This window comes from Xiphias gladius, chromosome 12 (assembly GCF_016859285.1).
Source record: "Xiphias gladius isolate SHS-SW01 ecotype Sanya breed wild chromosome 12, ASM1685928v1, whole genome shotgun sequence".
Lineage (NCBI taxonomy): Eukaryota > Metazoa > Chordata > Actinopteri > Istiophoriformes > Xiphiidae > Xiphias > Xiphias gladius.
In genome coordinates, this window is record NC_053411.1 from 18,256,954 (window position 1) to 18,328,157 (window position 71,204).

General features: G+C 41.7%; 5 protein-coding genes across 7 annotated transcripts; 1 reads left to right on the forward strand and 4 right to left on the reverse strand.

Moving 5' to 3' along the window:
• The first annotated feature begins 810 nt into the window (after positions 1-810).
• Positions 811-9,523, forward strand: fgb (fibrinogen beta chain). The gene is made up of 13 exons (XM_040140793.1): positions 811-2,152; positions 2,663-2,695; positions 2,805-2,905; positions 3,731-3,833; positions 4,265-4,333; positions 4,513-4,627; positions 5,672-5,778; positions 6,152-6,266; positions 6,715-6,834; positions 6,988-7,110; positions 7,290-7,384; positions 8,065-8,255; positions 9,126-9,523. Exons 1-13 carry the CDS (start codon positions 2,084-2,086, stop codon positions 9,355-9,357), a joined length of 1,473 nt encoding a protein of 490 aa, XP_039996727.1. The 5' UTR covers positions 811-2,083; the 3' UTR covers positions 9,358-9,523.
• Positions 9,524-9,970: 447 nt separating this feature from the next.
• Positions 9,971-28,421, reverse strand: LOC120797262 (fibrinogen alpha chain-like). The gene is made up of 12 exons (XM_040140780.1): positions 28,327-28,421; positions 24,627-24,884; positions 23,585-23,689; positions 23,217-23,400; positions 21,663-21,808; positions 20,659-20,757; positions 19,468-19,632; positions 17,717-17,789; positions 13,127-13,248; positions 12,385-12,568; positions 12,134-12,279; positions 9,971-11,005 (listed from the first exon to the last, which is right to left on the reverse strand). The coding sequence occupies exons 2-12, from the start codon at positions 24,681-24,683 to the stop codon at positions 10,745-10,747; spliced, it is 1,542 nt and encodes a 513-aa protein (XP_039996714.1). The 5' UTR covers positions 24,684-24,884; positions 28,327-28,421; the 3' UTR covers positions 9,971-10,744.
• On the reverse strand, positions 14,565-17,011 carry LOC120797289 (fibrinogen alpha chain-like). 2 transcript variants are annotated; one of them, XM_040140833.1, is made up of 2 exons: positions 16,913-16,993; positions 14,565-15,829 (listed from the first exon to the last, which is right to left on the reverse strand). In XM_040140833.1, exon 2 carries the CDS (start codon positions 15,680-15,682, stop codon positions 15,092-15,094), a length of 591 nt encoding a protein of 196 aa, XP_039996767.1. In that variant the 5' UTR covers positions 15,683-15,829; positions 16,913-16,993; the 3' UTR covers positions 14,565-15,091. The 2 variants fall into 2 exon arrangements, with proteins under 2 accessions (XP_039996767.1, XP_039996766.1); XM_040140832.1 differs by having other exon boundaries at positions 14,565-17,011.
• Positions 28,422-28,449: 28 nt separating the features above from the next.
• Positions 28,450-29,714, reverse strand: LOC120797737 (zinc finger protein OZF-like). The gene has a single exon (XM_040141584.1). It carries the CDS (start codon positions 29,650-29,652, stop codon positions 28,450-28,452), a length of 1,203 nt encoding a protein of 400 aa, XP_039997518.1. The 5' UTR covers positions 29,653-29,714.
• Positions 29,715-30,061: 347 nt separating this feature from the next.
• Positions 30,062-33,337, reverse strand: LOC120797294. 2 transcript variants are annotated; one of them, XM_040140846.1, is made up of 3 exons: positions 33,058-33,337; positions 32,432-32,584; positions 30,062-31,198 (listed from the first exon to the last, which is right to left on the reverse strand). In XM_040140846.1, the coding sequence occupies exons 2-3, from the start codon at positions 32,544-32,546 to the stop codon at positions 30,516-30,518; spliced, it is 798 nt and encodes a 265-aa protein (XP_039996780.1). In that variant the 5' UTR covers positions 32,547-32,584; positions 33,058-33,337; the 3' UTR covers positions 30,062-30,515. The 2 variants fall into 2 exon arrangements, with proteins under 2 accessions (XP_039996780.1, XP_039996779.1); XM_040140845.1 differs by having other exon boundaries at positions 33,041-33,337.
• Between the last annotated feature and the right edge of the window lie 37,867 nt (positions 33,338-71,204).

Genomic DNA, 71,204 nt, shown 5'->3' on the forward strand with positions numbered 1-71,204 from the left:
TGAAGGAGCTCAGCGCGGGCCTCGCACTCCTCGCCCTCCGGGCTCTGAGCCGAGCCATCCGGCTCAACTCTCACCCTTTTGTCTGTGCCGAGAAGCCCTGAACTCAGACCTGACAGTCGGAAGCCAAACCGAGTACCGAACAGTTGGAGCAATATTCTTCTCAAAACTCTTTCCTTCTCCTTTTTTTTGTTGTTTTTTTTTAGTTAAAAATGATCATTAGATATTATACACACGGCCTTTAGAGGTCAGTGTTCTTTGCAGAGATGTGTCTACCTGAGTTAGGGTTTGATGGTGGCTTAGCCATCTGAACTCACTTCAGGCCTCTTGCTCTGGGCCAAGCTGTAGCCTTCTTTCGTATTTATTAATACAATTTAAGCAAGAATTGTAATTATAATATCAATAAAAAAAAAAACTCCACAACACTTAACTGTGATATATGTGAAGTTTGTGGGGGAAAAGTGTTTGATGATTTCTTCTTTCAAATTTGTAATGCGTGCCCTGACGAAAAATCCCCCTGTGGGATGCTCCCCCGGGCCAACTAGTCTGGCTTCCTTGGTTAGCTGCTCCACACTGTGATAGCAATATACAGCACTAACTCCCGCAGCGGCCGCCGGTTTCACATAATATGGAATGTTAGTGTCACAAGTCAAATCAGACTTAATCCGAAAGTCGCACCGACGCTTAATAAAACGGGTGGTTCACTGAGTGGCACTTAACGGGAAACGAGAAAAAAAATTCAAACAAATGAAAGGGATACCGGATGTCGAAGTAAGCGGGTCGGTAAGGTTTGACCTGCGCAGTTGAGATGTTGTAGTTTTGAATATGATGAGTCCGAGGATGTATGACGTTGCAGGGACGCGCTCGCTCTCATCGTTTCTGGGAGTTTGAGTTTAATTTCTTGCCAAAAGATCTAGTTTGAGGGTCGGGGTAAGAGTTCTGGTGAGACAGTTGGTGGTTATGGTGTTTAATGTATAATAAGTTAGTAAATGTCCGCACAAGTTTGTGTGTCGAGGCCTGTGATTTCATAACGTGCCCTTTTGGACTCAAACAAAAACATCAGTTGTCCCAACAGTGACTCACTGAGCCGTCTTCTCAAAAACGGCATTCACTGTGTCTTCACAGACCAAATACTTTTACCGTTAATAACAAGAGACTCAAGGGCCTATTGTAGGGACCAAGTCACTGAATCCACTGCCGTTTTCCTCCTCGGGAGCTACGCGAGTTCACATCAAAACTATCACAGGTGGTGGATGTTACCGCCATTAAATCCAGGACATGAGTCAAGAAGGGTCAGGGTCATTTCCCAGCATGAAGCCATCTCGCATCTCACGCTGCCGGGAATTAAATTCTCATTGAGAAATACCCAGTCCTTTGTTTATTTTGCTCGCTGTAGATTTCATTTGACTTGGCATAAAAATACCGGAATCTGCCTAAAAAAATGTCTATTTTTTAAAACTGTAGAACGCAAACTTCTCCAAGTTGCAAAAACAAAAACGTAACAGTATATCCAGAAAAAAATGAGGGCATAGCCAAGGCCCTGTCCGAGTATCTATTCTAAGTGTAAATTATGTTTGAGGTGGTCACCTGTCTGGCCAGGATAACTCTTTCTACATCACAGCCAGCGGCTAAAAGTTTAAAGCTATTGTGAAAAGACCTCAGAAGCAGTAAATCCAAAACAATGCTGGCTTTCTTTTAGTTATGTTGACATGTTGGAGATGTGAAGTCACTCAAAAACAGCTAAGATTTTAGCTTAGTGAATCACAACATCACTGGCTTGAAAACACAAATGGTCCAACTGGAAAGTGCTTTCTCACGTATCAGGAAACTCGCTCGGCCCTTTTGACCCTCTGTCCGTATCGACCGTGCGCGGCTGTGACTCAGGTTGGGTAAACTGCCCCGGCAGTTCTTGGCCTCTCTTAGCAGATCAATGAAAGCGGGGGAGGACAGCCGCTCCCACAGCGAGACCAAGGATAAATACCTGGTCAAAGGAGATTTCAGGGACAGAAAAAGGAGTGAAGGCTCACTGAAGACAGCAGAGTGACTGACCGGAGTTGGACAAGAGTAACGTTACCGACAGCGGACGATGAGGACACTGCTGTTGCTGTGTCTGTGCGTGCACCTGGCCTGGGCTGTGGACTACGATGAGTACGACGTGAGTGTGTTCACTTGAATAAAAGTTTCCAACCTTTTAAAATGATATCGGACTGGACATCAACCCCGAACACACTGTTACCTGTGAAATGTCCAGAATATTTCCGTCAGAATAGTTTAGAGTGAACGTTTTATCGCGTCATTGAACAGGTGGACGCACACAAGTTTTTTCCTAAATTTAAACAAAAACGTAAAGGGGACGGCGTCAAATCGGGAGTTCACAGGATTCTACCTACCCTGCCAAATAGCAAGGTAGAAGTGTGCATTGATTACAATGATGGAAAAACAGCATTCTTAAGTTTTACCACCGATCACCGCTGGGGGGGTCCCGTTAAAGCAGCACCTCGCAACGGCACAGTGTTCATCGCTCAGATCACTGGTTGTGAATGAGACGGAGTGATAGAGTGTCCTCAATAGACAACGTAGCTTTTGGACAACAGTTACAAAGAGAGGGAAAAAAGGATTTGCGTGTTCAAATGTATTCACGACGCTTTTCTATTATCTCACACAGGACGCCGGAGGCACCGCACCAGAGAATGGAACAGTACGTAGAACAACTGTGCTTAAATTATTTGATTCATGGGATATTTTAGTTTTTTGTGATTTCTTCCTGTCATTGTGTCTTGCCTCCTCCTGCTTCTCCGCACGCTCAGACACCGATGCTTCATGCCCGTGGTCACCGTCCAGCAGGGCAAGGCAGGGGGAGCTACACGCACCGCCACTACGCCGCACCCCCTATCAGTGGCGGCAGCAGGTACACCCACACACAGATACAGGAGCAATAAAGTAAGGGGGAAAAAAACCAGAACCAAAGGCAGACTTATCATTAAAATGTACTCTAATGCAACCACCCTTGTGGCATTTAGAAATCTTTTACTCTCTTACAAGTAAAGAGTCCTGAATTCAAAAAAGTAAAAGTACACAATTAGCAGCAAAATATACTTAAAATATCAAAAGTAACAGTTCAGTAGGCGGGAGAATGGCCTCTTTTCTAACCTTATATTATTGGATTCCTGCTACTCACGCATGTCGTTGATGTTGTAGCTGGTTGAGGCGCTGCTACTATGAACTTAGTTTATATATAACATCATTTATTAGCTGATTACATGATTCAAATCTGTAGCTTCAGGGTCACAATGGAAACTCCAGCTGTTGGTGCAAAGTACCGGGTAAACTTCCCAACACTGGAAACAAACCAATCTAAGGCATTTGAGTGAAGTGTCTGACCGCTCGTATGAACAGCTATGCTAGTCTTCGAGCTAAATGTTAGCATCAGCATGACAGAATGCTAACACGCTGATTTTATTTTTTTTAGCGGGTATAATGTTTGCCATGTTACAAAACTATCTTAGTTTTGTGTGTTAGCATACACATTTGCTAATTAGCTCTGAACACAAAGTGCAGCCGAGACTGATAAATTTGGGTGTTTAGTTTTTGGCAATCCACCCAATTGTTATTGAGATATTTCAGATGGGATCAAAGCGGTGGACTGAACGTGCCGCGGTTAAAAGTTAGACATCGCAGTGTCTCTCGGTGGCTCTGACATGTCAGTGACGTGTCCCCTGCGCCTTTCGTCCAGGTATCGCGGCCGCCCCGCCCCAACCCCATCCAGAGGAGCGATGTCGCAGGAGAAGGAGCCGCAGCCAGAAGCCGGAGGATGCCAACACGCCGCAGAGGACATGGTAGGAGGACACTAGCACACGGTCACCAGGGGACCCAGCCGCTGGCTGCACATGTTTTAGCTCGCTAATTTCAATTCTCCATCATCAGAACTTAACTTTTAATTGATGATAGGTCTTCATTTTTTGTGAAAGTAATGCCAAGTTGGCAGACTTGAAGCAAGTTTCAAGTCTGCCAGCTGATTTACATTCTGCAAGTATGTGAAATCACTGGCCACATTCAAACAGGAGTGTTTTGGAAACTGGTCAGTCCTAATGGAAATCATACACCAGAACCACCATTAAGGGGCCATATGAATAAGTCAAAGAAAAAGAAAATTAACGTTTTGGGGGGGGGTGGCAGCTGGAGTTAGAAAATGAGAACAAAGACAAAGAACAGTATTGTACTAACTGAAGTGCAGGCAACTAACCAGAGATTTTTTTTTGTCCGCCAGGGTGTTTTGTGTCCCACTGGCTGTGAGCTGAAGACCATGCTGGTGAAGCAAGAGAGGAACATCAAGACAGTGAGACGGCTCATTTGTGTTTTCTAATGTTGTCTTTATTTTTCATTACCAGAAGCGTTTTTTAAGGCACCACAAGTCAGGCTGGAAATCCGTTTTAAAAAGCTCATCATCTGAAATAAATCACTCGCTTTGCTATTATATTGTCATTGAGATCGTTTGTTCTCATCCATTTTTCACAGATCGTAAATCAACTCACACCGCAGGTGCAAGAGTTGTCCAGATCTTCCAACAACATCTACAGCTATGTCAACAGAATGTCCGACTCTCTGAGGGAGAGGCAGAGAATCATCGACGGTGAGACCAATGAAAAAGCTAACTTGAGGACTTTTGTTACATAAAGTGAAAGCACGAAACCCACATGATGACTGTAAACGGCAGTTTTTAAAGTCCGTGATAGGTCTGCCACCCCAGACTCGGATGTGCAAACTACTGAGTGGATCATTTCAGGTTAAACAGTAGAATCAGACTACCTTTTTTCCTTTTTTAAATTGCTTAAAGTTTCCACATTTGCATAACAGATTAGGTCTAACTCTTTCTGAGGGAGTGGTTTTTTTGTCATTTTGGAAGCAAATGTTTTTTTTTCCAGATAATTTCATGCATGTTATAACTGTCACTTCAAAAAAGGTCATTAATCCACTTTGTTACCATGTTGTTCACTCGGCAGCTAGTCTATGACAAGCCATGTGATTATTGAAAAGTAACACATTTCGTAGAGGAGCAGATAGTGTTATTTTTTGATAAACTCATGACACGATAAATACACTGCTATTCCAAAAAAAAGGTTAAATATAGTCTTCAAAAAGATTTTTATTTGTTCCAAATTTGCATAACAGATTAGGCACAACTGGACATTGGACAAAACATTTTGATTTGACAAGCCGTGTTGTTACAGCCTGTAATGGGGCGGTTCCGTAAGAGCAGTATATGAATGAATTCTTTGCAGTCGTGGCAAAACTATGTTGTTGTTAATGTCAAGGACTGTGAAATTTAAAAAAAAAAAAAAAAAAAAAAAACTTTTTGAAAGAGGCTATTTACAGACACAACAGCCAACTGAAGTGGAAGTTCTTTACTAGGAAAAACTCCCCCCCCCCCGGTCAAATTCTTCATCATCAGCATTGTTATCATCTTACCTACCAACAATAAATGTATGTCCTGTCCTTAACCTTGTAATCCAAAATATGCAGTCATTTAAGTGCTATAAAAAGTGGTTCTATTGCTAGTATATATATATATATATATATATATCTTAAAATAAAATACAAATTCTTAAAGCTCATAAACCTTATATCGCTGTTTTCTATCTCCCCTGTAATTCCCTCTGTCTCTTCCTCCTCTCAGACAACAGCAGGGTGGTGGGTCGGTACACTGATCAAGTGGAGGAACACCATGTCTACATCAAGGAGATGGTGGACACCTTCTTCCCTTCCAACATCAGAGTCCTACATGTAAGTAAGAGCTGACACGAGTCAAAAAGAGGCCACATTACGTCAATGTAATTTAAAAGTTTTGAATGTGGCAGTTATTCCTAATCACAGCCACATCAAGACATGCTTATCATTATTATTAACATTTCTTGCTCAAATCAATTTAGTCTATCTGATGTTTCTTTTTCATTTGTAAGCTACAAAATATCATACATTTAGATTGAATCTATCTCAGAAACAGACTGGAACAAATAGAACTGTGCACAATATATACAAACAAAACAAATGACATCCCTTAGTAAAGTAATCACCAGATCCCAGAATCTAGCGTATTCAACCTTAAAGAACACAGACACCCCACACTAACATAATGTATAATGTGTTGTGGCTGCAGGGGGTCCTGGAGAAGATCAGGCTGAAAATCCAGAACTTGGAGAAGGCTATCCAGACCCAGAGAGAGGAGTGCAAGGAGCCATGCAGCACCAAATGTCCCATACCCGTGGTGTCTGGTAAGTGTGGACCCCCCCTAGATGCTGTAATAATCATTACACACCAAGTATGATGGTTTTAGAGACAACAAGTAATGTCAGAGCCTTAGCAAAAGTTCATCCTCTGGGGAGCAGGAACGGGATCTATAAATGTTGTGCTAAATGTGTGTGATAGATTGACTGATATCCCGAGTGAAAAGCTGACATTTTGACCTGACGGTGGACTCTGAAGAAATATCAGCTGGTCACCAAAAAGTTTACGGTTCATCCTATGTGGATCATCAATATCTATACCAAATTTCATGGTCCGTGGTTACCTAGTTTTGGACGTATTGGAAGTATTGGTCAGCGGACAAAAGAATGGACAAATTAACCTATATCGTCATCTTCGTGACCCAGTCGTAGCAGTTTAAAAATACAATTCAAAAATGCTCTTGACCCTAACTGCCTCTTCTGTTGTGTGATTCAGGTAAGGAGTGTGAGGATATCTTCCGTCGTGGAGGAAGAGACTCCCAGATGTACTTGATCCAGCCTGATTCCTTCATCCCGCCATACAAGGTTTTCTGTGATCAGACCACCCAAAAGGGAGGTGAGAAAATAATTCAGTTAAACCACCTACACCTTTGAACTTTTTAAAGCTTTTTTTTCTTTGTTTTACTTTGTTTCACTGTGAATTTCTTGGAGGTTAAGGGTTCGGTAAACATCTCAGTGTTTTCAAGAGAACTTCTTTTATTTTTCCCAGGATGGCTTCTCATCCAAAACAGGCTTGATGGCAGCGTGGACTTTGGCCGACGCTGGGATGAATATCGACGTGGATTCGGCAACATTGCCTTTGATACTGGCAAGGGTCACTGTGAGACTCCCGGTAAGACAATCAGAAACAAGGAGTTTACCCTTGGCACAATGAGCGAAAACCATTCTATTTTTTAAGACATCTCGCTTTAGCATTTCCTTAATTTCAGCTGTTAGTCGTATGCTCATATTCACCATAATTTCAATAATTTGTGGTTGACTAAGACACCTTTCTCCTTGATAATTTGAAAGGTGAATACTGGCTGGGTACTGACCAAATCAGTCATCTGACCAAGATGGGCCCCACTGAGGTTCTCATTGAGATGCAGGACTGGACAGGTGCTAAGGTGAGTCCTAAAGGTTTCTAACTATTGCAGAAATGATAAGTTCATTAACTGAAAATTAATCAGCAACTGCCGCCAAACATTCTCTGGTTTTTATTTCTCGAATGTAGGAATTGGCTATTTTTTTGTTTTATGCTTTAGCAGAGTGAATATCCTTGGTTTTTGGACTGTTTGTCAGACTAACAAGACATCTGAAGATATCATCTTGGGCTTGATGAAATTGCGATGGGAATTTTTCACTATTTTCTGACATTTTTTAGACCAAAAAATGTGTACTTTGATCTCAGTCCTATTTCTAAGTCGTCCCTCCATGGGGTTTTAAAGTCAGAGAGATAAAAAATGAGTTTTGGTCTTGTTATATCCTGGATCCTCGATTGTTCCTTCACAAACAAGCAAATCTAAAGAAACACTCCAAACAATTTACTGAATTTGAAGCAATCTAATATCGTCAAACACCCTGTTAAGATTCATTCTGACATTAAGTTGTTTTTTTTTTTATTGATTAATATCAACCTAAAAATATAAGTATTCTGAATGTGTTGATGAAAAATTCACATAGTTCGCAAAATTTCAAGTATTTAATTGCAACTGTTATATTTTCCAAAAAAACACGTATCAAATTATGGATGTGTCAATTTGGAATGCAACTCAATGTCAAATGGCTTCTGCTATCAATGCCCTAGGTCCATGCCCAGTACCACAAGTTCACCATCCAATCAGAGTCATCCAGCTACGTGCTGGCGGTTGCCGATTACTCTGGTACAGCTGGCAACGGTTTAATGGAAGGATCCACCGAGCTCTTTGGTGAAAACCGCACCATGACCATACACAATGGCATGATGTTCAGCACCTACGATAGAGACAACGACAACTGGTAAGTGTCCTGTGTGTGAGAAAAACAAGTACATCTAGAAATTCAATATATGAGTATCAAAATATATCATTTGCCTTTTCTGATATGGTGCCCTTATTGGAAAGAAGACATCTTTTATCAGAGCCCTCAAGAACCATTACAAAAATCATCATCACAGTTTTCTGATGTGTTACCGCTGTGGTTTGCGTTAGGCATAAAAATCTACCTGGTCGAGGTGATCAAGCGAATTATTATGTTCAAGGTAAAAACATGGCTGCTAGAGGTCCTGTTCAGTTTAATATGAACTTGCTTGAGATTCTGTAGTTTTTTTTTTTTGTGGGGACAAATTTAGAGTTGAAGAAAATGCTAAGACCTTCAGCAGTGTCTTGTGTTGCTAATATATTCTGACCAATATACCCAATGAAGTCTTCAATTAATTATAATACGTGGATTTTTCAAGTTTAATATAAGGATAATTGACAATTTATTAAGCAGGTTTTCACTTTTTTTATATACTTATGGGTTCATTCATTTTCTGACGCTACTGTCCCAAGTCGTCCAGTTCAAAGAAATGTTGGCAGTAAAAAAACCCCATATTCTTTCCAGTAGAGAAACTATGCAGTTTAAACACATCTCTTTTGTGTTTTTTTGGGGGGGTTGTTGAATGAAAGTGGCTTCCTTCATTTTGGACTTTTCATTTCCATAAAGTTCAGCACTGTCAAGTCAGTTTACCGATGGTCAAAAGTGCAAATTCATGTTAGAGGTCACTGAAGTTGACCTTGTCCATTTTAAAATGCTGGTGTGAGCAGTCCGTTACACTGTATCTTAAAATGTTTTATAATGTCATATGATTTCATCTCGCACCTTTTTGTCCTTGTTTGCTTGAACCAGGAACCCCGGTGACCCCTCTAAACAGTGCTCTAGGGAGGACGGAGGTGGTTGGTGGTACAATCGCTGCCACTCCGCAAACCCCAATGGCCGATACTACATGGGCGGAGCCTACACGCAAAATATGGCCAAGCACGGCACAGATGATGGCGTGGTGTGGATGAACTGGAAGGGGAGCTGGTATTCACTCAAGGCCATTAGCATGAAGATCAGGCCTTTCTTCGCCTCCAGATAAGCATGTCGGAGGGTGTCAACACATAACGCACGTAGCAAACCGCCAAAGTAAAGTAGGGCTTTGGGTTCAATGAACCAGCAAAAACATCAAAAATCTTTCTCATGTTAAACGGCATTGTTTCTTTTTCGCTGCACACACACATTTGCACGCAACTTAGTATGGTGTGTAGAAAATGAAAGCTGTTAAAAAGGTGACGTGCAGCGTTAAGCTCATAGACACCTAAAAATAAATGAAGAGAAGATCAAAAAATGTCAGATAAACCTGCTTGTGAGTAAATGTGCTGTGTAAAGCTGTACTTTCTTGTTATGTGTGACGTCATCAGTGTGCACTACAAGGACAAGTTGATGCCAACTGTCCTCCGCTACTCAATAAACGCATTGAGGAACATACTTTCTGTCCAGTCTTGCTGTTATTTCACTGCACTTTCACAAATTACCCACTCAAGTTATTTTTATAACTGCTGAAATGCCCAGTGAAGAAGAACCTAAATTGTTGCTGCTCCAGCTTGTCAAAAGAAAATAGAAAAACATATGCCGGGAAGCAAATTTTGGTTTCGAGACAAGTGAAATGTTCATTTATTAACCTGGAAGAAATGTTTTTATAGTTCTAATTACAAAACAAAATAGCATTAGGACTAGAACAGGTAAAAGAATTGTGCAAAACTGTAACAATTGCCTGAGCAGTTTTATTTTCACATTTATTATATTCACAGTCATCAAAATTAGGGGAAAAGAGTGTTTGAGGTGTGTTTTGGACATACTTGTTCCGGTCTGACTGGTCTGCAGTTAAAGTCATTTGTCAAGCAAACATTAACATTATAGTACCAGTACAGCAATAAGACAGAAGATATGGAAAATGAAATTCACTTTGTGTAATGCATCTGACACTTGTTGTGATTCATACAGCAGTTTGATTTGTTTTTCATTAAAATTGGTTTCAAATGTACAAAAAGGTTTTTGTTTTTGCTGAATGTTCACATTTAAAATGTTGGAAAAATCCAGACTGCTGGCAACATTGCAACTGGTGCATTTAGCCACAGCTGGCTCAGCCAAAGAGGTGTTCATTAGGCAAAACTGGACAAACTGACTTTTAACAGGCAACAACAAGTGAGCATTCTGCACCATGCGAGAGTGTTACACATTTTCAAGTGGACACGAGTCTGTCACTCTGTGAACTATAATCATACACAAAAAAACCAAAAACCAAAAAAACAAACCTGTTAATTTGAATGAGCCCTTTAGAAACCAGGGTAAAAAGTGCTGTTGAAATGGAAAAGAAACACCCATTCTTCTCTTGCTTCCTTTGTAAACTGTAAAACTCTTTCAATCCAGCTCAGCAAGATTAAAAAGCTCCACGTCTGCAGAGTCCCCCTGCGGCTCCTGCAAAACTAACTGATTCTGTCCGATGTCAACAATTCTCTCTGGACTGTTGGGAAGGTCTTATATTCTGCAGAAGGTGCCGGGTCTACATCTACAGGCTGCAGCGTGAGATGTGGGATTTCTTTAGGAGGCATAGGGGCCCTGCTTCTCTTGTTGAGAGTGTTGTCCACGTCAGTTTGAAGTGTCTGATAACTGGGATGATTGACAGTGAACGGCAGTGATGACCGGCAGGACCCGCGGCAGGCTCGCAGCTTCATGTCAGTGTCCACCTGGTAATGTAAGCATTGTGAGGTGATCTATATACCATTAATGCCACAACAAATGACTACAAAAACACAAACTATTACCAAGAGCCCCACAGCGCGCCAAATTGACCACCTAAGATATGAAGTGGCATTACTAAATAACAGTAGAGAAGCAAAATAAAGCCTAAAGTTAATGTGTTTCCTAAAATGTTTTTGTAGCTTCTTATTTTAAGACATTGACCTAGAGCAGAATAATAGATTTTTTTTTTTTGGCCTGTTGAGTTTGAAATAAAAATAATAATAATAAAGCCATAGAGTGTTACTTCACTAACTGATTCTGATTATTGGGCAAAAAATATCCAGCCAGAGTTTGTATTGACTGAAGAAGATTTCAGAAAAACAGTCGTCACATTTGAGGACAAAATTACAATCTGGCAGAATGGGAGTATAAAGATGGATGTCATCAGCATAAAAACTGGCCCTTACATTCAGTTTGTGGTGAAGTTTGCCAAGTGGGAGCGAGTACAAGAAAAAACTCAATGGTCCTAAAACAGAGCCTTCGGGTACCCCACAGGGGAGAAAGTGATAACCAGAGAAGGAGTTGTAAAATGGCAGCATCCTACCAAGCAAGTATGAACAAAACCATTGAAGTGCAACACCAACTATGCCAACATAACGGAATATAGTCGTTCGTGATGTCCAACAGTGCGTACGTCGAGAAATAAATCTAAATGGTTTTGAAATCTTCCTTAAGTCCTCTTATACAGCATAGGATGGCATCTTAATAATTTGAATATTTATGTCATGATCATGATAAAACAATGAAAGACATCTTGACACTAGTATTTAGATTATTTTCTTGCGATAACAGGTCAAATAAAAAATTAAATGTGAGTGCCGCAAAAAATGTAATTCGTCAAGGTACCTTGACCATGAGAAAACAATCTGCCATAGGAGATTGAGGTAGTCAAGGTGTAGTCTTGACACACACAGAGCCTAAAAACTTGAGACTTGGTTTTTGTACAAGACAGTGAATATTCTGTGATTGAAATGCATTCTGTGGTACTTATATACATCTGTAGAAGAGATTGATGTCACTTGCATTTAGTAGAAACATTCTTTTCCCTTTTTCAACATCTTACCACGCCTCACCTCTGTTCGATACAAGTCCTCAATCTGTTCCTTGACCTTGCTGTCCAGTTCCTCGAGTTGCTGCGACAGACTGGACGAGCGATTCACGAGCCTCGTGAGATTCCTGGCCAAATCTTCTGCATGCTCTACAAACTTCAGCTCTGACACTGGAGACAAAATGCAGCATTATTTATTTGGCATCAGTTTGATAACTGCCTCTCTGTCTTTATTGGGTCCAGAACACCGAAACAAACATGGACGGTGAGTCTTACTGTATCTGTTGACTACGACTCTACGGTTGGAGTTGTAGACGTGTGTCATCTCTGCCATGGACTTCTCAGCTGCATCCTCATACATCTTTGCTGTTTTACACACCTTCCACAGTTTGCTCTCTGTTTCGCTCTCCATCTGTGAGATCAAACCCTGGAGTCTGCAGCCAGAAGGGCATTTAGAAACCTATGGGGAAGGACACAAGGGTTTACAAGTGTATCTGAGAGGGTGTACCAGAGCTGGAAACCAACGTCCGTTTGCCGATATGTCGCGGCAACAGTAACTTTGTACTAAATGCTCGCCATGAGTTATAAGCTGGTCCCACCTACAGAAAAGCACTCTGCAATATAATGAATGGGAAGAGCTAAAATGTCAGATTCCAGAGGCAAGTCAAAGTGCTCGACACAAACTGACCTTTAAAATCAAGTCAAGGGTGATTGTTCTTTTTTTTCATGTGAGAGAGTTAATTGATTAGCAGCATGGGTGTAAAGCACTGAAACACAAGAACATGTTTTCACATGTGCAACGTCACTGGATGAAACTGTATGTTCTCAGCCTTTAGTTTCAGTTCACGCTACTCGTAGATGAGTTTGTAATTCAACTACAACTCCACATTGTAGGTTGAATTGATCCCTTCACATATTCGAAAATTACTTTAACAATCTGAGCGTAAAGGATGATAAACTAAACGATAATTACCCATATAAATGCAATTCTCTGTTTGTCTGCTTGCATGTTTCTTACCCAGTCATCATCCGAACACAGAGGGACGTCCGATTTCACTTGACACCGTTTCTTTCTGTAGGTCCGCGTGTGACTGAGGGAGTGTCGGCCATCTTGATTCTTCTGTTTCAGGCTCATACACACTGCAGGCAAAAAAAACAAAAAAACAGAGTGTGGTCAGTTCACCTTCAACTGCGCTCTAATTCAAACACGACACTGCAAACATGAAATCTATTTATTTTGTGTCGTTGGTCTGGCATTTGGACAGGACAAACATCTCAGTTCTTGTTTTTTTCTTGGTCAATTTTTGAACCATAAAAAGTTGAAGCAGACAAAGCTTTAAAAACGTCACAGCATTACTCCCCAACCGCTTTTAATAAGCTTGCTTTCATCAGAATGTGATGTGTCTTTCCTTTTTTGGATTATTTGATATTTAATGGCACATTAAAAAACACAAACATTGTCACTTCCAGTCTCTGTAAGTTTACCTGAATATAACCCAACATTGACTGCAGGACAAATGTTTTGCAACATCTGTCATAATGTCTGTCAGAATATAACAAATACTGCACTTGGTACATCTGTGAAAAAAATAAATGTGGAAATGTACTAATAGCGTAATGCAAATGTAAACATTATGTATTCAATACTACAGTTGAAGACAAAGATGTGAGCAAGAGTCTTAAGATAACGTACATTAAATGTTCAGAAAACGTTTATGTTAATGTAATGTTTTTGATTGCTTTTTATTTTATGACACTTCTTCACAGGAAGACTTCAGTCACTGTGAATGAGAATTTATCACATTCAACCACATCATTAAACTGCCTAAAAGCAAATACAGATCCTCCTATAATACTCTGTCAGAAAGTAATAGATATTTTGTAACTATAGAAACGATAAAAGGTACAAATAACATAATGTAAACTTACAGTTATAATTGGCTTAACGTAAGTATATGAAGGGTTAAACCTTACCTCCTCTGAGCCCTGCTGTGTAAGTAAAACTGAATTTCAAACATCTATGTCTGATGTGTGTTTTTCCACTGTGGGGAGAATTTAGTTAATCCAACAAATTATTCAAAAGACGTATATGTAAATGGCATCTTTATAGAGCAGATGTCACAAACTGCTTCAGAACAAAAAATTAAAACATGACAAAAAGGAGGCACTAAAAAAGAAAAGTTGGTACATTTATAGTACAATAAATTGAACCCGCTTAACTTCACACAGGTGAGCCCTATTTTTATTAGATCACTGTGTAGGAATCTTTGACAACAAAGTGTCTTTTTCTTTCGATTCATTATTTTTTTCAGTGTTGTAAAACAATAAATAATGAAAACTTCCATGTGGTGTGACTACTGTTTATAGGCGCTGCACATTAAACATAATTGATTTTATAGTCAAAGTTCCATTTGTAATCACAGGTCTTAATAATGACATGTTTTTTGTAATTAAAAAAAAAAAAAAAAAAGTTTGTATTCAAATGGCTTATTACTCCACTACAATGTAAGCCAGTACATTTTCTTTGGTATTTTGGAAAAATTGTCTTTTAGTACAAAAAGTTACATCCTGAAAAAATACAGTAGCTGAAGTGAACATTGAATCTTTATTGATTGAGCAGAGTTCAGCAACAGGGAGAACATTGGGTTTTTCCAAGAACACTGGTTTGGTCATCCTAACAAACAGGTCAATGCTGTTTACACAAGGGTTGACATAAATACAAATGAAGATACACGGACACTGTTTGACATTATTTTGAAATCCCAGAATGATTTACGAACAGATAAACTGTCCACAAGGTCTGAAACCACCTTTGAATTTGGTCCTAGAAATCTTTACCATCAGCTCCTCTGTTTTACTTCCTCTCCAATTTCATTCTCATTATTTTCTGACTGTTCCCTCTCTGGCAACCAGTTCTAAAATGTGTATAAAAGTGTTATTAGTTCGACAAGTTTTCTTCACTTTTCCACTGCTCCGTGTCCCATTAAAAAGCAGCCGGTCGGATAAACATCCTGACAGTTTTCAGGCTGTAATTGGCTGGTTTATACGTCCCCCACACAACTCCGTTCTCAATCTCATACGGCGAGTTTTTCTCCGGGTCGTACGTGCCTTTGTAATAAATCCCATTTAAGTTAGCTGACTGGCAGTTGTTGTACCACCAGCCGCCCCCGTACATCTCCGCGCAATTCTCCTCCCAATTATCGTTGTCTTTGTCGAAGGTGCTGAATTTCATCCCATTGTGGGACAGATAAGACGCCATATCAGACTTAGGCATCACAAGAGCATCCCCCGCGTCCCCAGTGTACCTGGACACATGCAGCGGGTACCCCTCCTCCTCCGAACCGACCCTGATTGTGTACTCAGCACTTGCTATGCCCCCTTCCCAATCCTCAAGCTCCACTTTCAGCATGGTCTCACCCTGATTAGTCAACAGGTGGAGGTTCTGGTTGCCTAGCCAAAACTCCCCCTTGCCGTGTGCATCAACCGAGCCGAACCCGCCACGGTATTGGGCCCAGGTGCGGTTGAAGCTGAGCGCGCCACTCTCTCTCTGCTGGACTAACAACCACCCACCCATAAGACCCTCCTGCTGGCAGTAAACTGCCACTACCCGAGTGGAGTCCGTGCCGCCGGGTTTGATCTTAAACAGGCCATTTGTTTCCCCTTTCAGATGATTCTGGTAGGCTTCAACACAATCTGCGAACAGAGAGGGGAACACCGCAGACTGCGAGTTAGCTTGGACCGGCTTGTTCTTTGGTTCGGCTGGCTGAAAAATGTACAGCAGAGATAAAACGGGCACATCCCCTACAAAATGGCTAACACTTGCCCGAATCAGACCTTTTCTCCATCCCATTTTTGTAAATCTGCATTTGGGGCGTCAGCAGTTTCTTACGGCACAACTGAGTTTTTTTGTTACAAACAAGGCCATGGCTACCAATGAGGACACTGAAGTCATTTCCTCTGTGATACTTCTGGGAATCTGGAGGGTTAACTACACGACGAAGACTTTACTTTGTGCAATTACAAGGCTGAGAAAAGAGAAAATATGTTTTTATTTTTTTTTATTGGATAAATTAATACATAAAACCGTGAAATTATGTTTTTCTTTTTTTAATCAACAAAAAACCGTAGAGAGTTTGGTTGGTGACTCGTCCTAGTTGGGTGCGGTTCCGGTGGGAGTATTTGGATTGTTTTAATGTATTCGTAAGGAACACATACAAAAAACTTTTACCTCAAACAAGAGAAAAGAGGAGATGCTTTGTACCAGATTTAGCTACTTGCTACTTCCCATCTGCAGTCACTAGACATGACGTTGTGGCTAAGGCCCCTGAAACAAAAACAATTCTTCAGGTCTGATAGTTTAGATGTACTCTAGTCAAAACGGCTCACACTAACCCCCAATTAGCTCATTCCCCAAACACGTTTTGTCTATCTGCATTTGAAATATCAGCATTGCATGATGGCACATAAGCATTCCTGTACATTTTTGGGGATTTCTTTCATCACAAAGCAAAAACAGCCCCAAAGGTTCCCCATAGTCTTTAGTTTCCATACAGGTTTTCTTGAAATTACACATTGAGCCAGAATAACTCAAAAACTGTAGATCTTATCAATTAATTACATCACACTGAATGTGAACGCAAAACTCTTGAAGCTCTGGCAACAAACAATAACAAATACTGTGTTCATGTCTTATTTTTGGTACATAGGGCTTACTAGTAAGCTAGCTGATTCTGACGCATGCTGTCTAGCTGAATGTGCCCCCCTAGGCCGTGCAGATTTTACTCCACGTCTGATGTTTTGGTACCTTTTCCTACATAATCAGCCTGCCGCTCGATACGCCTGCTCTTCATACTCCGGGCGTGGATATCAGGAATGTCATCCTCTGGATTGTCTGTCAGGAACCCACCCAAGTCTTGCCCAAAATGACCAAATGGATCCGAGAATCCACTTTTGGAAGTTCCTGTGATGCTTCCCTTGGCACCACCGGCATGGATGAGCTTGGAGGTCTGAGATGAAGAGGAGGAGGAGAAGGAGGACGAGGAGGACGAGGGGAAGGAGGAGAAGGAGGACGAGGAGGACGAGGGGAAGGAGGAGAAGGAGGAGGAGGAGGAGGACGAGGGGAAGGACGAGAAGGAGGCGGAGGAGGAGGACGAGGGGAAGGAGGAGGAGGAGGAGGACGAGGGGAAGGAGGAGGAGGAGGAGGACGAGGGGAAGGAGGAGGAGGAGGAGGAGGATGTGTGGCCAAAAGTGGGGAAGAAAGAGCTCAACCCTCCCTTGGATAAGTCTGTCATATCATGGCAGTGGGGGCCTCCCTCCATCACCTCCTCCACCCTCTCCACCGGCCCGTTGTGTGTGTTGACAATGGTCCTCTTGGTGCTCTTGGTGCAGGCGATGGTTTTGGAGGACACGTGGCTTGTACTGGGTTGGCCGTAGCCTTCAAACCCTCCACCAAAACTACTGTCCCCGACTGTCCCCCCGATCTCGGTGATGGATTTAGATGACACAGAGGAGGAGGAAACGGAGGAGGAGACGGGGGAGGAGGAAGCGGAGGAGGAGACGGAGGAGAAGGAATCGGATGATGGGGATATAGATGCAGAGCTGGAAGTACCTGGGACCTTGGAGATGGTTGCTGGGGATGAGCTGGAGCCTTCCTCCTCTAGGGTCAAATGGACGTTCCTCACCTGAGAAAGAAAAAGAGGAAAAAAATTTAGCTTGAACGTACACGGTTCTAGAAAAAAATGGAACCTTTGGTCATTCCTTCCTCTGCAAGAGTTAGCAGCATATTGGTTTTAGCTGAAATAAATTATGTGGCCTGTCACACCTTAAAAAGGATAGTGTGATCATACTTCTGCCTTCTAATGCCGGGATATGGGAGGACGACCTGAAGAAGTGGCCTTGGATAGCAGTAATAAACCACCTCGGAGGCCCTGGCTTGGCTCTGTGTCCGCTTTGAGACGGACATGGTTTTGTCCCACTCCCTGTAATAAAAATGTGCCCGGCTTTGTGATTGTGGAAGCATTAATAAGCCTCCAAGCATTTCAGATTGTTCGTTGCTTCACTGTCGGTATACACGGAAATAATAAACCAAATAAGCTTATGGATGTTTCCTGAGGCCACTTCTTTGGGCCCTCTTCCTATCCCTCGGTAGCAGAAGGCAGAGGTACGATCGCATTATCCCGTGTAAGGTGTGACAGGCTTTGTTCCCACAGCACTTATTTCCCAAAAATCTCTGGGAGAATGGAAGCCACCTGCAGCATACGGTTAACTCTTGCTGACGCTGGTTCGGTGGGAGGAATAACTGGAAATCACAAGGCTAGGAAAAAAACGTGGATGAGGAAGCAAAAGGAACATAGGAACAAGAGCTAGATGAGAGTTACATGTTAGCATATCTTTAAGGTGTGTTGAAAAACAAGAGGCAATGCATCCACGCAAGCAGAAATGATTCCAGTCTTAGCAAAAGACTTACACGTGCCCCGAATCTGTACGAGTCTTCTTCGCAAATGTACAGAGACAAGACGACAAAGAAGACAGGGCTAGTGCGTGCTTTACTGGCTGGCTAACAGCTAACACCCGTTCAGCTGGTGCACTGGCACGTAAACAGAGTGTGAAAACACGGCAGAGATTGAATTTGCATTCATAAAATGGTAAATGGTGAATGGGCTGCACTTATATGGCGCTTTTCTGGTCTTATCGACCAATCAAAGCGATTTACACTACGTGCCACATGTAGCATATATCGCTTGTGTGGGCAGAACTCGCCGCACGCCACTGTTAAAGTGTAAGTCTGGTGATATTCTGTTTTTCTTATCAACCACAATCCCATTAAAAGCCCGAAACCAACAACAAATTGATCCTACCACCAAGTGCTGTGTGTGTATCAGAGCCTGATATGTCTTATTCCTCTGGGCCATAGAGCTAATTATTAAAAACACATCAGTGAGTCACACGGTTGCACTGGGTGACATGTTCCTTCAACAACATGAACTCACACTCTTCAGTTTATTTTGACTCAGTCCCAAACACACACACACACACACCCACACACCGTCCCGCTGCCCCCGGTACTCACTAGAGCACCAAATAGGGTTTAATTCGCCGCTGAAAACAATCCCCAACAAATGAACTTTTTCCTCCTATTTGCTTGTTACAGGCTGCAGTGAGCAGCTTTTGTTTTTAGGGAATCCCTGAGCCTTTAAAATATATATACATATATTTTCGAGCTGTTTCTAACATTTACATCCACAGGAGAACCAAAGGGCTTATCCTTAAACAGTGTCCGAATTGATCTTAGTAAATTTCATGAATGTGCAGAGTCCTTCACAGTCCAAGAAGCGTCAAAGCAAACAAAGGGTTACTCACATCAAGGAAAATATCGTCTCTCTGCTGTGCTGCCGCTGCGGATGTGATGCCGGACTTGTAGATGTTGTCCACATTCTCCGCATCCTTTAGCGGCCTGCTCTTCATCACGTACAGTGTCCCCACAGACTCTGTTATCTGGTGTGACTGGGAGTTCATTTGGTTAACCTGGGAAATGGACAGAAAAGAGAAAGGGGATTGGGTGGCTTCCTGCAAACCGAACAATTCAAAACCAGATACTGGGTTCATTTCTGAAAATAATCTCTTGATAATAAACGTATCAAGAGATTCTGTCTTTTTAAAGTTTGCACAATGAATTATTACTCAATCTCCCCATTGATTTTTGTCAGATTTGTTCATGAGATTATTCATTTTAAGTTTTATCTTAAAAGGTACAGAGAAACGGTATTATTAACTCCTTGATGGGATATGCAGTATTTCCTGTCGAAACGGGGACAGCGAAGGATCAGTCTTAGGACCAGTAAACCAGTAGGATATGTGATATGGAGCATTGTATTTTGATTTTATGGAATTGAGCAGAAACACCCTTGGGGCGCACACGTGACTATTCGGCTTCAACCAAAATTATGAAGCAGAATCGGAGTTTAATTTATTTGGGAAAAACCATGTTAAGCATTGGTAATAAAAATTGTCCTTTGGGAGGTGAGAAAGACGTATTCAATCCAGAAAGGACAAACACATCTTAAAGAAGTTTCAAAGTGCCGTATTCATATGATAATTTATCGTTATTAATCTTTAATCATTTTGATCTTTTAGCACTAAAATTCTTGTTTTTCTGCGTTTTACCTTGGACTCCACAGGGTTAAACCAGGTCACTTAAAAAGTCTGAAGGTTTTGACCAGGAGACAATCCGGTTCTTTCATTCACTCGCTTTTCAATCACGCTACTGTGTGCGTAAACTTAACGCAAGCTGCGGCAGCCGTGAGCTTTGCGTTCGACGAATCACTGATGTTTAACTTTGCATATTCAAACCCAATAGTTTCTGGGCCACCAGACAGTCATTAGCCACCAAGCAGGGACTTTTCTGGGGCCAGGAACAACGGCTGAGGAACTAAATCTGGACTCTGGTTCCTGGTTCCTGGTTCCTGGTTCCCCCGGTCGAAATACAGGTAATGTTCCTAAGTTCCTTAAATGGGTCCCGGGTGTGGTGGAACCACAGAGTTAGGTCCTTACCTGTTTCTCCAATGCCACGTAGCTCTCATGGTCCACCTGGTGCTCGGAGTAGCCTCTGCAGGATCCTTTGCAGGAACGAAGCTTAATGTCGATATCCACCTAACAGAGGAGACACAGAGTTGGGCATATGCTTCCTGTTTGGCAAATGAGTGCGTCTGCACGCAGAGATTCTGTAAGTAAATAAGCAGATAAGCCAGGCTACAGCGGTGTTAAATATCTGTGTACGTATGGTGAGCGGATGGAAGCTCAGACATCTGCTCTGCCCTACAAAGGCAAAACGCAGTAACTACATATCTGCTCAAAACTGAGCTGAATCCTACTTTTCGACGTCAGTTTTACTGTATAGAAAAGTATAATATCTGTGAAAACTGTAACTTGCGGTTACTATAAAGAGCTAAAGCTAAAACCGAATTTACACATTGTCTTTTCTCCAGCTGGAGAGTTACTAATTGAATAATATAAATAAATCTATTGATATGAATAGATTCAGTTTAGTTTACATAACTAAATAAGACCCTCTCTGGCAACCAGATACACACAAAAAAATTAAAAACGAAACAATTTCAACCCCTGCTAAAGCTAAGTAGCTGAGCAGATCTCAGCGGCCACCTCAGCTTTTGACCGGTGAAATTCATGAGGTTTGGTGAGGTTGAGCTTCCTTTCAATTGTAAACTGATTTATTATTTCTGATTTAGAGAGATACATTTAAATTTTTATACGCTATCATCTATGAATAATCAAAATAAGTGCATTTTCTTCTAGAGAGTAGATTTAGCCATACTACTACTTTTTTTTTTTTTTTTTTTGCCTAAAAAGACATAAATTTGAGTATTACAGAAGCCAGCCTGAAAATTGAAAACCCCAAACTTTTTTCTAAACTGCACTGCTTCTGTGGTCGTCGCCTAGTTTCTCTGCCATTCCCAAAGCCGAGGACTACGGCCGAAGCCTTGGCCATAAACGTGAATGTGTAAATGTGTGTCTTTGTCTCCGTTGCGTCTCCGTACCTCCAGCCTCTGCATCTGGACGACCTGGTCTTTGATGCGATCCTTCAAGGTGGCCATGACGCTCAGCTGTCTGTCGATCTTGATCTTCATGGTTATGATTTTCTCACGAAGACCCTGGGCCAAGCTGTAGTAGTTGTTATCACCTCCTGGTGGAAGAAGAGAAGACATGTTTGAATGAATACATTATTATGCTGTACACAAGCAGACACACTGACTAAGCAGACACTTAGACTTGGAAGAGTATTTGATATTTAATTATCGTCACACTTAAGTTTAAAAGAGCAATGTTTTACGTGTGGGTCCCCCATTTTGTTTGTTTCATGCAAAAAAAATAAAATAAATAAAATAAAAAGCTTTGCAAATGTCACTTGAGCAGGGAAATACTCCCAACACATTTTTTAAACCTCAGGGACAAAATGCGTTTTAATGAGAAACGCTAAATGTAAACGTAAGTTTTCTTTTTTTTTGAGGTGCTCTGTGGAGTCGTCTACACAAATCAATTTTTAATCTAAATTATAATCCTTTTAAAAGGTGCTATATGTAAGTTTTTGCTATCCCTACATATCCACGTCAGCATTAACAGCTGTTTACCTCCCAAGAGCATCAGCCATCATTGCGTTTACGAGACAAGAGGTTAGGTAACGTCCTCTGAGCAAAGCTATTTCTTCATCCTCTCATGTTGGACTCAGGGCAGACTGGACGCTACAGTGACTCACTATCGCAAAGTGGTTTTAGATGACGGGTCAAGCCGGAGCTAGCTGGTTAGCATGCTAACTTCAGTAGAAGAGGAAAAGTGATAGAAATAGAAACAAAACAAGAGTCAACCTTGGCGTTGCTTTCCACCGCTGCAGACAGCTCGTGGTGAGTAGAGGAATAAGGTTTGATGCTGAACTCGCCCTTCTTCTAGACTGATAAATAAACGGCTGTTAACGCTAACGTTGGCTATGTAGCAATAGCAAAAACCTACATGCAGCACCTTTAATTCAAATTTTTGAAGATTAAAACAAGCATAGCTTTTTTGGGGCATAAGCCTGAAAGTGAAATACCCAAAATAAAATGGTTACTGTTCTTCAGCACATTTGTCATGATCCTGGTGTCTTCCGAAGGGTAACTCTTTTCAGTCCACTATCAGAAACTCTACACTAGTCTAAATGATAGTGAACCAAATTTGCAGAGGCAATGTGGAAATGTGTGCCTGTAGTACAGAACGGCGTTTGCTACACTGATTTCTTGGGTTTTGTCTAAAGAGATATACAAAATGGTCATTTGGGGACTACAAAGGGACGCTTGGTAATGCTATTGGGGGAATCAGAGCCATAAAATTCCCATTCCATATATTTCAGTAAAAGCTGTACAAAATTGTACAAAAAATGTTTATAGAATACTTATGTAAGTTGGGATAAATTCCATCAGTTTGGTTAAAAAAAAGCTTCTATTCAGTACAAATTTACAGTTTTTTTAAATGATCTGTTTTCGGGTTTAAGTTGAACCTCCCGCTGCCTATCAAATGCTTGCTGGGGAAAAGAACGCGCACAAGCACACTAACACACTAACCAGCGCCAGAGATGAGTTTGTCCTTCAGGCTGTCATAGGTCTGTTTGGACACTTGGTCAGTGGAACGGTACTTGACATTGTTCTGATCCAGGAGGTTGCGGATCTTCTCGATCCTCTTCAGGAGGTCGTGGTCGTATTTATCCATCAGACCCTGGATCCTGCAGCCCGACGGGCATTTAAAGCCCTGATGGAAGACGGGACAGAGGGAGAGGGATAACAATTATAAACCTCTGATTGCGTTTAGAGGCTGGACTAGGTAAAAAAAAATAATTAAAATTTGAGCTCTAGTTAAATTTGACAAACATGTGTCATCTTTTTTGGTTTGTAGAAGAAGCAGGACTAAATAAGGGATGAAAGGAGCTGTTTACCCATTCATCGTCTGTGCAGATGGGCCATTCTATCTGATTTGCACACTTCTCGGATCTCGTGCCATGCTCAACGGGACGATTTCCTCTGGGATTGACTACCCCTTCCTAGAGAGAGAGAGACAGTAAGCGGGAAAATAAAATCAGTGAAAACGCAGCTGTTCTTCATTCATGGATCGCTGCAAAAGTAGGAGGTGTACTTTTAGTTTCAGTTTACTGTGGTTGCCACGAACAAAAAGAAATATATTAAACCAAGAGTTTTTTAAATTGAAAATTTCATTCAAACCATGTGCCATGAGTGGACATTTTTTGAGTTTGGGAGGTTGCTATTTCCTGCTTTTAACAAATTATGTAAGTGAATGAATAAATGAAACAAACTGCCTGAAAAGGCAATGTACTGTAACTCGTTTATCAATGCACAAGCATTTAGTTTCACTGACACGGAGCTGACAAAGAGCACTGTCATTTCTCTATGATTGAGGTTTAATCACGGGTTTTTGGGAGAGTAATAATAGTAAATAAGAAATTTTATACTAAAGTAATTTTTTTTTTACCTGACCATTATTATGGAGCGATGATAATGTGTTGCTATAAATAAATGTATACAAATTCAGCATTATATGAATAGCATTCACAGTTTTATTGTTTTGATTTTATGATTTTATGTCTACTACTGTTGAAACAGAACCACACTGTAGACGCGGGAGCTCCAGTAGCCGACCCGGGGGGGCTGACTTCTGCGTCTGCTGTGAGGTTTATCAGGGTCGCGCCGCTCGCCTCCATACACAGGAACAAAGCACGGAATACAAACCCAAATCCCTACGGCAGACATGGCGAGTGCAAAGTTCGCATGACCTATACTCAGAATGACCGAGATTATGAGTGTAAGGTCCCATAGAACTACTCCTATGAGAAATAATCCTCGCTTATAAAAACTTAAAAGAAATTTTGAAACCTAGTTTTGAATTTTGAGTTTTTTTTAATAATGTTGCATCTGACTAATAGTAATATTTGATCTCTGTCAGAGTATCCGTTTTTCTCTCACCTGAGTTGAAGCCACACCGATTAAACTCAGACAGACGAGGACATTGAGTAGTTCCATCTTTGTTTCTGCCGTCCTTCCTCTGCGTGAAGCCCGGTTGCTGAATGCTCCTCTAACGCTGCCGTCGGGTCATTTGAAGCCTCCCGGCTCAGTTTGACAAACCTGTGACTCATCGGGGTTTGGAAAAGTCCGGCAGGTCAAATCCAGAGTTGAGAAACTCCAAGCTGCCGACACCGATCGACGTGGAGGCCGTTTGTTGTACTGCGTGTGATAACGCACACACACAAACACATGCACGCGCACTGAACACAAACACTCTGTCAAATCAGTTCAGTCGCTACAGGATGTACTGGCATTGGATACAGTGTGTTTTCTCCTGGTAAATAGTGACAAACAGCCAGTAAATGCTCAAGTGATGACAAATGAATCAATGTGCGGAGGACATGCAAAAGAAAACAATGAGTCAAAATAACACAGCAAGTCACTGGGGAAAGTTTTTGTCGTGTGCACATGCTTTGTTTTCTTTACTCGGGTTATTCTTAGTCACTATTTCTGATGATTTAACGCCGTTTTAGTTCTGTACGTTTTTCAATTATATGAAGAACTTTGTATTCCAGTTTTATATTAAACCAAATCTACATTTGCCCTTGTTTCCTTTCTCTCTCTCTGTCACCTGTTAATTAAATGGAAAATGCAAAAAAATAAATAAAATTATATATAAAGTTAATAAATAAATCCTATTTGTAAAAAAGAACAAAAGCTAGAGTAAGGAAATGTTCAGCACAGAGACTGGAAACAAGGTGAAACAGCCTGGTTACAGCTGGAGATAAAGTCTCACTAATCAAGTCATTATAAGGACGCTTATTTGATGCGTACCTCATTCCAAGTATAAAAACAAAAAGTTGTGGTATGTGCCGTTTTTATTTTTAGTAGTTTTTCTGTTTAATGCTACACTTTTCGTTGCTGTTTAAACTGAAAAAGACGAAGGAATAGTTAAATACGAAGCTCGGATTTTTAGAGACAGCTTAGTTTTACAGAAAGACTGCGGGAAGACAAAATCCTCCTACCAGCAAAAAAAAAAAAAAAAATTAACAGACCAATTAGAGACTGGTATTGACCCAGCAAGCTTATTTCTTAAAATGTGGAACTATCCTTTTAAATATTGATTTGGTTATTTTCCAGAATGAGGATGTTTACTCATGTTTTGCACTTTTTTTTTTTTACTGTAGCATAAATAAAACACAAATCTAATAAAACATTTATGGTCCATAGTAACATTAACTTGGTGCAGAAAACATTTTTTTAAAACTTGTTGTAGGCTGTAATTGTGGCTGGGGAGCAGCAGTGAGACACAGTTAAAATTCACAACATAAACAAGGGTGAAATGTAAAGACCGCCTGACTATTACCCAGACGAATTTCTTACATTTCAAATTTAATCTTTACATTAAACCGACATTAACTCCAACTTTAACCCGAGGTCCAAAGTAATCAGATTTGGAGTTAGGAGTTGAGACACCCCCCCCCGGATGAGCTGGAGAGTGTTGAGGAGCATGTAGCTGCAGCGCCACCTAGTGGACTATGAGGCCCATTTCAACAGGCAATAATTCACTGATCATTCACTTACCAGTGGTAAATGGACATTACTGTTTATCACATTTTAAGCCAATAATTAAAAAAAAAAAAGTTAAAAACCCCCTTTTTGACAAAAAAAACCCCAAAACGCTCCGTTATTCAGGTTATACTCAAAACTAGTAACAGTGAAGTCATTTGAAACGTGTTATTTGTCTTCACGCAGCTGCCGTGTTGCATGGATGACACAGACTTTGCTTCTTGTTTCTCCAAGTCTGTGAATTTCATCTCGTTAGTTACCAACCAAGAAATCATTCTACGTTTTGACATTGTTAGACAATCCACGTACGGTCACGTTAATTAAACCCAAACGCTAATTGGCTATAATCAGTAGATTAAAGGCACTTGCTTATCACACAATATTATTGAGGAGCCATTTAACGTGGGACAGTGTTTGTGTTTCTGAACAGAATCCTGGAAGTGGAGCAGCCAGAGCACTGAATACTTTGGTATTTGTTTCACATTTTAAAAAACAGGAGAAAACTCAAAGGCACTTTTTAGCTAGTTATTGGTCGTTACAGTCTGACCTAGTGGAAGAGACAATGACAGGAAAGGAGCGCTTATGAATTCTTTAACTTCCCGTCAATCTCCAGCAATCTAATAATCTAATAACAGCAAAGTGCCAAAAAATTAATTCTTTATTCTTTTTGAATAAATTTCAGTCAATGAGTAGTTTCCCTGCATTTGATAATGAACTCAGGATTTACCGCAGAAAAAAAAAAAAAAAAATCACCAAATGTCCTTTTAAGTTGAACTTCCTACTGCAGAGGTAGAGTCTCTCAAACCCCATTCCTGAGCATAATGTCCAATGAACATGGTACAGGTTTTCAAGGGGGTGAGATATTCTTTAAGCCAGAACAATGGAAGAATTACTGGCGCTGACTTTAATGGAGGCTTCCTTTAATTGTTTTTCTCTCGTCACTTCCCGCTTTTTGATTTCACACCTCAGACCATTAATGTGTTCAGAAATAGTAGTAGTAGTAGTAGGTCATCTCTGACAAGTGTCCAGGTCTGTATAAAGCCCTGCTCTTTCACGTAGTCCTCCTTGTTCTGTCTATCTTCCCTTTTAACTGCATTTAAAAAGTGTTTTTGTAAAGGAGAAGCTCGACATTTTGGGAAAATACCCATATATGTTAAATGGCAGAGAGTTAGACGAGACGTCGGACACCTACAGAGCCCCCCAGGGGTCATGTGGTGGAGTAAAATTATTTAGAATCCGCGAGAATCCGTCGGAACGGATTAATAAACTGTGGAGCGGCAAAACATGTATTTTTATACATCTATTAACTGGTGAATAATTCATCCACAATATAACCTAATTTCTGGAGATCACTGAATCACATTGTTTTATCAGCACACACACATTGGGCCATTTTGGCTCAACTCTGTCAGTTTCGTACATTTAGTAATGGCCTAGGCTGAAATGGTACGGGATGCATGACTTGGCAGCTACATTCAGTTCTGCTTAATAATGCAACCGATCCTTACAAGCAAAGTAAGGAACAAAAGCAGTTTTCCGCATTTAAACTTCATATTACAATAGCAGTATAACTGTACTATAACTGTCAAGAAATGCTGTTTTTAAAAAACAATAATTAATAACAAAGACTTCACTTTCAGAGATACTGAGATTCATCAAGGAAAAACCTTGCCAAATTCCGACCGATTATATCAAAGAAATGGTACTTAAAAACACTGACAACTAACTAACACATTATATCTGGTTTGTTTTACCTTCACAAAATCAGGGGTGTAAAAGGAAAAATTAATTGTTTTATTGGGGGTTATTTGCTGGATTATTGAGCTTTGGAACTGCTGGTCGGTGGATTTGGTCACCTTTGGACTGAGCTGAGCTACTTCCCATTTCCAGTCTTTTGCTGAGCTAAGCTTCATATTTGGCATGTAGACACCAGAGTGGCATGCATCCACTAAACTAACTCTATGCAATACACAGGCATATTTCCAAAAATGTCAAACGACCCCTTTAAAGACCAATACAATTTGCCTCTCGCTCATCCATTCATACCAACACACCAGTGGCAGTGAGTTACAATGCAAGACACAGGCCTCACCAACAGGAGCAATTTGGGGTTCGGTTGTCTCGACCAGGGACACAGACATGTGGACAAAACGAGCCTGGTATTGAACCATCAACCCTGCGAGTAGTGGACAACCTGCTCGCGCATAAAAAAGCTTCAAAGTCTCTGATCCAAAGTCTCTTCCTTGTAGTGTGTTAATCGGTGATTTGTGAGGTGCTGCAGGAGCCTGAAGCACCTCTTACAATGTTCACACTCAAAGGGCTTCTCACCTGTGTGGATGCGTACGTGTTTAGTGAGATTACTCTTGTGGTTGAATTGCTTCCCGCAATCTTTACAGTCATACGGTTTCTCTCCAGAGTGGATCACCTTGTGTTTCTTTAAGTTTACAGCCTGAGAAAAGCACTTGCCGCACTCGGAGCAGCGGTGTGGTTTCGCTGCTGTCTCCACGCACTCGTGGTAGGTCAGCTCTGCCAGCTCCCCGAACTCCTGCCCGCACAGGGAGCAGCATGGAGGTTTCTCCTTGTGACGGGACTGGTGAGTTTTCAGAGCGGACAGATGGGAGTAACCTTTCCCACACTTGTCACATGTGTATGGTTTCTCTCCTGTATGACCACGTTCGTGGATAATCAGATGCTGCAGGAGACGACAGCTCTTGCCGCAGTATGAGCAGCTGTATGGTTTTTCCCCAGTGTGTAACATCTGGTGCTTCTTCAAGTTGTTTCTGACACTGAAGGCCTTGGGGCACAGGGTGCACTTGAAGGGTTTCTCTCCTGTGTGGGTGTATTGGTGTGCCGCCAGAGACACCTGGAGTCGAAAGTGCTTTGAACACAGCTTGCACTGGTATGGTTTCTCCCCTGTGTGGATGCGCTCGTGCTGCTTCAGTTTTACCAACTGCTTAAAGCTTTTTGTACAGTAGCTACAGCTGTACGGTCTCTCTTCAGAGTGACTTAGCATGTGTATTTTGAGGTCTCCCCTTCTGGCGCAGGTCTTGCCACATTGCTCACATTTAAATGGTTTCTCCTTGGTGTGGATCAGTTGGTGCTCCTTCAGAGTTCCTTCTCTCCCAAACTGCTTTCCACACACCTTGCAGCTGAAAGATTTTTCTCCAGTGTGAGTGAGGAGGTGCTGCCGAAGCGTGTGCAGCAAGTAGAAGCTCCTATTGCACTGCGCGCAGGTGTGACATCTTTCTCGTGGAGTCTCTTCAGATGTTTCTTTACCCTCGTGGTTTTTAGTGTTCTCTTTGTGAACGCACGCATGCAGCTTCCAGTGCCGTTTAGTACGAAAGGTCAGGCTGCATTTGTTGCATGAATACGTGTCCTGCTCTGTCTGTCCTTGCTGGCTCACCGTACCTCTTGTCATGTTGCAGTGATGCTGCTGGTGTCTGATGACATTGCTCCTCCTTGCAAAGGATTTCCCACAATGCTCACAGCAGTGAGATCGGGATTTAGACACACTTTCCTGCAGGTTCTTCTCTGCAGGAAAGGGATGGTAATTTAAAAAAAAAAAAAGAGAAAAGGGAGAAATACACGTTAAGATTAACGGGTTCTGTCTAGATCCTTCAACAAAACTGAGCTGGGATGTATTTTTTTCCCTAGATGGCCAGGGAAGAGAGATAAGAAGAAAAAGAAAGCGATAAAAAGAGAAGGAAGTTGCTGTCAAAAATTAAGCAGAGACTTATGTGTATGCTTCAACTTCAAAACATAGAATTTTTTTAATATTAATATTCAGATCAGAGCTGCAACAATTTGTTGATTAGTTCATTGGCAGAAAATTAATGAGCAACATTTTTTTGTAACTTTTAATGAAAAATTTCAGAAAAATTTACAGACAAAATGATTAATCAGTTATTTGAAACACACCACCCGCCCCCACAAAGTAGTAAATCTAGGGGTAACACTGTAATTGTTATTTAAACGTGCAGCCATTAACAAACTTTGTCTTCAGAAAACATAACATAAAATTGGCAAAATCTTGATTTAAATCTGGAACAATCTGATAAAATAAAAAGTAGCTGACAGTTGAAAACTTCATTTTAAATTCATTTTGGTCAGGAGCAAAAAAAGACAAAACAAAAAAAACAAAAACAAAAAAAAAGAAAACCCATATTGAGGTTTGATACCACGCCCTGATCACAGCATTGGACAACTACATTTTAAAAATTCAACAGCAATGGAACAGTTTTCATTTGAATCATTTTCAACTGAAGAAAGTCCAAAATAAAACTAAGATAGGTTTTCAATTGTAAAGAAACATTTACCTCCGGCTCCAGGCTCAGAAGCTCCTACATCTCCAGCTTCTTCCCCTGCTTCAGTGCCACGTTGCTCCGCTGTGGCAATGTTGTCCGCAGGGCAGTTTTTCTGACTATGTTGTGATCTTGCATCCTTGCAGCAGGCTTCTTCCTGACGCACCTCTGAATTACTGCTTGCACCACTCAGCATGGCTGATTTAAGGGACTCGGATAGTTTGTGGTCCTGTATGAGCCATGTCACCCCACCTGAGCTGCCTTCCTGCTGAAACACTAACAGTGTCCCATCAGCCCCTGCGTGACTCGGCTGAAGTTCATCTGTTTCTCTAGCTTCAGATTCCTCCCAGTTGGGGTCTCTGTCGTCACACTCCGACGCTGCTTCTTCTTTATATAAATTGATCTCTGCGCCGAGGTCAGTGTGGCACCACTCTAGGTGCTGATCCAGCTCCGGGTTTATCACGTTCATCTGCTGTGGATTCTCAAAGCACTGGTCGGTCTCCAGCTGTTCGTCGTTCTCTTTCAACTCGACCTCAACGCCGGGGTAACTCTGCCCTGCTGCCCGATGGATGATCTGACCGTTCAGTCCTGGAGTTTTCATACAGTCCACCACGCGGACAGAGAGCTCCTTCAGGGCGAGGACTGAGAGGTCATCCGATGACCCTGAAGGCAAAACAAATTGATTTGCAAAACACGATTCACACGCTGAGGCAGTTTCAAAGGGTTTGCGCATTTAACAGGTTATGTAAAATTGATTCTCTACAGATTTGAGGCGAAAAGGATGCGGACACCGGAACATTACAACAATATGTGATGGCTGAACACAGTCACAAAGGCATTAGGGAGGTCCAACAGTGGCGTTGGGTGTTAAAGGTGGATTTCTAATTCTGCGTTAAGGGGCAGTAGGCTGACGAGTGCCTCCTCAAAACAAACATAACTCAGAGCTACAGCTGCTACAGAGATACCACGTGGACCAGCTTGTGTTTTCTCCTCCAAGGTCCTGATGCTTGAGAATGCAGACAGCGTGAGACAGTTGAACAAAGACAATAATACGCTGCTCTTCTGAAACACCACCTTCTGTTCACTTAGATCAGTGATTCTCAATGAGCAGGCCGCCACCTGGAACCAGTACGCACAGCGCTGGGCCAGAAAGATGTGATCTGACAGGAACTGGGCATCCGTCCACCTCCAGCCCTCCTAGCAGCATGAGCAATGAAGGCCAGAGGATAAGATACGAAAGTGTTCGGATTCAGTTTAGCTTCCTCTCATATTTTGTTTTTTGCAGAGTATCAAAGTTGAGTATCAGCCCCCTGTCTAGCAGCAGTGAAAACCTTAGTGCCCCTACCATCTACATACCTCCCATGATGCGTCTCTCCGCTATGGCAGCAACAAAAGGAATGAGACAGGATAAAACTGAGAGAAAGGTAGACTCTTCATCTGTTGCTTATATAAATAATTCAATAATGTTCCTTGCACAAGAGTGACGTGGAAACGTGATGCCTGTGGTGCACATACAGAGAATGGACTTTCAGTGAAGTAAGTGACATGTGGAAAGCTCGCAAATCATTCTTCAAAGCAGATTATTTGAATGCGTCTTAGAACATGTATGAATGTTGGTCAATCAATTATCGGATGGACTGAAAAAAGTCACCAGATTTGTTTGGTAGTCTATAAATTATTTGAGGGAAAAAAAAAAAAATCACTAGCTCCACCTTCTCAGATATGAGGACTTGTTACTTTTCTTTGCCACTGCCAATGTGAATTGAGTGTCTCTGGTTTTGGGGACTTTTGGTGGGACAAAAAAAGCAAACCTGATCGGTCCCCGACAGCTACCTGCAGGAGGTGAACATGTAAAACGTTTTATTTTAGGAGGGCCTGTTCGGTGCAGCTGCTCACCTCCTGGTTCCTGCTTCACAGCTGGTCTCGGGTCTGCCGGTGTCTTCATGCAGTCCACCAGGTGGACCGACAGCTGCTTGAAGCCCAGCAGAGACAGGCTGCTGAGTGACGCCATGATAGTCTCTACTTCAGTCGGTCAACGGATTAACAAACCTAACAGACGTCAGATTAACAATTCATTGTAAAAATCATAACAACTGTGGCAACTTGTTGACATGAACGCAATCTTTCTGTTTTATTAATTCACCACTACATCTGGTTTTTGTCTTTATAACTTCAACTGCTCCTGTTCTAATAGTGTTTTTATTGCCTCGTGAATCAAAAACGGAAAATAAAAAGTTCATCAGGAATGTTTGAGTCCTGTATGAATGAACACGTGTATATGTATCATTATTTTTATTTTTTTAACCAGAACTAGGGTGAAAAATGAGATTTTATTCATTGTGATTTAACTGTGCGCTATCATGGCGTGAACGACCGCAGTCTGACTGTCGAGCTAACGTTAGCTCTATCTAGCTCCTGTCTACCTTCACCTGGCAAAGTCCGTCCACGTTCAACTTACTATGCCTTGGCTCAAAAGCAAACTTTAGCCGCACAAAAGGAAAATACCTTCAGGATTTACCAACCGGAGTCAGATCCAGTCTGTTGCCGGGCCAGAGTTTGAGCTAAACCGCTGCCGAAGACGAATCCCCTGCTCGTTTGAACGTAATAAACAAAGTCCACTTGTGTGCTTCGGCTCTTTTTTTGTTGTGAAACCAGTTTCCCTTCTTTTCGTGACGTTACGTTTGAAAATGAAGCTCCGAAAAGCTTCATGAAAGCTGAAACGAACGAGAGGAGAAAAAACTCCGGCGTTCGGGTTCTTCTTTTTCCGGGTTTAGCTGAAGGACGGGTTTGTCAACCAATGGAGAAACGGGAAAGTGGAGAGGAGGCGGGGTGCGCCAGAGATTTGGCGCCAATCGCGTTGTCGCCTGGTCACAGGGAGACGGCAACTCTTGTCGGACAAAAATGATAAAACGCGCGTTTGTGCACATGTCTTCGAAGCGAACTGCAGAATCACCAAGGAGGTTGTGTTTTCACACGTGTTTGTTAGAGCCTTTGTTCCTCAGCAGGATTACACAAAAACCCCTAAGGCGAGACGTGGGCCCTGGAAGAACCCTTTGGGTCTGACCCGGCCAAAAGGGCGGATCCAGGAATTTTTTTGAATCTCTTCCCTAAGATTTGCGAGATTTGGGCATTTTTCCGACATTTTCGTCGACATTTGGCCTTGGCGGAGGGCTGCGCTATAGGGGGCCATGCTGGTTTTTCTTTCCGCTCGTTAAATGGCCTTTTCATTCATCATTAATTCTGTAATTTTGTCCCCATAACTCATGTTGTTTGATACATTGTACGTCTTGCAGCAGTTTATCTGATGTTCTGTAGTTTTGTTTTGTTGTTTTCGGTAACTGCATTTACTCAAGTATGAGTACAATTTTTAGCTACTTGCACTTTACTTGAGTATTCTCATTTCCTGGTACTTTATACTTCTACCTCACACCATTTGAGGGGGATATATATTTAACTTTTTAATCCACTACATTTATTTTCCAGCTCTAGTTACTAGTTCCATATAAAACAGATGATTAGTTTTATAGAATACGAAGCTTTGAGTAATAATATTCCAGTAACGTATATAATGAATGTTACACTCTGAGTGGCTCTTTTTGCATAAAACATCCTTTTACTTGTGATAATTTAAGTAGGTAACATTATGTTCTCATTGCATTTGTACTTTTACTTGTAAGGAAGTTGTTTTATAAGCGACTGTATTATTGCTACTTTTACTACAGTAAAAAAAAAAGGTTGAATTCTTCTTCCACCACCGTTCTATGTAAACAACTCTGTTGGTTTTGAGAGGTTATATGGCCTGCAAAAGGCAAACTTTTTTAGAATAACACGAGATGAGTTATGAGAAACCTTATAGTGATACCACACCGGGGGATTTAAGTGTCACCACAGCAAAATGAAAATAACACAAGCATTGTCTTCTGAAGATGAGGAACCTTAAATAACTAAAATATTATATACATGAACATCCACTCCATGCAATATAAAGTGTAGTAAATTCTTCTTCTTCTTCTTCTTCTTCTTATTTCTTAATGTATGTTTTCAAGTAAACTTAAAAAAATAAAATTTTTTAAATTTTATTATTTGTTGAATATGTGGGGGATGAGGTGCATTTTGACTGTCAGACTTATCTGTCTGTCTTTCTGTCTGTCTGTCTGTCTGTCTACACGGCATGGCCGTGCAAAGACAGAAAAAAAAAAAATTTCAAAATGAAAGAAAATAAAACAACCTGCACAAGAAAGATGTTGTGCATAAAATTGAAGCATGCCACAGTAAATTTAACTCAAGCATATCCTTCCGTCCTCTGCGTAGGACTTGTCCAATCACCACCAGATGGAGCTACGTGATCAGTGTGTGTCCTTTGCAGCTCGCATCCCTGAACATCCACTTTACAGTGGGCTTCACTGAAGATCATTTAAGAAAATAAAGGGACAGGTTTAGCTCCATGAGACGCAGTTTAAAAAAGACAGCAGGAGAATCTGTGTGAAAGAGTTCCCTTCGGATTTTCTAAATGTGCAGGAGTTGGTTCTGGTGAAGCATTAACACACCGTACACGTCAGTGTTCACGGCTGCATAAAGCATCTGTCCATCGGCGCAACAGCTCACTGTGACACAAATATTTCTGTACTGAGATTAAAAAAAAAAAAAAGGAAGCCTGAAACAGATTCGGAGCCTCAGAGAAAAAACAGACATTGTGCGGGTCCACAGGCTGATAGCGCATAAAGGCTTGAACAATCATTGTAACACTGCAAGACCAATGACACACACTTGTGCACAAGCGCACACAAACATCCGCCCACGGACACACAATTCCACAGGCCGAATCCTTTGATAATTTTCTCTTTTGAAGATGGGCATTTTCGAAGTCCCTTTGAAGCAACTTTTAGTGATGTTGTTGGTCTGTGAGCCTCGCTTAATTGACTCAACTATTTCAAATTCAAAGACTCACCTTTTCTTGTCTACCATTGATTAATATATGATGGAGAATATCTGTGCAGGGGGACTGAAGAGCCACATCAATATGTCTTAAATCCTCCGAGCGGCTAGAGCAGAGCAACGTGGAGTTACGCTGGCCTGAGAGACAGCCTGTGTGCTCAGTTGCTGTTTTCTGGAGGGCTTACACTTAAATAACACATCAAATCACATTTAGAACGAGTGCGTCAGTGCAGAAAAACCTGGTTTAACTGTAACCATGGTGACAGGTACAGTATGTAACTGGTGGAGAATTCTCACTATCTTTTCTTATGGATCCTTTTGGTTTTTTCTCTTAAAGAAGTCAGATTTTAAAACATTTATGCTAAAAGGTAAACTAAAGAACTCATGGCTGTCACACTGTCAGTACTATTTTACCGAAACGCCAACGTCTCGGTCATAGACCGGCAATGCGAGACTTCACTGTCCCATTCGTGACTTTATTTTCCCGCACACCTGTCTACCAGGTTTGCATAACAAGAACACATCGCCGGCGTTCCAAGTGCTAGTTGTGCGAGGGTTTACAATATACTGCGCATTGACAATGTAGCATTTGCATTAAATTTGGGTTTAATAACCCTGAATGTTGGAGTTTGCCTGATGTGAGGCATCCGCATTAATTGTCATCATCAGGCACTTCGGTATTATTAACAAATTAGACATATCTGTGCTTTTAGAAAAACGTGTTTCCCGGGCGTAATTTTGACCCGGATGTCAATGTGAACAGTGTTTACAAGTCACAAACTAGTAATTACCGTAACCCCCACGTGACACGGACGTGTCATACCATAATCAGAATGCATCACCGCTGCAGTCGAGAGTGAAATGATTCAAACAGCTTCCTTTTTATCTTGGAGTATTTGACGAAGGACTTGATGATGTCTTTTGGAATTTTTCACAGTTTGTTTTTTTTCCTGAATACTGAGATAAGTCAGTTCACCTTGTATATTTCTTTATATTTGTAGTTTGGTTGAAGCAAAAGATAGAGACTTATATCAGTAACCTGCATACTTTCATTTTCTTTAAATTGCCACAGTCCATCACAGTAAATATGAAGCCTTTATTGGCTCTGTTGAGTGTCTGATTTATTTTCTTGACCAGCAGCAGATTGAAATTAATGCAGCGTTATTTGGACAAAGTGAAAATTTTGTGCTGACGATGGCACAAAATGAAAAGTCAGAGAATCACCAAAGTAACAATTATTTATCCTGAGGGGAACATGCCTGAATGAAACAAATCATGACAATCCATCCAATAGTCGTTTTCACTCGGAACCAAAAATGGTCAAGTCTGGGGGTCGGCGAAGTCGGTAGAATTCATCCTCTGGGAATCATGAATGTTTATGCCAAAGTTTGTGCACATCCATCGGGCAGATGTCAAGCTCTTTCAAAGAAGAAGTGAAAGCTTTGAACGCCTACAACTTAGCTCAGATGCTCATGGTGGCGCTAGAGGGAAAGGTCAGGGGATCACCAAACTCAATGGGATTCAACCCCTTGGCACCATGAATGTCTGAGCCAAATGTCTGACTGGCATTTCCATCCCTGGAGCTACGCTGCTAGCTTGGCTGATAATGGACAAGTTGTTAGGGTGTTAGCAGCAGGACAATGAACCTAAATGTGCCCGGAAGCTAGTTTGAAGTCTTTGAAAGAGCCTTTTGTCCTCAATCATCAAACAAACTCCACTGGACATCTCTGGGAGCATCTTTAAATGACAAAGGTAAAACCTTCTTTAACTAACGCACTCTCTGGGATGCTACTCCAGCTCTGAATTCCACTTTAAAATCGGGATTCATCACATCCTCTGTGGAGCAGATTTCCCGCCGGTGTAAACACCAGACTCACCAGATTGGCCAACAGACCCTTGCGTTCTCCTGCGACTCCGTTAGAGAGGTTGATGTTTTAGTCTCAGCCCCAGCTGGTGAGTTCTTTAAACACACTGATTTAAAACACAAGGAAGCTCCAGTTCGCCTCCTTTTTATGTTTTAATCAAACTGATCGACGGATTCGCTCGGCCGGCTGGATGTTTGAGGGGCCACCCGTGTATGGTGGCCAGGGTGGAACATGGCACTAACACTGGGTACGTTAAAGTAATTCAAATCAAACTTTTAATCAGCTCTCACCAACTTGCTAAAGGAGTTCAGTACTGAGCTACTGCTTCATCTGTGCCTTATTATTGCAAAGCACAAGTTCAACTTTCTAGTTCAAGTTCAACTAATGGTGTCAGTGTATTTTCAAAGTTGGTAGGGGCACAAGTGGAACATGTGAGGGGTTAAAAAAAAAGCTGAAACATGTTTAATATTTCGGTTTTGACTTCCAAACTAGAGAATGTGAGGTTTTGAAGCAGAACTGTTCTTATCTCATTTTCTGACCCCAGAGTTTCAGTACCAAAACTATAAGCTCAAATGTAACTTTTTGTTTTTTTTTTCCTGGAGGTCATATAATTAAAAAAAAGCTGCTTGACGTTCGGGCAAATATGGTATTAACCTTTCCTTAACTTTTACTTTGAGTGGCATGAAAGTTTTTCAACAAAACCCTTCTTTCATTTGCAAAAGAAGTCAAAGTTCTCAAGGTCTTCGAGCACTCCGCCAACTCGAACCTGCAAACATCTCCAAACATTTCAGCCCGCTCGTGCCTTTATGAAACACTGCTGTCTTCACACGCCTACTATGGATCATTTGGATTTAGCACACTCTAATTTGGATCATAGACTCAGGTACGTAGCTATACTTGCCTGTTAAACACAACAGTGACTTGTCTTTGAGATCCCTTTTTACAGGATAATGGACTGGAGGATTCAGTCTGTAAACTGCGTGTGTAGCGGCTCGACAGTTTGACCTCAGTTTCACATTTTCCCCGGTGAACATTTAGCACACACACACACACACACACACACACACACACACACACACACACACACACACACACACACACACACACACACACACACACACATAAATACACACAAGCACACAAACCTTCCTCGCCCCTGGTACCCTGCAAGATTAAAAAGGTTTACATCCTCCTCCATCATCAAAACCCTTTAACAAGTTAATACCTCCGGTACACACAGGCTTTAACACACACACACACGCAGCTGGCAGGCCAGCGTTTTCACATAAATTCACGGTTTGTGTGTTTAGGTGAAACCCAGGAGGATTCCAGTCAGCTTCGTCTTCGTTTGGAGAAACAGCGAAATGCTTACAGGGAAATGAAGTCACAGCAGGAAACCGCCTCTGTCTTCAGATCATGTAAAGAACACACCCGAGAGCATCCATGGTTCCCCTGCTCCATCCCCGTCTTTCTCACTGTCTTTCATGGTTCTCTCCCTGTAGAGAGAAAGTAGAGAGCAAGGTGGAGGTGCGTAGGGATGAGCAGATGGACACCTTAACAATCTATACCTCAGCAGTCAAACATTATTCATTACATTGGTTCAGTTTTCAGTTTCATGCAGTTGCAAATGTTTTTACTTCAATAGTCAGTGTTTATTTTATATTGATATAGCGGAGAGCTTGTGTTACACAAGGTTTACTCTGTATATGGCGGCCACTTTAAAGACCCCCTCCAATGGAAATCAAGGTTTTCCATTTGGGGCTTCTTGAATGCCATGGGCGAGTATTTCCCCCTTGGAACCGCAGTGAACCCATGACGGTCTCCAAAACACAGATTCAAACAGCCTGGGTTTCACACGTCACACACCTGAGGCAACGATCCCGGCAACCTGCACCATGGGTGGTGCGAGAGAAACCAGAAACCGCCAGGGCAGAACAACCACTAACGCCGCCTCAGCCTCCGCCAGTTACGAGCTAACAAGCTAACAAACAACACAAACAAGTAAAAGATGCTGACTACACTTACCTTTCCGATACGTCTGCCAGTCGCCGATTTTGGTGACTCCTCCTCTGAGTCTGGGGCTCAAACATGTGGCTGAATCTCTCCCATGTTTCCTCTAACGGGAGCCATCTTTGATGTTCACTGCTCTTTCGCCGGTCAACCTAGCGCAAGCAGCGGTGGTGGGCGGGGCACGGGTTCTGTGATATTTGCGCATTTGAATAGTCACGGTTGGCCCAAGACACCCGCGAACCTAAATATGGCCCAGAAAGCTCCAGGTTCATCACATATCATTTTGGACGACATAATTTGGTTAATTGCAAATTCTTATTTAAAATTCCTGTTTCCCATGCTACTCCATGTCCTTCCCTCCTTCATCTCACTTTTCCTTCCTCTGTGCACGTTCCTTATTCTTCTCTGCTCTCTTCTTCCTTCTCACTCTTTTATTTCCTTCTCTCACTCCATCTCCACTCACTTGTTTTCCTCTCCCCTTCTCTCTCTCTGCATTTCCTCCACCCCTCAGCCCCCTTCGGATGGTAATTGGCTTCTGATGCATTTTTAATGTCCAGCCACCCAAACCACTGCCAGCCACCGTGTGTGTGCGTGTGTGACAGTTAAATTGAATTTGTGTAATGCGTGTGTGTCAGGAAATGTGCACGGATTGTGTTTGTGCGCTTGTAATTCTTAATGTGTTGCCTGCGTCCGTGCATCTACGTGCGCGTTTCCGTGCGTAGTCCTGTCACAGGAAGTCAATTTGTACTAATCTTTTCTTGCTTCATTCCACACTCCCAGCAGATGCCTTAATGGCAAGCGGAGAGAGTTGAATAACAGGAAGTCAGACAGGAGAGTTTCTTGTCCGTCACTGATAGTTTATAGTTCACAGCTTTTCCACAAACTATTTGACGGTGCCTGTACTTCATTAAATGAAATTGCAGCATCCTGTTGTGCTCCCAGCAAACTGGGTCACTTGTGTGTGTGTGTGTGTGTGTGTGTGTATTGATGTGTGTGTAAGTGAGAGTGTGTGTCTTTGTGTATTCTCATACCCATGGGACTCATGGTATTAAATTGTCCTTAAAAGGGTAGAAACATGAAGACAACCCTCCAAAGTGAGGACATTTTGCTGCTCCTCAGTTCATTTTGGGAAGAGAAAATGCCCAAAAATGACATATGCTTATGTGTGACGGTGCACAAACGGCAGAATTATGGCTCCGTCGGGAGCAACAAAGTTAGCTGATGTTGTCGAAGTCTGGGCCAACAAAAGATGAGCCTTTAACACAGAGCCACTGCTCGACTCCCATTTTCTGCCAACAGTCCGTGTTGGTCTCTTGTTGTTATGACCACTGTCGTCACCTAACCTTAACCAAGTGGTTGTAATCGTAACCGTGACGACGGAGGTCCCCTAACCCCGACAAAGGCTCTTCGCTAAAGCCTAACCAGGTTGTTTTTGTGCCCAAACCTTAACCGTTGTGGCGCCTTTAATTTTGAAGTGGTGATGTCGTCCTGTCGATAGTGTCGTCAGCTCAGACAGTGCTTGTGTATGTCTCTCTGGACGGCGTGGACTCGCCACGTATTGTGTCGCTGCTGGTTAAGAACAGAGCTGCAGTCAGGACGTGGTTAAAAGAGAAGATCGGCATTTTAGGAAACCCGCTTATTCGCTTTCTTGCCGAGAGTTAGATGAAAAGACCGATACCATGCTCACGTCTGTAGCCTAAGTATAAAATATGGCTGCTACCAATTAAAATTTTCATTATTGAATAATCTGTCCCTTGTTTTTTCGATGACTTGATTGATCTTTTAGTCTAAGAAACATAAAAAAATTTTCAAAAATGCCCATCACGACTTCACAAAGCTGAAGGCGCATCTCCAAATACCCGAAAATATGTAGTTTACAGGAGGAAATTCTCACATTTGAGAGATTGAATCAGAGAATATTTGGCATTTTTCACTATTCTTGCTTGAAAAATGACTTAATGAATAGTTTAATTGTTTCAGTTCTAATGTGAAGCTACAGCAGCTGGAGACGGGGGAAACAGCTTTGTGCAGAGGGAACAAAATCCCCCAATCATCCTCTCTAAAGCTCACTGATTAACATGTTATATCTTGTTTTTTCATCTATATAAAAATGACTTACAATATGTAGTTTTACAGGAGGCTATGTGCTGAACTATGTCTTGGCCAGGTGCTGTTGCCGGGCAACAAGCGGGGACTCCAGGTTTAGCAAATAAGCCTTTTTTTCCCCCAAAATATCAAACTTATTCTTTAAAGGCGACACACTGTATGGTGAGTATCGAAACACCCACATCCATTATTTCCTTTCCGTTGCTTTCTTCGTAAGTCCACACATCCGCAACGTCGGGATCCGTCTTGCGTTGATGTGCATTAAGTCTCCAGAAAAGGAAAAGATTTTGATCACGTTCACTCCCCCTGGCGCATCAGCCTCTGTTGTTTCCTCTGTCGGTAGGATACATCCGGCACGTGCTACAGCGGCGGCCCACACCCGTCAAGTGCACAATGATCCCCAAGGCAGCCAGTCTGTCTTGCAGGTTAGCCTAGCTTAGCATAAACAAGGAAAACAGGGCTAAGCAGCTAGCCTGGCTCTCTCCAAAGTGAAAAACAAATCATCACTCACAACAACAACCTCCAAATCTCACTGAATAACATTTTGTATCTCTGTTTCTTTAACACGTACACAGCAAATGTAAAAATGGTAGTCTGCATTTTTCGGGGGAGTTCGGTGCAGGAACTATTTCTTGGTGAACAACAGCATTGAGTGCATTGAGTGTGCGCAGCCTCTTGGCGTCTTGTCGTCACAGTGAGATTGCCAGGTTTGGTATTATCACGTCTGTGCAGAGACCAGGACCGCTTCTCACCGACCATACCTGGCAACCCAAGCTGTAGCCAGAGACCCTGCACAGAAGTACTGGTGGACAGACATAGTTAAGCTCCTCGACTCCCTCTCAAACCACAAAATGTTGGTTTTCTACGTTTCTGTAGGCGTATTTTTGAACTTTGGATAAACACATCATCGCTGACGGCGACCGAATCAGTGACTTTTAGCAGTGGAGCTCCTCAGTTCAGCTGTGATCTACAGGACATGACTTCCACATTAGAAGCTTCGTAAAAGACACCGACAACCCAAACTGAAATGGTTGACATGGCAAACATTACTCCCCCTTAACATCAGCATGTTAGCATTGTCATTGTGAGCATGTCAGCATGCTGTTAGCTTATCCTAAATACAGCCTCACGGAAAACACTAGCGCGGCTGTAGAATCTTGCTTTAAATTTACAGTTAAAGTAAGTTACGAGTAAGTTTCAGGTCTGAAAGTACGTTACATGGGTCTTAATTATACAAGTGTATACGTGTGTGTTGATGTGTGAATACACTTTACATTTATGAAAAATTTTAAAAGCATGATAGTTGGTATGCACAGTTCCTCAGAGGAAATTAATTGGGCAGTCTGCAAAATGTGTGTGTGTGTGTGTGTGTGTGTGTGTGTGTGTGTGTGTGTGTGTGCATGTGCTAGTGACAGAGAGAAGATGAATGAGGCAGGGTGAGGTTTCCAATTGATTATTCTTGAATATTTCTCACAGATCACTGATTTTTACGAGTGTGAGCGTGAAGAAGAGAGGAGGAGATAAATTACAGACAATAGACTAACTCAGAATGAGTTGATCTTACATTTTTCACACATTACTGAATCGTGTGTGTGTGTGTTTCTGTTGCGGGTTTGCGTTCATTAATCTCGCATTTAGCATTGTCTCTCTGTGTGAGAGACAATAGACATTCTGTTTTGTATGCACGTTGCTCTTGCATAGTTTTTACACTTTACCAACTATTGTTTTATAATTTCATTACAAAACATTAAAATAGCTTTTCTCTGTCTATGTGTTCATTTACAGGGAAATAAAAAGATGTAAAGCATAATAAAAAAAAAGATTTCCACACCCTCCCAACGATAAAACACAATTGAAAACAATCGAAACCGTCATCCAGTGAGCAACGTCTTAAAATATCCATCCATCCCATCCTGTTCATACCATAAGACACTGCTGAAAGATATAATAAACACATGCACACACGCACACACACACTAACATCTTCCATACTCTAAAATAATATAAATTGTGCATCAATATAATCATCTTCCAGGTTTTCTCCAACTAACTAGCTAAGTTAAACTCAACTCAAACTCAACTTAAAGGAGCAGTTTGACATTTTGAAACACACACTTACTCGCTTTCTGGCAGAGAGTTAGATGAGAAGAACGATATCACTCTTATATCGCTCCAACAAATGTGAGAAATGTGAGACTACAGCTACCAAAGACTGGAAACAGGGACACAGTAGTACTTGTGTATACTGTATATATATATATATATATGTATATATAATATATATATATATGTAATGATAACTTTTTTTCCTTTTTTTTTTTCCTTAGAGAAATAAAATATATAAAAAAAATAAATAAAAAATATATATAAAAGTAAAAAATTGATGAATGAAACACAAAAGGTAACTGCTCATGTCGTTGACATGGTTAAAACTGAACTACACTCTGTGCCCTGATTAGCTAAACTAAATTCAAAAAGTGTGTGTGTGGTGTGTGTGTGTGTGTGTGTGTGTGTGTGTGTGTGTATGTGTGAATGGACAGAGAAGAATGGAAGAGAAAAAGAGATACAGTACATTGCACAGTAAATAATTAAATGGTAAAATCAGAAATGTTTTCAGGTGTTACACTGTGTGTGTGTGTGTGTGTGTGTGAGTGAGTGAGTGAGTGAGTGAGTGAGTGAGAGAGAAAGGGGAGAGAGCATAGAGCCCCGCACACACATTTGTTATCTGGAGGCTTTTCAGAAATTTTTACTCTCACTTGATTAACATTTTTATTCTTGTGTGTGTGTGTGTGTGTGTGTGTGTGTGTGTGTGTGTGCGTGTGTGTCTGCATGCGTGTGCGTGCGTGCGCTGGCGTGCGTGTAAGTGTGCTTGTAAAGAGATAAAGGATTTCCTAGAGGACCGTGCTGATCGAGCAGGTTGTTATAATTCAGGTCTGAAAAATATGAACCAGCAAGCAGAGGTGAGACAGTTCAAATGCTCACGTTTGTGCAGCTGCACTTTCAAGGACCCTCAGTGACCAAATAAATTCCCCAGCCACTCCTGCAAACCTCTAGCTAAACCTAATTCTAACCTTAAACTAAAACCAAGTCTTAACCTTCAGGCAGCCCTTTGAAGAGATAAGAGACAGAAAAAATGTCCTCACTCTCCAAAATATCCCAACTTTCTAAAAATATGCCCATTTCCAAAAATGTCCTCATGTTCCAAAAATTGGCTCATGTTTTAAAAATGTGATCACTTTCCAAAAATGTCCTCACTGTCCAACAATGGCTCCATCTTCCAAAAGCGTCCTTACTTCCCAATTGTCCTCACTTGTCCCCAGGGTCCGTACTTTTTGGAAACGTCCTCACGTTCAAACAGTCTTCTCACCTTTGGAAAAGTCCTCACTTTCCAAAAATGCCCCCCCTTTTCAAAAAAATCCACATATGTGCTTACCTTTTAAAAATGTCCCCACATTTTAGAGATGTCCTGAGTTTGCAAATGTGCCCTTGCTTTCGAAAAATGTCCCCACTCTCAAGAGCTAAATACCCTCGAGTGAGTCCTTTAAATTACAGAGCCTCATCAGTGGTTCTTCGTGCTTTAGTCCATTAACTACAAGTGTGGTGCATTTTACATTAAGCCCAAAGCTGGTCATAAGGCTTTAAATGACTTTCTCACCATCCTGGCAGACATTAGCGTCATTTGATTTCAGTACACTACTAAAGGTCAAGATGTTTTAAAGGATCCGTTTGCACAAAGTATAACAAACATATTTTCTCACCTTGGCTTCTAGCCATTATTTGTCCATCACTTGTCCAGGTTATAATACTAAAGAACTGTATTAAGCGAGCTTTGTGAATTGTCTTGGCTAACATTTGTTCAAAAGCGCAGCAGAGCTGAAACGGAAACATGGACCTTTTTATCTCCCACGAAGAAAGAAAGAAATAAGTAATAGAAACAGCTTTCTAGATTCAGGAAGGTTGCGAGACGTCAGCAAGCCTGATCCAAGTTCAGAGACTACTTCTGAATAATCTACGAGCGTTTGCTTCTTTTTCACACCAAACCCACTGTGACTGAGAATTGGGCCCGAACATTCATACTGTGAGAAGGGTTAATTCCCCCCAGAGCGGTGCCGCGGTTGGAAGTTCAGTACAAAACAAAAGCACCCTCTCCCTGCATCCTTATGACATGGGCGGGCGGTTGCAGTCTGGGAAACATTTAATGATTTCTCGGTGCATTGTGGGAGTTGGATATAGGCTCTGAGTTTGCTGAGCTCATCAATTAGGAACGGAACATAATCCTTTAACATCACCTCGTTTTTTGCAAGGACCAGTGTTTATTGACTCAAAGATCCTAAATTTCAAACGTGACGGTACTTTCAGGAATGTAGTATAGACAGAACTTAGACTCTGAACTTGAGTGGAGAGAGCGAACCCAGAGGCATTCATCAAACAAGTCCAATAAAATCTTCGCACCACTGAATATCTTTGAAGTCATTCTTATATTCTCTTACTCACAATCACCCCATTTACACAGAGCGTCTTTAGCCAGAAAAACTGAGGTAATTACATTTGTTGCCGTTCATTCAGACGCCTTAAATATCCCTTTTCATGTCTTTTTTAAAATCTTTTCTACTGCAACAACTCGATGAAACAAAATGTAGCTGGTATCCATCGCTGCAGGTTGCGCTTCTATTTCCACTGTTACCCACCAGTGTTGGGAACGAGTTAGCAGGTGATACTAAATAGACGTTCCAGGTACTTTAAGGGGCCGTGGGCAGTGCTGTTGATCGTAGTTCATCAAACGGTGACAAGACGTTATAATAAGAACGACAAACGCAACAACAGTTAACACCTTTTCACTGCTGCTTCAGTGTGGAGACGGACAACAAATAGTTTACAGTCAAGCTAGCAGCGCCTAGTGGCTGAGCTAGGCGCAGCGTTAGCAGCAATCTCACATGCTCACTATGACAAAGCTAACATGCTGATGTTTAGCCAATATAATGTTTAGAATGCTCACTATCTTAGTTTAGCGTGTTAGCACGCTAACATTTTCCAATTCCAATTCCAATTAGCACGAAACACAAAGTACAGCTGAAGCTAATGGGAGTGTCAGTACTTTAGACCTAATTCTAATATGACCTAATTCTTAGGTCGTAGTCTAAAGTACTGAACCAGTTAACTTGGGACCTGATGATGGCGCTAGATGACAAGTCAGAGGATCATCACAGTTATGAGGCTTTATCCTCTGGGGACCATGAATGTTGGAACCAAATATCATGGCAATCCGTCCGACAACTTGCTAGGATATTTTGGTCTGGACCAAAGCCGCGGATCGATCCACTGACCAACATTGCTATCTACAAAATGACTGTGCGGGAAGAAAAAAAAAGGATGCATTTCTGATATGAAGGGTTGGGTACGTACATGGTGATTATACAAGATTACAATATAAAAATGCATTTTTCATTCCATGGAGCCTCTAAATTTCTGAGCATCATGGCTCAGTTGTTTTGTTGTTCTGTGTTTAATAAGTAGAACAGATTCCCCAAGGAGAACAGAGGTCCTGAGCTCAGCGGGAACAACACAGCCTGTCTCTTTACATTATCCCAGCGTCGTGAGCTTTTATCAGGCCACGGCCTCAGCTCCGTCTACAGCTCCTCTCTGCTTTCCTCAGCTTATATTCTGCCTTGACAAGCTTCTGTCTCAGAACTGTGGCCTGTGGAAATGTGCCACTGTTTGACTCTATGGACAAGTGCATCTGCTCAACGATGGCTAAGATGTAGATGCAAACCACTATCTAGTATTTAAAGCTGCATGAGTTCTGGTTACTAGGGACGGAATATTTCTACGCTGAACTGACACATAAAGCCCTGACACGGTATGAATTTGTTCTGGCTAACAAACAGTTGCCTATTGACACAGATCAACGTCATCGTCCCACTGGAGTTGTGTTTGTGTCCACCTGATGAATGTAAGTCCAATATTCACTCTCCTTTTAGCTCTGACTTTGTTTCCTCCAACTACTAGGAAAGACATTCGGCTCTTTAGGTGCTAAAATGCTCCACTTTCCTCACTAGCTAGTCTCTGACATCAACGCTTAAGCAGAAACCCTTTCACGTTACGCATATTTTGATCCAGGTGCAATATCAAAAATATTTTGAATACAGACTGAAGGAAATAGCACTTATCCTAAATCATTTTGAATGCCATGATGTCTTTTTTGGTACTACCACTTTGGGGGACAGCTTAAAATTTGATAAATAAAGTTGGCTCTATGCCTTTGTTAGCTTTCCTTTGACTGTGAACCTTTTTTCTTAAAGGCTGAAGTCTCTGTACTTGAAGGTTTCCAGCCTGTTTCTCCTCTTACCACAGCATAACTGACGGATGTGGTTGGGTGTGGTCTGTCGCAATCGTGCAGCATCGCCGGAGTACAGCTGTACATCACTGCAGCAAGGTGAGAGGTGAACCCTGCCGAGGTCTGTTGGTTACGATACCCTTTAAATCGGTTATACTTGATATTTGACAACGACAATGTGTGAAATGACAACGTGAAAACAATGTGGCAATGTGAAAAAAGAGAATCACCGGCTGAATCTGCAGCTCCCCTCGTCTTCTCCGAGCTTTACGGTGAGTTTCAGCTCGTTGTTTATCGGTCCGGACACAACTCCCCATTCCCATAGCGTGGGTTTTTGACCGCAGCAGGCAGCTGTTTTCGCTCCGAAACCCCACCGTGCAGCCAACAGCAGACAGACCCGGTTAGAGACTAACTGGTGAACATGCTGAGAAGCACAGTAGCTACTTAAACACAACCATTAAAAATAGTGACAGAAAAACGGGGATGGGACGGATGCTTCACTCGCTACTGGAAGAGAAGCTTCTCTTAGCTACTGCTGTTGTTACAGCAGCTGATGGGGATCTATACAAACAGACAAACAAAGGAAATGACAACTCAGTTTGATTATCGGGTTAACTTTGCACTAGTGCCTGTGCTAGAGCCAGTTCTTTTAACCGTCCCATGCACTGTATCCAAAGAATTACTGACATCCCACTGGTAGACGCTGAAGATTGATCCCTCACTGTGTCATCTCCTTCCTAAATATCCGGTTTCAACAGGAAATACATCACTTTAAGAAAGTTATGATACCATCTCAGCAGCCGTTAAGGCCTTCCTTGAGTCAGGAGGAGCACCTGTAGTTTTCCAGTGACTCCTCAGAAGGCTGGAGTCCTTGAGTTGAAGGAAGCGACAAAGTAAAAAAACTTTTAGTGATTCCGGCGAGACCAGATAATATTGAGAAGGGAGATGTGTCTCACCCACCTGAAGCAGCTCCAATTACTCGCTGATCTGGGATCAAAACAAACCAACACACGTACACACGCACACTGTTGCCTCTCCCAACATCTCCAAGTAATGACATTATAATAATTATTATTTAGTGAAGACAAACAGTGGTAGCTGTAGGGAAATAAAGGCAGGATGAAGGAGAATGTAAATGATGTGGCTGTGGGACGTCTTCCCCTGAACCCAACCTCTACAGTAAAATGTAACCAGACTTGACGTTTTTCACACTGTTGAACCAAATATAACAGAGAATACGGTCTATTGTATTTGTTCTCAGATTGAATGCAAGACAATTTTTGCATTTCTAACCCTGTGAAATTGAAGCTGAAAGCTGACCATGCCAATCTGGGTGGTGCAATAGTACGATGCTGAATTGTGCAAAACTTTTAGCTGCAAGCCGGAGCGCACTCTGGCTGCTTGTGGAGCCTCCCATCATGTCAGGAGCCTCCATGTGTCACCATGTGACACCTAGCAAAATGCCAAATGTGATCAAATTCATGAACATGAGAGTTGGCGCGTAGCCGACAGCGGGAGAAGCGGCGGCGTGAGTCTAAACAAACTGGCAGCCCATCAGCCCGTTTAAGTTCGAAGCGCTGTTCTGCAAGCTTGTCAATGGGCAGAAACGGAAGAAAGGAAACAATGCCAAAGAAGTCGCTGAAGTTTTAAATCAATAAAAACTGTTCCTGAAGAACAAAGAAGAAGGAATTAAATCAATAAAGGGAGGAACAAAGCAATGTTGAGCTGTTCTACTAACCCTGTAAACTCCCTCATCTCGCTGTTAAACTTTCTGAATAACCGGTAACTGTTCGCATTACGATTCTGGTATCCGCTGCTGTCTTGATAATAAGTGGGCCCCAAACTTTCAAGTTACTCAGATTCCTCAGACTCTAACACATTGTCGTTTAAGTCCATCAGTCTTTGGGTCTTTTAATGGGATACCCACAGGTGTAGGCCCCCAAAAGCGGGGAAGCTTAAAAGTCCATCAGTCTATCTGTCCAAGGAATAGATGGACACTCGCTGCTTGATGGCGGGCGTTCAACGCCGTGTTTTTACCTGCGAACTGCGGGACGGAAAAATGGACCTCGCTGCAACGGCGTTCAAAATGTTTTTACCACGAACTCTTGGAGACGGAAAAATGTTGCAGCTCACAACCTGATTTGAAATGTAAGCATGCATTTGTGTGTGTGTGTGTGTGTGTGTGTGTGTGTGTGTGTGTGTGTGTGTGTGTGTGGAGCGAATGTGCCAAATGAGGAGGAAAGAGTGGCAATGTCCTGTAAATAATTCATATGGAGAAACAAGAAAAGGGGAGTGTATGTATCTGCTGCCTCCTGTCTGAGTGTATTTGGCATGTACTGAATCCTGTCATCAGTGTATTTGGCATGTGTCGTGTGTGTCATCAGTTTTGTATTTTAAGTGCTGTAATTTTAAGTGCTGTAAATTACACGTGGTCTAGACTCTGCTCCACCTGGTCAGTAAACTGTTCCCACCGCAGCTAAATAAGTTCACATTTTATTTACAATGATCTGATGTTTTGTAATCAGTGTGGAAAGCCGGACATTTGCATGAGAGTGATCTGGACCATGTGAATATGTGGCGTAAAAATCTCATCTGGCATGCAGCACACGAAATCTGAATTTCTAATGAGTGAATCTTACACCCGCTCGCTCGTGGGAGAACTTGTCAGTTTTTTGGCGAATCTGGCCTCATTTTAGTCAGAACAAAGTATCAAACTGGAACTGAAATGTGCTGGAGAAAAGCCGGAGACGTGTCGCTGCTAAAACAGATGTGACGTCTATGTTTTTATCCTGCCTGCATGTGCTTTTTTTCGTTCTTTTAAAAACCCTTCTGATCAGCTTCTTCCTTACAATTTCAGCCATAGATTTTACATAACTCCCTGTCGGTGTTCAAGTCCTGTCGGGTGGGATTACATATCATCATACGTGCACATTTTTTTGCCCAATGCTATATAAACTGGGAACATGTCACTTTCATTCTCTCAGAAATCTTAAAGATATTATTTAGAGTATATCTTTATACTGTCCCTGGCAACAGAAGTTTAAAGCCAAAGTTTGACATTTTGGGTAAAAATGCATATTCGTTTTGTTGCTGAGAGATAGATGAGAAGATTGATACGGCTCTTGTGAGTCCCTTAAATATGAAACCAGAGCCAGCGGCTGTTTAGCTCTGCTTAGCATGAAGACTAGAAATGAGGAAACAGCTGGCCGCTAACGCTCGCTAATGAGCATGCTATTTGTTGTTTAATCCGCACAAAAACCCAAGTGTGGCAACAGCAATTCATCGTTTTATGCGGGTTTTTCTCCCCCATAAAACGGAAGAACATCCGCTCGTGCTGTGATTTGTGATGAAATGTTGGAGCTGCCAAACAATGATGAAATGAATGAAAAAAAAGATGGCAACCAAACAAATCACACAATATTACACTCTGACTGTTTGTTGATGGCAACAAATGAAACTCAAGTCTTTGCTGAAGAAAACGCATGTGATTCCGGATTTTTCAGGAGCTCATTGAACGTCTTGTATCGGGAGTGAATGGACCTATATAGGTGTTAATCCAGTACATACCTCCTAAACTGTACATATTATCACAAGAGTGTATGTATGGCTGATTAGGGTGCAATACTGAGCATCTGGGAGTTTCTATTGTATTAACTTTACATATCAAAAAAGTATAAGAAGCAAAAAAAGCAAAGAAACAAACAAAAAAAAAAATTTCAATGACAAAATTATGCATGATTTGGTAACACGAATTGGAAGTTGAGATCTGAACCAAAAGTGTCCAGAAAGGCCAAAAAGGCTTTAAGGTACATGTAATTAAGTCTTTATGGGTGTCTCATTAGATGTGAAGCATTAATGGTTTTTGAATTACAGTTGAGCGAAAAGCTGAGGAATAATGATTAGAAGAATTGCGAGAGAAGATGAATAAAAGAGGTATATGAGTAAGTATGTCTGTCACACTGCTCAAATCTTCAGGGTCTCAATTAGCAGAGGAGTGGCGCTCCTCCGTGCTTCAGCCCCTCTTTGTTATTTACAAAAACACTGTGCGTGCTGTAGTTTTAAGGCGAATAACTGAGGTTCAGATAACCGAGGCATCGCCATTACAACTGAGAAAACTTCCTAAAAGTTTGTTTTCTGCTTGTTAAGGAGGCTGTGACCCGCGGAGGCTGACGTGCCGACCGCGAGGTGTCTAATTGGTGGGGGGAACGCGTGCGTCCGGTCGCCGTCTTTGTCTGGCCTTTGAAGGTCTGAAGATTGCTTCTGCCTATGGGAGGTAATTAGTTCCACCACGAGACTAGAAGGTCAGCATCTATATTATATGAGAAATTAACCAGCGACACTGATAATGATGTGTCTGCGTGTCTGTGTGTGTATGTGTGTCTGTGTGTGTGTGTGTGTGTGTGTGTGAGATTAACTGTGGTGAAGAATTTTGCTTCCCGCTGTGTTGTAGGGTCACCTTATTAAGGTTTAACTTCAACTGCTGCTATGACACTTAAACTGTATGTTTTGTACGTCACAATTAAACTCATTTGGGATGTAATCCTCGTGTTTTAATTAATTTGTAGTTTTATAGTGTCCTGAAGTCCTGAAGTAAAAGTCCCATTCATTTTTGCCATAGACAATGTTACGTGACTCACTTTTGGAGTGCTTCTGCAACTTGGATTGACATGAAACTCTACTGATCGACTCATCCAGACAAAAGATGAACAACTGTCTTAGAAAATATCTGGCTCTGTATACTGAGACGTTCATCACGACTCGCAAGAAACATCCAGTTATCAAGCTTTAAATTCTGCTGCGTGAGCTGCTAACGGTGGTCGAAAGCTAAAGATTATGGTGTTGAAAAAAAGGACAATATAATCTGAAGCTTAAATCAATTTCCTTTTAAACTTTGGGTCAGTTTTGGATGAATTCAGTAATGTCGTCATTTTCTGGTCACAAATTCAGCAACAAAGCATTTTGGATTCGCGCCTCTGACTGGCTTCTTCCCTTATAGAATCAAAATGAGTTGAAATAATTAAAACTGATGGTCATAACATTAACCCATAGAATTGTTACAATATTTGGGTGTCCTCTGGGGGTCATTTAGACATGTTTGCTTGTACATGAAGCCCAGAGAGGCATAATTCCGGCTTGAATTTGGGGTTTGACAGTCAGAGGGAGCATCCTTTCCCTTTCCTTTGGTATAGGCTTTCCAAGAGATGATGAGCAGCGTGATGCCCTCTTCCCCAGGTCCACAGGCACTGTCCCCTAGCTACATACAACACCGAAAAGGTGTATCAACCAAGCTACTCTCCTTCATACATGGCAGGTTGCTTGGGTTTAAGTGTTCATCAGAATGCTTCTTTCACTGCCTGACTGTGTCTCCACTTAAAGTAAGCCCTTAAAGTTTCACCTAAACTGACAGTCTGGATGTCATAAAGCAGGACAGGGTGATTAATCTCGAAGAGGAGGTCATTGAAAGTCGTTGGGGGATCTAAAGTTGGAATGAAAAGACTAAAAAGGTTTGAATTTGTTCATTTCAGGGGTGGAAACATCAGTGTCCGATACAGAACAATGAGTCACATCAGAGGGAGGAAAGACTTTGACAGAAATAGATGTCAATTGAAAAAAAAGATGACAGGAAGAGGAAAAGGTGATTAGTGTTTACAGATGGGTGATAGAAAGATGCCCAATAGAAAAATAGAAATGAGAGAGGGGGTGGAGAAGGAGAACAAGAGTCAGAGATGAAGATGGAGAATAGAAACAGGGAGTGCTTGAAGAGTGTCTATTTTAAGCTGGAATGTCTTATTCTTTGTTTAGGACATTCCCATGTCCTAAGCGCTGACCTTAACCTGAACCTAATTCTAACCTTAACCCTAGAACTAGACTAATCATCAATAAATCCATCCGTTTATCCAGCTGTCATTTATCAATTCATCCTTTATCCATCCTTCTTCATCATCCAGTCAGTTTTTCTGTCCATCGATCAATCTGTACATCCACCCATTATCCCTCCAACAATCCAGTGACCAATCGATCCGTCCATCCATCAAACTGCTTATTCATTCATCCCTCATCTTCAATCATCTTTCTATACATCCATCCATCTATTCTTCTATCTATCAATCCATCATCCCCTCAATTTGTCCAACCACTTATACTCATCTATCCATCCAACAATCCACTCACCAATCTATGCATTATTCATGAATCCATCGATCGCCTGCTTCTCCATCCACCCGTCATTTATGAATTCATACCTATCCATCTAATCTTCTGTCGGTCCGTCTATTATCCAGTCTGACTGGATGTCAGTTTGTCCGTCAGTTTGATAGATGTATCCGTCCATACATCTATCATCCATTTGTCCAACCCCCTATATATCCACCCATCCTTCTTTCAATCTATCCAACCATGTGTCCATCAATCCATTATCATCCATTCGTATAGCTAACCATCCATCCATCTGTCCATTTCTCTATCAATCCATCCATCTGTGTATCGTCCATCACCCATCCAAATACTTTCCATGTATCAATCCCCCCAGGTTTCCACCCATCCATCAATTTGTTCATCATTCCATCCATCCATCCATCCCTGTATCGATTCATTCATCCAACTTCCATCAGCCATCCGTCCATCCATTCCTCATCCACTAAATTTGTCCATCCATCTATCTCTTATCCATCGATGCTTTGCAGTTGTTCCAATGCACAAATTTGCCAAACCGGACGAACAATTTTTCACCAAAGTTGGGTTTTACATTGAAGGGCCTACACAGACTTACCTGGTCCCCCTGAGTGAATCCACTGATCACTCCGACTCAAGCCGAATGAAGTGATTTGTGCCTAAGGTGTCCCCATCACAAATGACCCTTAATATTTATTTCATTCATCATGTTTCTCCTGCTCTCCCGCATTTCTGGTTGGAATTTTGTTTTTCAGTTTCTCCTCCGTATTTAAACAAAAACAAAACAAACGAAGAATATCAATGACCTTTTTCTATTTCCCGCTGACAGGTAAACTAAACATTTAATTTGTTGTTATCTGATGTGAATCTGAGATGCATCACACAACATGTAATCATTTTCCTTCAAGAACAGACACACACACACACACACACACACACACACACACACACACACACACACACAGTCCATCACCTTCTGGAAACATTTCCCGGTAAACTGTCCTGAATGAACCCTGCAGAAAGCACAAATGTTTTTCTGATGAACCGAAAGCCAATAACTCAGATCTCATTTGCTTTTACATTTATAACAGTTAACTCTGCTATGGCTCGATCCATGTCTCCTCTGCTGTCACACAGCACCGTCACTGATAGTAGCTCAGCAACTAACGTGCAGCAGTCAGATGAGACCACAGGCATATATTAAAAAAATCAACTCCGAAACGCTCGCTAACGTTGACAAGCCATTAAGTTCAGGAGATTGATTTGCAGAAGGAAAATCCATTTTGGTTTTGAAAAGCTCTCAACCGAATGAAATGACTTTTCAAACTTCGGAACGCAGAGGTCCTTGCAACTTCTTTTGTAGCCCGAGACTGAAGAAAACACAAACAGAGAAGGGCTACTGACACTGAAGCTCATTCCCCAGCCATCAACCAAAAGCTTCAACACCAGGACTCATACAGTCCAGTATGTTCGCATTCATACAACACATAAAATCCTGGACATGACAACGAATCCTCTGAGGTTTCATTCGCTGCTTCGTACTTTGTTTTTAATCAGTGCCAACAAACATTAAACTCAAATCAATCGGTGTCAGATGTTTTCAGTCTGCTGGTTTTTAATTTGTGGAGGGAACCAAACACTGTCAGTGACCCACTTCCAAGCATCCAGAGAAACTTCTAATGTTTGGAGAAAACCTAACAAAAGAGAGGCTTTAAAGTCAACCTTTGCGTGTCCATCTAAAAAGAGCTGAGACAAGGCGAACCTTTGCAAGGGATTAAAACAACAAATATTAACATTGAACAATTCAAAGTGAAGAAAATGGGATATTCCAGGAACTTCGTGGTGCTTGAAAACAGTCACAATATTCTCTCCTTCTGTACTTTCACTTTTCGTTCCTGTGAACAAAAATTGACAGTTTGACACATTGTCACAGGTATAGTCTTTGGATGATGGCTTGAGAATATACACATGCTGCAGAAGAATGTGTGGAATTCATTTTAAAAAAGCAATACGTATACAATGATTTGGCACAGGGGTTGGCACACAGCAAGTTGTGTAGATTGAAGTTCTAGACAGAAGGCATTCTACTGAATAAAGACCAAAAGAATGTCTTATGATAATACTGAAATTTGCTATGTGTTTACTCCAAATATTTGGCATCAGAATTAATGTGAAAAGTAATTTAAAAAGGAATCAGCATTCAGTCTGAGGAATGATTCATCGTATACTCCGAGCCACCTGGAGACACCAAGACCCAGGGATAATTCTGTCTCCATTTGACATGCCAAACAGAGAAAACAGAGTTTCGCTTCAACAGCTTTCCTTTTGATGAGAAAATAAAAATGAAAATAACGAGTAGATAAATTAGGGAGTAATCAAACCACAGCAGCTCAGTCTAAATGGCAGGAAATGGTTTAGGGGTGTGTGTGTGTGTGTGTGTGTGTGTGTGATGAAGTGTGAAGATTGCGATTGCAGCTCATGAGTCAGTTAAACAGACGTTTGATTTTCTTTTATTAAAACCACTGAAATGAAAAATGAAAATATTTTCACTTCATTGGCTGTGAGTAAATGCACAATGAGGTGATATAACAGACACCTGCCAGCCAAACACAGACTGTAATGCTAGTTTATGAAACAGAAAATATGAAGAAAACTTCTACTAATTATGAATATAGTGATAATTATAATATAATAATAATTTAAATAACATTTCAAATACATATTTTATCTTATATTATTATAAAGCCTTTTGAAATGATTCTAAATCAACTTTTTTTAAACGGCAATTCGTGGTTACCTCGTGACATACCCATGAACAAGACTGAAGGTGTGTTCAGCGGTCACACAAATAAGCGAGGTAAAAATTTGCGTCAAGTCTGAACACACCTTAAGAGTCTGAAGCCATGCCAGTGGCTCTGTGAGGCTGTAATGCTCGCTGTAAAGAAAGTCAGCCTTTTCTGGTGAATTTCTCAGTAATATTTGGTTTTAGGGGTGGCAGTAAGCCAATACACGGCCTGTTGCACTCACGCATTGGGGAATTTTGAGTTTGATCGGTATTTTCCCACATGCAACCAGTACGTCAAATACCTGACGCACATCTGTGTCCCCCACGACCACGCATACACACACGCCATCGTATAAAACGTGCTATTTGCACTATGTCCAAGTGTCACTGGTGTCACAACATGAAACGCGCGTAAAACCGTTTCGGCAGCAGTTACATCCCTCTGTCTGCAGCGTATTTTTAAAACCCAGTTTCTAGCGGCTCGAGCGGATGAACAAAGCCTTCACAGTGAGTCGCTTCACAATGAACAGTGAGCATTTTCATTTTTCCTAATCCAAAACAGCCACTACTGAACTGCTGTCCTGCGCAGACATCCTGTTTTCGACTGGATCTCTGTCAAATCAGGAACAGTCAGGAAAACCACTGACATGTCCCACAACGCTGTTGTTGTTCTGCATTTGTTTGTTTTGGGTTTTTTTTTTTAACACTGCAAACCATTTTCTCTCTTGGAAACGAGCGTTGAAGTTGATTTTCACAGGAAACTCAAATGAAGTGAAACCATTGGCTGTCTGAAATCCCAAAACATAAGAAATGCTTTTGGGAAATGGTCAGCCACAAACACATTGTGGTTTGATGGCCTAAAACCAACAATATTCTCTCAAAGTCAGATTGGATTTGTAGGAAATTATTTCCTCGAGCACAAAGAAACTCCGTTTCTCAAGTTTGGTGAAAAGGTTGAAATCAGCAAACTGTACAGCAGTGAAAGTGAAGCCTGACTGCGCCTCTGAAAGCTGCGGAGAGGAGTGTGTATCATCGTGTTGACAGCACTCACAGAGGAGGAGGTTAAAAGTGAATCCAAATGACACCCGTGCCAAATGTCGTCTGGGCCTCGCGGGGAGAACGTCCCGGACAAAGCGACGGCCAACAAAATCCTCTCATTAAGCAACAGCAGGGGAGCGAAGCTCGGGACAGAGCAGGACTTGGCAGAGCTCGGAGACAAACGAAGCCTCAAACCAACAGCACTGGGACGCTGTCTCCTTTTGTTAGAGTGAAAAACAAAACACCTCCAGTTCTGGTCGCTTTAACCGAGGATGGTGGACTTTTCTGCTTTGTCAAATGCACCTTCTCTGCAGTTCAAACACATGAAACGACAAAATACAAGTCAGTCCGGCCTGACTCACAGTGTAATGTTTCAGTGTCTTTTGTTGGGTCAAAGGGCCCAGTCAAAATCTGTCAGAAAAAAACCTAATAACCAAGGCCCGAAGAGGACACTGGGAACATCTTTACACCAATCAAACAAAATCTGGTCTGTTGATGGGGAAAATTCCCCAAAATGGCTGCTGTCTGACTTGCAATAAAAGCCCAATATCTGTACGTTCACATTCATCAGCAACAACTCCCACTCTGCATAGCAGCCGACAGCACCTCAAAAAAGGAAGATTGTGAAGACCGTTTTATGGAGGAAGATTCGCCTTCGATTCATTTCTCTCTGCAGAAATGACATAAATACATAATTACAGGCGGTAACCAGAAATTTAACCGATCAGTGTGATCACCGCCCGTGTAATTCGCATCATTTTCTGTATTTTGTTAAATTGGTTGAAAATGTTGATGGCTGCAATCATCTGTCTCAGCCTCCCACTGCCCCTCAGACAAGCTCAAACACACACACACACACACACACACACACACACACACACACACACACCTCTGGATCAAGAAATGTTGGTAGACATCAGTAGGAAACACGTCCAGTGCATCTCTGAGACTGAACATTTGAGCAGGATATTGTGATAAAGTTGTTACCGTGCTGGCTCGCCAGTCCCACTTTCCTGCATTACAGATGCAAATACAACTCTGCTGTAAGCCCTTAACCCAGTGGCAACGTCAACACTCAACTCATGTTCAAATGTGTATATGTCAGTGGTTCATATGTGCACCCCCTGATCCACATCCTTTAGTTGAGGGAATCTTATCGCCACAGCATAGTATGATATGTTAGACACAGTTTGGACCCATTCTGGTTTCAACGTAACAATTCCCCCCGTGCACAAAGCCAGCTCCATGGAGAAAGAGTCTTCCCAGTTTAGTGTCAAAAAACCTGACTGGCCTACACAGAGCTCAGACCTCAACCCCATCCAACAGCTTTAGGATGACCTGGAGCACCAACTGACTGTGAGCCAGACCTTATCACCAGCAAGTGTTGGACCTCACCAGTGGGAGCAAATCTCTGCAGCGGGTTCAACATCTGGTGGAGAGACTGAAACCAGGAGAGTGGAGGCTGTTAGAGCAGCAGACTAGAACTAAGAACTGTATGAAAACACGGGAACATGAGAGAAGTATGTGACTCACACGGGATCTCTACAGAAGGTAAATATATACAGTGCCTACTTTCCAGCCAACCAGTGGTGAGTATTGCTGACGGGAATTCACAGTGATGGAAAACAATCGGCGCAGAAGAGCAGCAGGCTGGATAGATTTCACCAACATGTTTATTAATAAAAGTCTTAATGGACAAATGAAGGAACCAAATCCAGGAGGGAGCCGCTCTGCCTCCAAAAGAACTATTCATGAATAATAATAATAAATATCAAAGATATTCAGTGTGTGAGTGGTTCATTTTAAAGGACGATGAAAAGGCAGTCGTCTCTGTTTTAATCTGAATATAGAATTGATGTAAATGTGGAGTCATTACTGTAAGAAAACAGCTCTTTAACATCAGAATAGTAGGATTTCTTCAACCCCGGGAATATATGGAAAAAATGTAACAGGGGAAAACAAGAAAAATGGCATATTGCCCCAATGGCTTCCATATTATTAAGCATAACAAGCAATTTATAGATATTTCTAAGAAAATTTATGGCAGCGGAGCCGTACGACATTATTGGCACCGCTGGAGAGTGTCCTTGACCAATTAAAATTGAAACTACCTGCTGGATATGAATTAAAGATGCTGGAGGAAACCTCGGAGAAATAGAAAAATGAGCATATAGAGCAGGGGGCTCAAACTATCTGTCCAGGGGCTGCATTCAGGGCCTGTTTCACAAAGGTGATTTGCGAGCACTAATTACATGCAGATTAGAAAGGATGGGCTTTGTCAGCGGAGTGTGTTAGATCAAACACGGGGGGGGCACTGATCTGACGTTTCACACATGCAGATCACATATTGCAAAATTGGTGAAATAGGCCCCGCAGCCACAGGACATGACAAAGTACTGATGCATGTTTCGGATGTGGTGTTATAATTATCCCGCAAAGGATTATTTTTTTCTGATTTTGACTTTAACTCTAAACCCTCCTTTAAGATGAAATAAAAATGGTAGTTTTGTAGTTTTTATTTAAATTTTCTTGTTGTGTATTTTCTTGCTCTTGCTTGTTCTTACTTCTATCAACTGATAGAAATCAAAGTAGTTCCCTGAATGTGTCTTGTGGTGTATTCTAAGGTATTTTCACAGAAAGATTTCCACTACAGTCGGCAATAAGGTTTCAGTCTAACTATTTTTTTCTATGGTAGCAATACCATAAAACCATGTCCTTTTTACACATTTAACAGTTAACGTGACCTGGGACTCTGCAAACTCCGCGACTCGGTCACACGGGCTTCTCAGTCCAACCCCCGTGGGGGGGGGCAAACGTTTTTTTTTTTTTTACCTGTTATCTGGCAGTGGTTTTCATCTTCCAAGGTATTTTGGCTATTACACTATTGAGGGACACACACACACACACACACACACACACACACACACACACACACACACACACACACACACACACACACACACACAAACAACAACAAAATGGACAAAGATATATATATTGTTATTACAAGAAAAGTTGAATGTAAAAGTTGAATGTAAAAAAACTTTTTATGTTTTCCATTTAATTTCTTTAATGTAAAAATAAAATGGACAAGTCATAAAATCATCTGATTTAAAAAAAAAAAAAAAGAAAAGAAAAGATAGAAAAAGGGCATAAAACAAATTCAGTGAAAGGAGATCAAACACAGCTGAAAGTAATTTCAAACTCAAGTAAAATCAGGAAAGGCTCTCTGATGAAAGTGTCAGCGCATTTGTTGATTTGGGAAGAAAATCCAGGAGATGAGTTATTTCTCAGTTTAACAATTTATTAAAAACCAGAGAATCAAATTGAACATGTACATGGACCTTTTCCATTCAGAAAACCACAGTCTGCAAGCAGTTCGCTGTAGCCAGCTTCCTAGAAAAGAGTGTCTGTCTTAACATTACACAGGGTTTTCAATGGGAATGTGCATCTATCTAATTGGTCAAGAACGTCGGGGAGGCGCCGTGGCTTGGGCTTAGCGCTCCGTTGGTTGGTGGATAGGTCGGTCCCTCCTTTCTTCCACAGGCTTCAACCAGTCATACAGACAAAAGTATGTCTTAAGAAATAACCCAGTCCGCTGACCGGATTTCCTCGGGCAGATCGTTCCAGAGCCTCGGGGCCCCGACGGCAAACATTCTGTCCCCTTCAGTTTTCAGTCGGGTTTCGGGAACAGATAAAAGACCGCTGCCCGAGGATCTCAAGGTACGTGGCGGCGTGTAGGGTACCAACAGGTCAGAGATATAGCAAGGAGAGAGGCAATGACGAACCTTAAAAATGGTCAGTAAGGTCTTAAAATCAACTCTTAGGTTAAAACAGGAGTGATGTGATCACGTCTCTTGGTTCTGCCTAAAAGCCTGAATCCACAAATCGACCGTCCCTGAGAAATTTTGAAATCAGGCTGATTTTTGGACGGATTGCTTTGTCCTTTGTTAATAAAAGGTTAATAAAAGTCGCACAGCGTCTTTCCAGATTATCCCTAACTAACCCGACCCTAACATTTAAAGATGTAGGTTATGGGGACTAGCTTTTTGTCCCTAAAGCGAAGTTGAGTGATGAAATGTGTGTTTTCTGCCCTATTATGTGGCGACTGCATGTTTCTGCATACTTCTGTGTCAGTGTGTGTGTGTGTGTGTGTGTGTGTGTGTGGTGACAAATTATTGAGGTTTTCTCGGCTGCCCCAGTGTAGGACTGACTGACAGCCTTCACACTGAGCTGAGCCCGAGGGGACAGTTGTTAGGCGTAACATGAGAGACTGTAATATATGAAAGACTGTGTTTCAACCACTTGAGATCCCCCACCTCCCACTTTCCACCGAGATATCAGGTCCCTTTGTGTTTTAAATTGTGATGTCTAGACCTCTTGATTTTACATCTACATACAAAGCCCTGCAGGATGCCTCGGGTTTGGAACACACGCTAGGGAGTCGGCACCGATACCTACAGTAGACAAAGGTTGTGAAAACACACCCTTGAGTAGGCGGCGTTTCCTCAGGTATAAAGGCTTAGTTCTCCCCATGCTTGGGGTCTCTCTTCATTTTGACCGCTCGTGTGTCGATTGACCTTTTCTTTGTGAAGAAAATAAAAATGTTGTCTTTAATTCATTCTTCACCAGCAGCAGAGAAATTTCCGTAACACAGACTCACACCAGCGGAAAAACATTTGCCCGGAGGTCACTGAGAGGACTCCGGCACAAACAGCAGAAGCAGCATCGGGGAGTTTTAGCAACAGTAGTAGCACCAGGCGTAGTTGGAGTGGTAGAAGTGGCAGGGCAAGGTAAGGCAAGTTTATTTGTATAGCGTATCCATACACAGAGGAAATTCACCAACCTTTTGGTGAAAGGTACCAACCTTTTTTTGTAGCAGTATCAAATGACATAATGGCAGTATAATTAGTAGGGATTGCACTAAGTAGTACTTTGTTAAATCCATGTTTGGGACTGCAGAGATGTTGCGGTCACAGAGCACAATCACACATGTATGTCCTCAACAGCGTTTGACAGACGCGGCATTCATCCACGTGCAGCCTTTGGGGACAGCTATTACACGATACAGCGTGGGGATGGATAGCAGGAAACTGATGGATGACAGTTGAAGGCTAGAACATGGGAACCCAGCATGTTCTCGTGGGGTCAGACCACAGCTGCAGGGAAGGGTTGTCACTGTGGTCGACTCAGAGGTTTAAACTGGGTCCGTGCTGGGGTGGAAGGAGAGGTAGAGGTCACCCGTCTTGCTTCTGTCCTCCATTTTTTCTACTTTGGAACACAGAAAACTGAATTACTGTTTTATCTAAAGTTTCAACCATCCCTTCTTTTCATATCATGGCAGCCAGATGAGCAGTGATCGAAAGGGGCCGTTGAATAAATCAATATTTTACTGCAACCGTTATGGATCGGTTTGGATTTCGAACTCATAACAGCATCAGAAGCAAAACATCACTTCAGTCATTTTGCCTCAGTACAGCCCTGGCAGCCCGCTGTTCAACACTCCAGCCAAAAAAACAACTGTTTCTTTTCATCTCAACCGTTACTTAACATGCAGTGGACTGTTTTCTCAATTGCTAAATTAACAATTTTTGCAGTGCCGCTGGCGCAGCTCACATATTTCATGCCACATTTATAATCTCTGTTTCTAGGTCCATTACTAATCTCTTCCCTTCATTAGGTTTTCTGTCTGGCTGCTTGATGTTTAGTTTTTTTGTTGTTTCCTGTTTGTTTTTGTTCACCATCACACTGACTACATTTCCAGGTCCAGGACCAGATATTTTTCACTGTGGAGACCAGACGAACACAACAGATGACATAAGCCAAAAATACTCTTAGTCAATTTTTAAATTTCATGACGTAGTAGTAGAAGTACTATGGCCTTACGTTACCTTATGACTTTAGGCAGGATCAGACTACGCTACAATTCTGTCTTTTGAGATGACCACTGTGTGAGACTGCCGATCACGAACTCACAGATTCTTGCCATGACTTGAAGGGATACGCGGCAGATTACGAGTTGGAGCCCGACCCATCATACGTTCCCGTTTTCTCACTATGTGTGTGATGTGTACAAGTAATCGGCAAGAACGTGTCAGAGACCAACGTTGCTGTTCCCCCCTGCCAGAGCCAAACACATTTTTCCATTTTCACTGTGGTTACAAACCAAGAGTACTATTACACTGGATAAAATGAGCCATTGTTGTGCCTGATGCTCATTTCTGATCCCGACACCAAATGAGCGTCTGGTTGGGACATTATCGGGCTGATATTGTGAAGTCTGACCACAGGATTTAAACTGCTCGGTCAGGAGTGGATCACTTCGTGAATGTACAGTAAGTAGAGCTTCGATATTTGGCCTTGACCTCATCTCTCCCCACAAGTAAACACCAAGCTCATCAGAGCAGGTATTGGGGAGCGATAATAGTAATTTCCCACCTGTGAGAATGTAGACTCAGATTGTAGAGGCGGAGGTGATAAAATGCTATAAGAACGGCGGCGATTAAAAGGTTGCACTGAATACGCTGTATGCTACGGTGAGAAGAGTTTGCCATGCGACCGCCTGAACTAGCTTGTGTGCTTCGCTTTATTTATCGGGTGTGTGACGTTTTTGTCGGGAAGGTCATTTAAAAGTGATCCTGTCTAACAGTTATGCAAAAAAGTCTGGACTCATGTTTTGCACTGCTAAGAATCAAAAACAGAACAGAATTGATTTTGTTTACAATATATAGCATGTTTCAAGATGGTGATAATAGTAGAAGGCCTTGTGTATGCTAGAAGTCAGTCTTTTTAATGACTGCTTCCTGCTTCAGCGGGAAGCCTTTAAAAAAGAAGAAGTCTTGAGTCATACAACTGCTCAATCTTCTCCCAACTGTAAAAAAAATGTCACTGAAAAGAACATTTTGACAACTTTGGGAAAAAGGGATTTGTCATTCAATCTAAACACAAGAGAAAAGTCCTATGAATTAACAGTGAAATAACAAATAAATTACATTTTCATGACTGGTCTACACACCAAAAGCCATCCGTGGCCCTCGATGTCCAGAGATCAGATTTAACCCATGAAACCAAATATGTGATATCAGGTTCTTGACTGTGTGAATCAATTGGCCAAAAGACTTTTCCCTCCGAATTCAACGGAGCAATTAAAGGTTTCCCGCTGAGAAGGGAGATGTAAAGATCCCAGCGGAAACCAGACGTCACGCTGCGCGAGTTAGTGCAAACAGACAAACAGCGGCAGTCACATGTTCCCTGTTTGCCATGACGGCAAGCTGAGCGTCATAATCTGGTGTCTCATTAATAGAGTATGAGCTTCACCATCTTATTAGACTCATTTAGTTCTTTTGCTTTGACTCTGGTTGTTTCACGTGCTTTTTTAGGTTGTCACTATTTGGTTTGGTTTGTGTGTGTGAGTTCCTGTACCTCTGTCTTTGTGAGGACCAGTTGGAGACCTTAAGAAGACATTTGAGGACATTTTGGAGGATGATGATGATTTTGTTGAAAGCAAGTAAGTTTTCATACTTTTTTTCAAGTGGTGACAATTGAACTATCTCTATGACGGCTGAGCAAGCTCCATCTGCTGATGAAGGCCATGAGATGTGTGTAAAAGCTCCAGAAAGTTTCCAGGATGTGGAGCTTGTGAATTACTCAATCCACGGTCAAAAGTAGATTAAAAGCAAATAATACATTTAATCTAGAAAATGTTATATATTTTTCATATAGATTTTGTGAATTAAAAGTGAACTGTGGGGTATGAAAACCCAAATCGGTTGAACGAAAATGTTTCCAAAGAAAAAAAACAGTTTCACTTTCTGTCACGAGTGCCTTGTTGATTTCTCTTTTCATGTAGTAATTTCGATTAATTTCATCATTAAGAGCTTTTTAAGAGGATGTTTTTTTAATTTACACCCTGTTATCCCGCCTTTTAAATCATTAGTAGCCATTTAATCGACCGTGTTTAATCACTTCAGTCTTTGTTTATCACGGCTCTAACATGTCAGGAATTTATTCATCATCAGAGAACTGCGATGTGAGCGCTACGACAAAACCAGTTTTCTTTGCTGTATAAACAGCTTATCACATTCTTTTATAGTTCTCAAGGTTTCTCATTTTTTAACCAGATGTGACTTGACCAGAGGTGCAGGACAAGGCTCTTAAGCAGAGAGCTTACAATGTACCTGGGGAACAGTAACAAACCACTCCGTCAACTTCAGTGTGTCCTTGTGGCAGGAGTGAAAATGGATTTTTGCTCTTTGAAGGATGAATTATTATCACTCATTGTCCAGGATACGGCACAATATCTCATAGACCTTGTCCTTTCTTTTCTTTATGTGTACATGTGCGCTTCAGTACTCAAAACTCTATGAGATGTCTCACACACAAATCATACAAATATGCTTTTAGGAGCATGCAAAAGCAGATAAAAACCCTATTGTTAAATAATAGTAAATTGGACTGTTTTTGTGCACAATTTCTTTGTAGAGGACAGTGCTGTGATGCACAGAAGGAAGACCATGAGATGTACGAGTGGGAGAAGAGTTTAAAAAACCATAAAAATATCACGTAGCCTGTGCTCAGCACTTACGTCCTTTCCTTGAGCCGTGCTGCCAGTATGTCTACAAAAGAAGAAATAGGCAGTGAGGATGAGTGAGAGGAAGTGGTAAAGCTGAAAGGTTGGGGAGGTAGAGAAAGATCCAGAGGCTTAGGGAGAAGAGAAGGAGGTTGATGGAAGTGAAAAAGAAGAACCAGGAGAAGGACCGGAGGTAGCCGATGAGGCCGACAAACTTCCGAAAACGGATTTCTGAATTTGTGACGCCCTTAGAAGCTGGTATACTCCAGCCATTGTTCTAACATCTAGCACAAAAAAACATACTGTACCATGCTGCCACTTAATGAGGTGGCTCACCATCTGATCATCTCAGGATGCCCCCTGGACGCCTTCCTGTGGAGGTATTCTGGACATGTCCAACCGCAAGGGCATCTGGGGCAGACCCAGAGCACACTGGGATGAATATCGGGATCGAGATAAGGATTATACATCTCATCTGGTCTCTGAACACCTCGCGATCCTCCGAGAGGTGCCGGAGGTTGTTGCTGGGATGGGGACCTGACCCACAACAGACCTGTGGATAATAAGATCTGATCAAAATACATGTAAGAATAATTAGACCTACACAAGATTGATTTCAGGGAGAGTTGTATCTGGAGTGTGTCACCTGTAAAATCTTGACCTGACGCGCAGTCGTCGCGCAGGCAGCGTAGCAGGGGGCTATAGCATGTTCTGTATAGGTTTACTTCCAGTCAAACCAACCATGGCAAAAACCACAATCGACAGCGCTACAAACAAGCATGCAGTCAGGCGCGTGGACATAACTACGCCAGCCCAGCCCCCCACTTCAGAAGACAGAGGAAAAACGTAGCCTACATACTCACCTTTGCTCTAGTGGCCAGAAAGATGTGCAACAACCAGTGACTGAAAATTTGAAATACTTGATACATTTAGAGGTCCAGAACTGGGTATACTGTGGCAATATCACACGCGAACCTCCCAGCACTGGATGAACTCTGGTTTTTTCAGTTTTCACGGGATTTTCTCCCTCAGTTTGGGAGACAGTTCAAGTTTACAGGAAGTCTAAGTAACGAAGATTTTAGCCCAATAAAAGTATGGCTATGAGGAGGCGTAGAGAGATGCTCCCTCCTCCTCTTGTTCTTCAGCTTCGGATTTCTCTTTAAGACAGCTTGTGGAGAACCAAAGTGTCGAGTCTGCGTCCTCAGATTTGATAATCATCTCTTGTCTGTTGTATTTGCTTACAGGCCTCAAGACAGCTATTCTCGCTCCTTCACAACACATTAAACCAGGTCTAATCAGACATGCTCATCCTTGCACAGATAAAGGATTTGATGAAAATTGTTTTTGACATATCGCCTTGCTACAGTGTAGTGACCAGTTCTCCCAATCCACCGAGTCTTTTAGCTCTTCCCACAACAGGTTAAAGACGTACTCATGGGAAATAGCTCTTGTCATGGTCAAACCAATACGGGGCTACAAACCTATAATTCAATCTCCCCGGCCGCTGAGCTGAGTCATTACAGTTCAGAGTGAAATTGGAATCCAGTGTTCAGTTGTAAAGGTCAAAGCCATTGACTCTGCTCCTAATACCACCATTATCCCATCAACTCAAGCCAGCTGGGAATATATGGACTGAAATAAGCTATTACTTTGTCTCCCCTGTGTGTTGCCCCATCTCTCTCCCTCTACTCACCCTCTTTCCTTGTCATTCACCAGTGTTGCTCCCCATCTCCTATTTTTTATGAAGTAGGCTAACATTTTCACTACGTTTAGATGTACATTTTACGGAAGCTTATATATTTTTAGTTATAAATGTCCTATATTCATTTAATTTCTTATTACAAATCCTACATGATGGATGACATAAGTCTGTGGCTACAAAAACAGCAGCAGCTTGCACGGAGGGAACAAGGTAAATAGGCGGGGTAGGCAGCATGAGCGACAATAACCACCATGGCTAAACAGACTACCAAAGGACGAATGGATGAAGAAGGAAGACGATGCGACGTGGCCGCCCAAACTGTTTGACTGACACCACAGCAATGACTGATGAGTGTTTAGCAGCAAAGACGGAAGCAAACCACTCACAAAGACTGCGCAACTGTCAGTTCTTCGATAATTATCTCCAAGAAATCTCTGTTGAACAGTTGGCAGCAACACAAACACATCAGAAACTAAGTGTGTTCTGAGCATCAGGTCACCAGCGATATGGGGATCTGCAAGCCAAAAAAAGGGGCTAAAATTGGTTGACATGTGGAAAGCTACCAGGCATCTAGCTTTCACAAATGAACCACGTGTTTAAAAGCTTTCACTTTCCGACAGTTTTGCTATTAACAATAAAACACCAAATATGCTGCTGCTGGTGGAGCTTGAGAGCTACGCGGAGGCGATAGCGCGAAAGGGAACTGGTGTAATTCGTTCGGCTGTGGAGAAACGGTGTGTTTAGACCAAACTCAACATATGGCGGAGAAGTGGATTATGCTGAAGTAGTGGCTTGAAAAGTTTCTACTGAAATATTTATTGCAGTTACTCAAAGTAAATCCATTGTAACAACAACCGCTGCAGGGTCCCCACAAAGGAACAAGCTATGAGAGCCACCTCTTAAGCCTTTTAATGCCAAAAACATAGATTTTTCAGTGAAGTATTGATTTAACTTATAGTAGATGCTTACTTTATTAACATTTCTGTCCGTCCCTCTGGTCTGAGCTTGCCCACCTTCTTCTCTCAAGTCAAACAGACAAGACTCTTAACAGGTCATCATGGTGTCTAGCCGTCTCGTAGAAACAAGCAAAGCAGGTGCTCAGTAGTTCAGTTGACCCAATTTCCTGCGTCGTGCCTGAACGTTCCCTCGCTCGATTGTTCGCTCCTATGTGCCATGGAGATCGGAGTTCCTCTGTGGATACGGGGGAGGGGGGCATTTAGCTTTGATCACGTGTGTTGTCTATCACAGTGGGAGTCTGGTGTGTGAGAGTGTATTAGGAAAAAGTGTGGATGAGTGCGTTTGCCCGCATAGACATGCAAGTGAGTTACCCAGTCATTCAGCTTTTATTAAAGTGAATAATGAGTCCACACACACCGTGGAGTTGTTCTCTTACAGTGTGTCTAGGAAGTGTTTGGTAAAGCGACCGCAATTCGGCACCGTCATTCTTCAGAAGCCCCACCAGAGCAGGGAAAGCAAATTCTTTAAGGGCAGAGTAGTTGCTGAGATACTGGGGATGTTGCTCAGTCCCTTTCCCAGATCATCTTTCCATGAATGTCAATTAATATCTGTCTGGTGTACTGAAGTCAAGAGGTGATGATATTCAACTCTTGTCTAAATCATCTTGAAATTTAATTACATTTGGGGAACGGACGACAGCTCTCAATGACGTGTTGTACATTCTGAACGGCTTTTCCCAGCAACTTTTCATGGATGACTCACAGATTTCAGAAACTAAGTCGAGAGCAAAACCTGCCAAATTTAAATACAAATGAAAAACAGAAATTGGTGATTTAAGAAGTGGCCTATATGAGTGCGATGTCCTTGGCTTGAGACCAGTCAGGGACCTTTGCTAAATGTCATTCCTCATCTCTTTTCCCTCATTTCCTCTCTTGTCACTACCATCCCCTTTCAAAAATAAAGGCTAAAAATATACATAAAAGCTGGAGTATGTAACTTTTAAAAGAAGAAAGAACAAAATCTTATATAAAAAACACCCTTGCTCAGTTCAACACACTCAAGGGCTTTGTGCTCGTTTAGTAGCTTAAAGGGAATAATACTAAGTCAGTAACATTAATGAGTCAGTTTGATGACTCTTCTCTACCTATGCTGTTGTTACATAACATTTTAGAACGTCATAAATAAACTTGAGTAAATCTTTAAAGGAACTGATTTAAGATTCTTGGGAAACGAAGGGAATTCAATGCGCCATTGGTCTGTAATTAGCACTTAAGTAAAAAACAAATCGTTTAAATCTTATCCAATGCCTTTTTATGTCTCATATGAAGGACTGGCAGAAAAATTGCCTTGTCGTTGAAAAATGGTGTAGCCTACAAATAAAGTTGTCTACAGATGCAGAATTTTGATATTTGATATAGCTGCTAATGATATTTCTCTATGGCAGTTGTGGTTATTGGCTGACATATACGGTGATACCAGTATATCTGTGATCAGCTCAAATCAGCCCGGCTGATTTATCAATCAGGCTCTAGCTTGGAGGACATTTTAAGTTTCCTTTTAATTTGAATGTGAACAGTTGATAACTAGTTTTCAAACATGAAAATTGAAACGAAAATTGGATTTTTCCATTTTTATTTTTCTGTCCATCACATTCTTACATGTGAAAGGTGAGAGTTCAATTTAATATTTTAAACTGTACATTGTCATCTCTGAACTCCCATATATTATTCTCTAAACCTTGTTAAAACTACTTAAAAAAAATGATTGGTAACAGTTACTAGGAAAGGTGCTATCTTGCTTATCTTAATAGTCTCCTCATGGTAGTAATTGCTGTGAGAGCTGGAAGCAATCGGGGAGTGAATTAGAAAATTGGAACTCCCTGCTCTTTATGAACAATGGGGTTTTTGTATTATCCTTTCCGACACAGTGAGGCAAACTAATTGTGACTGAACATCAGTCACCTCTGATGAAAACAACGTCGCTGATATTCCGCTGAAGTAGATCACACCTGGAGCTGCCAGATGGGATCCAGTGCCAACATGTTAGGTTGAATTTTTAGATGGATGTCAGTTGTTCTGGACAACAGCATGTGCTAAACTGTAAATGCAACTGTTCAGTGAGCCGGAGGGGGTCAACCACGTGTGGTAAAAAACACTCGACACTGTAAAGCGATGGTCCTGCAGCTGTGACCCTGCTA

Bases quoted from the DNA above. Each gene is read 5' to 3' on its own strand.
- fgb (XM_040140793.1), top strand. From the start codon at position 2,084: ATGAGGACACTGCTGTTGCTGTGTCTGTGCGTGCACCTGGCCTGGGCT. The intron at 2,696-2,804 runs GTACGTAGAACA...CCGCACGCTCAG, and splicing joins CCGCACCAGAGAATGGAACA to ACACCGATGCTTCATGCCCG. The intron at 3,834-4,264 runs GTAGGAGGACAC...TTTGTCCGCCAG, and splicing joins AACACGCCGCAGAGGACATG to GGTGTTTTGTGTCCCACTGG.
- LOC120797289 (XM_040140832.1), bottom strand. From the start codon at position 15,958: ATGGGATGGAGAAAAGGTCTGATTCGGGCAAGTGTTAGCCATTTTGTA.
- LOC120797262 (XM_040140780.1), bottom strand. From the start codon at position 24,683: ATGGAACTACTCAATGTCCTCGTCTGTCTGAGTTTAATCGGTGTGGCT. The intron at 20,758-21,662 runs GTACGGAGACGC...CTCCTCTGTTAG, and splicing joins TCCAGATGCAGAGGCTGGAG to GTGGATATCGACATTAAGCT. The intron at 12,569-13,126 runs GTAAGAAACATG...CCTTCCCCATAG, and splicing joins TGTGTTCGGATGATGACTGG to GTTTCTAAATGCCCTTCTGG.
- LOC120797737 (XM_040141584.1), bottom strand. From the start codon at position 29,652: ATGACAAGAGGTACGGTGAGCCAGCAAGGACAGACAGAGCAGGACACG.
- LOC120797294 (XM_040140846.1), bottom strand. From the start codon at position 32,546: ATGGCGTCACTCAGCAGCCTGTCTCTGCTGGGCTTCAAGCAGCTGTCG. The intron at 31,199-32,431 runs GTGAGCAGCTGC...TTTTGCCTTCAG, and splicing joins TGTGAAGCAGGAACCAGGAG to GGTCATCGGATGACCTCTCA.